Consider the following 72,089-nt stretch of genomic DNA (forward strand, 5'->3'; position numbering starts at 1 on the left):
GAACTGGCCCTGGCCTCACCAGCTGTAGTTCTCAGGAGAGTGGCCCTTGCAGAGCTGGCCCTGGAGGTGTAGGTGAGAGAGAGAAACCTGAGAACAGGAAAGCAGGAGAACTGGCCCCGCCACTTGGTAAATTGCTCAGAGCTGCCAGGGATGATCTAGCCAGGGAAATGCTGGAGAGCGCACCCTGGTGGTAGAGATGGGCGAGAACGGGCGGGCTGATCAACCCTGCAACTACCTAAGCCCAGAACCAGGGTTACCACCCCAACATCCATCCCATCTCTGATCTGCTGAAGCATGTGAAGGGGCCGGTCCTTTAGACCCAAAACTGCAGGGTCTCCATGACAGGGCAAAAACAAAATAGCCAAGAAAAGTTCCAGTGAGGGCCCAGCATCCATAGTGTAGCAGAAACCAGAGGCCTCAAACCAGATCAATGAGACGGTGCAATAAACACTTGCAAATAAAGACATATGGGCAAAGGGTTTGCTACATGACCCTGTGTCACACTACAGCTTCCACGATAAGGTTTTTCCTTTTTCCTCTTTTTTTTTTCCTTAAATTTTATTTTATTTTATTTGGGAGGTTTGCAAAGGAGAGGGTGGATACAAAGGAACAGGAAATGAATGAGATCAAGGTGCGAGATGTGAAAGACACAAAGAATAAATAGAAAGTTTAAAAAAGAAAGTAAAGAACCATTGCTCTGGTTTTACATACCTTGAGTCAAATGTAGCAAAGCAGATTACAGGAAGATGTTCTACTCACTTATTTTAGGGCCAGTGCTGTTCCTAATGATGTTTATTTGGAGGTGTAGGGGCTGCTTTTCTTTTCTCATTTAGAGTCAACACTCCCATATGAAATCTGCTGCAGGATATTGGACAGTACTGTAAACTCCAAGACTGTTTTAACAAAATCAACCTTGGATCAGGGTGCAGAGTCAGAAAGTAGTTGACAGGAATGAGCCATAGAGAGTATAGAGGAGCCAGGAGTATGGGTAGAGAGGCATAGGAAAGAGTAGGAAGGAACTTGGAGATTCAAGGTCTTTTTTGGTTTGAAACATCTGGAGAGATGCATGCACTCTTGCTGGGTCCCCAACCCTAAAGGAAGGCCAGATGGCTGCTTCTCAGCCTTTCTGAGCTAGCAGGTTTTCACCCCCGCACCTGACTCCCAAGTCACTTTTGATAAACAGAATGATAGAGACTCCATTTAAAAACTACATTTGGTGGCATACTTTACGTAATAGAATTTAAAGGAAATTTCTAGACCTAAAAGCAAAACTTATCAAACTTCCATGTAGAATTTTTTGTTTTCCAATCTCTCTGTGAGATCTGCAGAAACATTTTTGATAAGATATAGTCGAGTATATTTAATATGAAGAGAAGAAATGAAATGCAGGCCTTTTTATTACACAGGATCGCATCATATATCCCAGGCTTGCTCTTGAACTCACTGTGAGATCAGGCTAGCCCCATACTCGTGGTATTCCTCCTGCCTCAGCATGCCAAGTGTTGGAATTACAAGCAGGAACCACCACCTCATCTGACTGTTTAAGCTCCCTCTTTTGACACTGACTTTCCCACAACACAGAAGCAATAAGGACTTTAATACCATCTTCACAAGATGTGTATATCCCCTCTATACCTCAGGGAACATTAGGGAAGAGGAGAAAAAAAGAATGTAAGGGCCAGATGATAGGGAGAAAAACTGTGAAATCTCATATACTGGACAAGACACACCCATTAAGAGTGGGAACTTTCAGCCCTACAAAGGCCTGCCCTGGGTCTGCATAAGACTCATCAAGATTCAGGCATGGACAGAGGAGGGTCTCAGAAGGCTCTGCCCCTTCAGGTTAAACTATTTGCTACTGTTATATTCAGAGAGAGAAGGGGCTATTGCCCTCAGTTCTGTGACCACCAATGACTCCATCAAGATCCAAATGTGAGTTCCCATCCAAAGGTCACACAGGCAGCCCTAGATAAACTAAATGGACCACAAAACCCAATGGTCTAAATCTGGAAAGGGGCTGGTAGGGATGGCAAGTGGTTGGTAAGTGTGGGAGGGAAATAAGAAGGAGTGGGGGAAGTAATCAGTGCAGCGTGTGTGTGAGTGTGTGAGAGAGTGTGAGTGTGTGTGTGTGAGAGAGAGAGAGAGAGAGAGAGAGTGTGTGTGTGTGTGTGTGTGTAATAATAAAACAGTATAAAGTAGATGAGAGGCTTCTTCAGTTACACAGGAGCAGAGGGATCTTGGAACACTTGGTAACTGCAGAGAGCAGAGGCAAAGAGGCCCTGTGGTTGAAGCACTCGGGAAGATTCACGTGGAACCATCCTGCAAAGCTCGGGAAGCTTGTTTCCAAATAGTAGTTTGCTAAGTCATCTTGGACTCTGAAAGCACTGTGCTATTTCTAACGATCACCACACTCTGTATTGATTAATAGTGTACATTTCATATTGGTATACAAAAAATTAAAGGTTGGCTTTTTTTAACTTGAGGATATAGCTTAGTTGGTACAGTGCTTACCTCGCATGCCCAGAGCCCAGAGTTCAGTCCCCAGAACCACAGAAAGCTGTATATGGTGACACATGGCTGTAACCCAGCACTTGGAGGGGCAAGAGGATCCAGAGTTCAAGATCACCCTCGTCTATATAGTGAGCTTAAAGAGTAGCCTAGTATACATAAGGCCCTGCCTGGAAACCAACACGGGAGTGTGGCATTCTTGAATGATAGCGTCATATATTTAAAAGGATCCCAAACCAAGAATCATACAGGAGCAGGGGAGGGAGGCTGGGGACTAGAAGGAGTGGAGGGAGAGAAAACTGTAATAGGAATATAATGTTAAAGAGAAGAATAATTTTCTTAAAAAGATGCCAGAAATTAATTCACTAACATTGGCTATCTTACACATTCAAAATCTTACAGCCCAAGTTCTTACTTCCACTATGCACTTAGAACCTTAGACCACTTGTTTTAGGCTTTATGCTATTTCTAGATGTTAGACAACCCCAAATAATTTTATTTTCCCCAGACTATCATCATAAAAGTCTATACACTACTTATTAGATCTCTAAAACCCTCCTGTAATTATACTGAACTAATTAAGATTCTTCATGTATCAAACACTGGAACAACACACCCTCACGTGAACTAAAAGGGGCAAGAAGGGAAGTGTCTCTCCATGAAAGGGCATTTAATCTTCTTCCCGAAGTATCACTCTGATCTAGAAGGACTAGTAGGAAAGAAAGAGCAATCCTGAGTGTTCGTGTGGGTAGTGTGCATGTGTGTGTGTGTGTGGGTGCGTGTGTGTGTGCGCGTGCGTGCGTGCATGTGCGTGTACGTGTGTGTGTGCGTGTGTGTGTGTGACTGGATTGCCCTCTGCTGGACACAATTACCTTTTATTCCTTTAAGATCTTAGCAAAGGAGAAATAAAAGTAACAATTTCCCTAGAAAATGAAAAAGGATAAGAAAAATTGAAACAGAACGAGGTGAAAGAAGAAATGAAGAAGTTAGAAGGGAAATCAAGAGTAAGATTTAGCCTTTAATCAAGAAGCAATCAGAAAAATACAAAGACTAAGAAGTAGTCCATCCCATCCCTGCTGGGATTACTGGTGGAGAAACAAAATAGTTACAGATGACAATATATAGCCTACTGTCCTCTGAACATGTGCTAGCTATGTGCTTCTAAACTGTGTTGATAGCAGCCAACAACTGTGTTGCTGCCTTGTGGAAATTTACTGAGAATAAAGTTTAGAAATCAAAACCATTTTTCAGAGAGTCCACACAAATCCCAAAGCAGTGTTCAGTCTATAGAGGCACAGTCCTAGGCTTTACATCTTTGCCGCAAAGAGAGATTTCATGAAAGTGAGATTTTAACTTATTTTTTCTACTGATTGAATTATTGACTCACAGGTTTGTTTTGAATGAAAAGCAACACAGGTTAAAATATTATAAAGTTGAGAAAAATAGGCTTCTTCAAACATGGTTAATTATTTAAAGACTATATAGAGAAGTCAAAATCATATGGACAATTGCTGTGCACCCCACTCAATGACAATTTTTAAAACTATGTCCTTAATGTCAGCTTAGAAGAAGGAGCATTTCTGAGAAGGCTTGGAGCATCGTTCTCACATGGCTGAGCTTCCAAGCCCTGATGTCTCTAAGACAGAACCGTCTACTTCCAGCACATGCATGTGTTTCAGGGTCCAGAAGAGCAGCCCCAGAGCCCAGCCTAAGCATTCTCCTTCTCCACCCCACACTGCCACCCCCAGAATTAGCAGAAATCCCTACCTTGTTGCTTGTGCAAACAGTGGCTTCTGCTGTGAGACTTTAAGCTCCTTAAATATTATTCGAGGGTATCTCTAGAGAGGGGGCCAATTTAATTAGGTTTATCAAATGCCTTTAAGATATCTTGGAGCACACAACCAAGCTGGAGCTAAGCAGTGCCGTCATAGGGCACAGCAGAAACTCCAGGCACAGATGGGACAGAGGGAAAGGAAAACAGCAGCAGTAAAACAGCAGATCCCTCTCTTCAAGGCCACAAAGACTAGCCCAAGAGCCCACACCAATCGGCATCCTTCCATTTTAAGAGTATAATGAGGATGTTTGCAGGGGGTTATAAGTATACTGAATATGTGTCTGTGTGAGTGTGAGTCTGATCTATGTGGTGTTTTCCAGTCTGTGCAGGTGTACAACCTTGTGCCCACCTCCATGCCAAGGCCAGAGGTGAATATAAGCTGTTCTTCTCTATCAATTTCCACATTCCTCCTTTGATGCAGGGTCTCTCATGGAATCAGCATGGTCCCTCCATAGTACTGCCCCCCCCCCCCCAGCACTGGATTACAGATACACGGCTATGTCCAGCTTTTTGCGTGAAGTCCTGGAATCTGAACTCAGGTCTACATGCTTGCACAACAAGTGCTCTTCCACAGAAGCCATCTCTCTAGCCCCAGGTGTCTTGTTTCAATGCATGCTTTCAGATGGCAAGAGTAGAGAGGATGCATACAACTGCATGAGACTACCTGGTAAACAGCCTAACATTCGATTACAGCAGGATATGAGAAAGCCATGCAATCCAACTTGGAAGACCCAAAAGGTAAAATCTGAATGGGATCTCCAGAAGCAATGCTGTTGGAATAGTGCTCTAAGTGTAACCTTTGAAGAGAATATTCATGAAACCGTCACAGTTGTGAGATGCTTATTATCCCATCTTACTGATCAGAAGGAGGGGCAAGAGAGCATCGTGCCACTAACCCAGTACGACGAAAGAGGGATGCAAACACCTGCATTCTCTATCACCTGCCCAGCTGGAAACAGCGGCATCTTGTGGGTCTAACTTGTACCTTCCCCGTTAATTAATTTAACGTTATCATGTCTGCCTATAACATGGCAAGTAAAACCTACCAATCTCTAGTGGGCGTAAGCTTGAAAAATTGTAGTTTTCCATCCCACATGCAGAATCAGGGAACAGGAAAAAAAGCATCACTTTCCAAAGGTTGGGTAGAGACTCCAAATACCATTGATTTTAAAAAGTCTCCAAATTTTAGCATAATGATGTTTTCATATCCAGGATAAAACTCATTTCCCACATTAAAATAAAAATTAACTGACAGGAGCCTTGTCAGAAAGGGAGCTTTGTTGACTGCAACATGTTTGATTATCAACTTCAGAGCAGACATTAACAAAATAACTTCATGCATTCTTCAAATTTATCAAAACCAGAAACATGGGTTTTTCTTTCTGTGTACACTAGCAGGGTTAGTTTCCCCAAATGCCTAAGTCAATCCAGGATTTTAAATTGGACAATAACAAAAGCATAAGTTGTTTTGTATTCTAAAATGATGAGTTTGAGCGTGGTTTTGGCTTGCAGTGGTTGGGGCCTTCATCACAGTGATGCTCAGCATGGATGCTCATTATCAGTGGGGTGGGCAGGATGCAGGCTGGTAATTCATGACCCATCAGCTGGATTTCAAAGCATTAATAACATCAACTCCATGCTTTCTGCAATGTAAGAAGAATCAAAACAACCTCAGGTTTTGAAAATTGCATCCCATTTAACTGAACCCTGGAAAACCAGAGCATCCATCAACTGGCTAAAAGAACATTTCTATACCTAGATTGATTCATGCAATTATCATTTATAAGATTAATTTTACTTGATGCTCATGATTATTTCCTTACTAACAACTAGCTTAGGTTATTAGCCATTGACTCTAAGTTTCTTTATTCACTCAGAAAATATGTGTTATGTGCTTGGAATAACATGGTATTAGAGTTCTAGTCCATATTTTCTGTTCTCAACATTGGAGAGACCTATAAAAATAAGAGATAGTTTGATAAACATCCCTTAAAACAACACAATAACAGCCATACAATTTAACCTGGAAGAATCCAAAGGGTTCCCTAAATGAGGAGCTATCAGGGTAGAGTTGTTTTGTTTTGATTTGGTTTGGTTTGTATGAGTGTGACATATGCAGATGTTTGTGTGTATACACATACGTGTGCAAATACTCATGCACACATGTGCACATGCATGTGGAGGTGAACAGCTCATTTAATAACAGAAGTCTTCCTCAGCTTCTCACCACGTCATTTTATACTGAGTCTCTCACTCAACTTATTGCTCCATGGATCTTCCTGACTCTACACCTGTGTCCTACCCAACCCCCTACCCCATCTTGCCAGCACTAAAGTTACGGACACACACTTTGCCACTTTTGCGTGGATGCTGGCATCTAAACGCAGACCCACAAGCTTGCACGACTGAGCCGTCTCTCTAACTGCAATCATACATTTCCATCCAAGAGCCCCTATCCAATGCGCTCTTTTAACACACAAACACACACATACACACACACGCAAATTACAGATAAGGAACTGGGGGACAGAAATGCATGCAATACAAAAAAAAGAGGTGACAGTATCAAATCACATATCAAGACTGACTCAAGGCCACCAACTGTGATTCGCTCTTCCTATAGCAAGCAGATAGGTAAAGAGATCAAGACCTGGGGAAGCACCAAGAATCTGGGGGTCAGCAAGTACATCGAATCACATCTGAAATGAGCGATGGGTATCTGAGATCAATCCGCACCAGCTGATTGTAATACTGTTGTCTGGAACTTATTCACCTCAACAAGTAAAAAAAATTATTACACCCTGGTTTCAATACAACCCTATAATCTCCGTGATTTATGTTTCACACTTTAGCTTCTTGATCATCTGGCAAGCCCAACGTGGGAAGCTCTGTCCTCAGACCCACTCAGGAAGCAAGACTGATGTAGGCTGCATCTTTGCTCTGGCTCCTGGGATCACTGTAGCAAGAAAGGAGAGAACCACACATGTCAAGCATGAGCAATTAAACGCTCTTGCCCAGAAATGCTACCTGTCACTTTCGCTCACATGTTATTGTCCAGGACTAGTTAGCGATAACACCTCACTGCCAGAGGGCAGAGGAGTAAGTAGCATAGATTTCTCAGTCAACTTGTGCCAGGCACTGGTCATCAGGAGTAATATACACCGGGTGATTTTGTTCAGTGTAAGGGGTCATCCGGTCCAGCATCTGGGCGTATGATTGACATCACACACGGCAAGCTTAGACTGTCAATGCCACACACAGCTGATTCAGTCATGTGATTTTGATTAAGGTGTCTCGCCCTCTAAAGGGCACTTTCTTCTTCTTAAGCACAGGAATATAGCGTTTTCCAAACATTGATATTCAGATGAGATCACATATGAAACACATATCAGTGTTGTCCATAGCTGAAGCCCATACACAGTGGGTTCATTTTGAATTGAATAATATTGCATTTAGGAAAAACGCAGAGGAATTTAATAAAAGAACTGCATCATAGTGGCTGCTTAAACTGGTTATCTTACATATTAAAATACTTAGCAAAGCAGCAAGAAATTAAAATCAAGGCATTAATGCCATAAACCAGGTATTTTTCCTCATTTCTTCTTTGCATTAATTTTTATTAGTACATGACAAATCACTATACACTTATTAGTGTACAAGAATTCCTGTGTAGCCGGGCGGTGGTGGCGCATGCCTTTAATCCCAGCACTCGAGAGGCAGAGGCAGGCGGATCTCTGTGAGTTCGAGACCAGCCTGGTCTACAAGAGCTAGTTCCAGGACAGGCTCCAAAGCTACAGAGAAACCCTGTCTCAAAAAACCAAAAAAAAAGAAAGAAAGAAAGAAAGAAAGAAAGAAAGAAAGAAAGAAAGAAAGAAAGAATTCCTGTGTAGTAACTCAGTTTTATAGGTTAGAAATCGAAGCAGGTGCCGGGCGGTGGTGGCGCACGCCTTTAATCCCAGCACTCGGGAGGCAGAGGCAGGCGGATCTCTGTGAGTTCGAGGCCAGCCTGGTCTACAAGAGCTAGTTCCAGGACAGGCTCTAAAAAAGCTGCAGAGAAACCCTGTCTCGAAAAACAAAAATAAAAACAAAAAAAAAAATCGAAGCAGGGACCGCATCTCTAAACAGTGTACCCCAAAACTGAAATCAAGACGACGCCCAGACTTCACTCGCCCACGAGCTCAGAGGTTTCCTCCAGGCTTCCCTGGTCTTCCAGGCTTCTGTTCCATCCAGGTGTGACGATATGGCTCTTGTCTTTGCTGGCTGTGAGGCAGCAGCAGTCTGAGGTTTCTGAAGTTTGTCCATGTTCCATGCTGTGGTCCTCAAAGGCCATAATCAGCAGAAACGCCTCCTTTCTTTCCAGCTTCCTGGAACATCTCTCTTTAACTTTGGCCTCTAACAATACTGTGAAGGAACACTAAATTTTTATGAGGTCATCTGATGAATTCAGATTCTCCCCCTTTCCTTATTTTTTATTAAATTTTTCTCATTTACTTTACATACTAACCAAAGTTTCCCCTCTCTCCTCTCCTCCTGTTCCCTCCGCCTACCTCCCTTCCACCCATCCCATCCACTACTCCTCCTCCATTCAGAAAGGGGCAGGCCTTCCGTGGGAGTCAAAAGGCATGGCACATCAAGTTGAGGCAGGACCAAGTTCCTCCCCCTGCATCAAGGTTGAGCAAGGCAACCCAGGTTGGGTATTGGATTCCCAAAAGGCAGCTCAAGTGCCAGGGACAGGTCCTGAACCCACTGCTGGGAGCCCCACAAATAAACCAAGCTACACAGCTGTCACACACACACACAGAGAGAGAGAGAGAGAGAGAGAGAGAGAGAGAGAGAGAGAGAGAGAGAGAGAGAGAGAGAGAGAGAGAGAGAGAGAGAGAGGGTCTAGGTTGATCCCATGCAAGCTACCTAACTGTTGGTCCAGAGTCAGTGAGCTCCCAAGAGCTCAGGTCAGCTGTCTCTGTTGGTTCCCCTGTCATGACCTTGGTGCAATCCCTCCTCTCTCTTCAACAAGACTCCTGGAACTCAACCCACTGCTTGGCTGTGGATCTCTGCATCTGCTTCCATAAATTACTAGAGAATGTTCTCTGATGACAATTAGGTTAGTCACCAATCTGGAGAAGACCAGTTTGGGCACTGTCTCCACTATTGCTAAGAGTCTTAGCTGGGGTCATCCTTGTGGATTTTGGGGGTTTCCCCTGGCACCACATTTCTCCCTAACCCCAAAATACCTTTATGAAGACATCTCTTTCATTATTCTCTCCCTCCATCACGCCTCCAAACCAATCCCTCACGTTCCTATACCTCTGTCCTCCCCCATCCCAAGTTTGCCCAGGAGATCCCATCCATTTCCCCTTCTCGGGAAAACCATAGGTCTCTCTTTGGACCCTCCTTGTTACCTAACTTTTCTGGGACTGCGGATTGCAGCCTGGTTATCCTTTACTTTACAGCTACTATCCACTCATAAGTGCTCTTTCTAGGTTTGGGTTACCATACTCAGGATAATTTTTTTTCTAATTCTGTCTGTTTGCCCCCTTTCAATCTAACATTGTGTATCACGAGAGTGAAAGTACTCCAAGGCCCCACTCACACCCACACAAATGATTGTACACAGAAGTCACTGGCAGCCTGTGAGTCTGCTTATTGCGTTCCCATGCCCAGGGCAGCAATCTCTCTAGCTGCCACACAGTGATTCCTAATAGGAAAACACCGAGGTGTGCATGTTACTGACACACAGTGCTTGATACCAGCAAGAGCAGGATCGTGTACACAAACGATGTCTTTCTTTCATTGGGAAAACCATTTCTAAAGGACATATTCACATATTCGCCGGGAGACATGCCTCTGGTTTCTGCACATCTTGCAAGCAGATGTTCCTAATCCCTTGCTTTAGAGTGTCTTTTCAAGGGTAATTGTAGAGCAAACAATCTTGGAGGATGGAGATACAGTGTGTCTCTTTTTAGATCAAAGAGCAGATTTGCTTATTAAGCTATATAATAAAGATAGCATCTCTTCCAACACAAAGGACCTTTGGGCTTGCTATGAAAGATTTGACTTCCCCAAGTGGCTATCCCCTCACCAGGAACACAGCTCAGTATGTATGGCTATCCACCTGGCTCCACCCCCACCCCACCCAACCCCACCCCGAGCCATGGTGAAGGAGAAACTGAGCAAGCAGGATGACTGTCTGACTATTGCTAATGCTGTGGGAGAAGGGAACTCTGTATCTGACTGACAAGCATTTACAAGAAATTATACATTTATTCTCTCCTCGGGTCATAAATATTCTAGTAGAATGTGTATAACATTAAAATATCTATATTGATAGGTATCTTGTATAGTTCAAGTGGTCATATTCTGATTATTCAGGCAAACATCTTATGAATTATATGTGAATGTTTAATATCTGTTCATTTTTCTCTGATACAAGTAATAGCTTATCTGTATATCTGTATTTACACAAAAAATTTTAAAACAGATTTTTCTTCTATATGTGTGTATTTAGATTATAAGTCCTTTAAAATACAATTAAAACAAGAAATTTTACAAATATAGAATATTTGCAATCACAGACCTTCCTTTTAAAAACATGTAACTTTATGTGCAAGGAAACTATGCTGATACGATCAGTATTTTCAGATTACCCAAGTAGGTAAATACCATTTCTTCTCATGGGAAGGTTACACAAACAAATAAAAAGAAAGAAATGTGTAAAAAAGTTTGATTCTTCATCAAAGCTTTTCTTTTCCATTTTATTTATTATTATTAGTTTGTTACTCTTAATACTAGATGTTACAGTATGTACACATGCACACATACATATACACATAGACACAAAACACATGCAAACATATAAACACACACACATATGCTTAAACACATACACACAGAAAAATACACAGAAGAAAAAAAGATGTCTCTAGGAAAGCAAACTTCTGGCTATTTCCCAAGAACTCACGTTCAGACTCACAGTTGCGTGTATTTCACGTCTGTAGGTGTTTGGCTCTCTCTGGTTAGCACTGGATTGTTATTTTGGTGGTAAGAAGGATGGTCTGCCCCTCTGATTTAAAAGAATCGGTTCCTATAGACAGGGAAAGCACGCGCACACTCCACACCTGCTCCAGATTCCTCCTGTCTTCTAACACGTAGGCTTATCACTTTTTAGAATTTCCTTTCCAGTTACGGATGTAACATCAAATTCCCTCATTCAAGCTTGGGTGTGGCATATGCCACACACTAAAACACACTGAAGTTTGTTTCAAATCAGCATGACTAAAATGCTCAGCCCCCTTTCCACAGAGGGCACTCACTTATCACTGGATTTAACTGAAAAACCACTAAAATTGGGTCAAAATTAAATCAAAGATATTTGAAACTATTTCCCAAGTCCTTGTGCTCTTATGGGTCTGGGTTTGCAGAGTTCACTTTGGAGGAAGATCAGAGAGCAAGTGGTAAGCATTTGGATAGCCCCTCCTACTCTTTTCTCCTATTGCTCGGGTTTCTTTGGGGAAACTGACTCCACCAAACTTCAGCTGTCTCCACAGTGAAATCTTTTCCAGAAAGGCCAGGAGATATGTTCTTTCTTTGCCCATTTATTTACTTGGTAAGTGAAAACACCACACACACATACACAAGAAGGATCAGACATCATTTTAAAAGGATAAGAGAATTATGTGGGATGTAAGCAATCATGCCTTGGCTCTGAAAATTATGTTCTTAGTAAACTGGTTTTATTTTAATTTTGCAGTGTGGCATAGTTACAGATACAGAAATGTGTGTATGTGTTCATACATGACTAATCTTTTTGAAACTCTGCAAATTACCCACAACATACAGGGAAACACTGAAGTCACCCGGCATCATTACCATCATGATCATCTCTATGAATGTTTGAGATGGGAGGCTTGCTGCCATTTTTCTATTGTGCGTCAGAAAAGGAACGGTTGCTTTTTATCCAGCTGCCTATCACTTCCCTATGATATAAATCCTGCAAAAGGAGCTCTCAGGATGTCCGTGTAGAATGCTGGGTGTGAGGGTGGTGATGTCGCATGGAGAAGCTAAGTTTACTCCTAAGAGCCTGCAAGGGTCATTGCATAGTGCAATGAGCTACTGTATATGAGAGCAAGTATGTGCTAGGTATCCGAGTCTGGCTTATCTCTCTCAGTTGATGGCCTGCAGTTCTGGCCATTTCCTGCAGATAACATAGAGTCATTCTCCACAGATGAATAAAACCCCATTGTGAATATTCACTCTAGCTCATCTGTGGATGAGAAGTTCCTACATCCTGATATATATAGTCTCACTACATCGTAGGAACATTACAACATATATTTTCCATTTGATCCAAGAGTCCAATGTATGGGTTTTTAAAATACATTTTCACATTTAATCTTTTTTTTTTTTGAGATTTGGAGCCATTTTATTTTTTATTGTTTTTATTGAGCTATATATTTTTCTCCACTCCACTTCCTTCCTCTCCCCCACATTTAATCTTGAGTCTTTTTTAAAGAACCTTATCAGTCAGAAACAATCCTTTAAAACAGCAGTGTGAATCCCCCATCAGCAGATAGATTTGCTGTGTGTGAGAAAAGCATTGCCTGCTAAGTATTGACGTTTTCCTTGCGTTAGCATACGCTGAACTCTCACACTGTCTGTGCCACTGTGGACACCCACACTTCTTTACCCCTGTCTCCCATTTCCCCATCTGGCCCGTGAGAATATTACCAAATCCTTTGCCTTGTGACTCTTCTTTTATGCGGTCAGTAGACTCTGCTCATGTCCACCAACTAACGCTGTGACCTGTCTATATATAGTACATTCGCAAAACGGAGAAGAGAGGAAGGAGAGAGACAAAGAGAAAAGGGGGGACAATAAATGCAGCAAAAGCTGAAATGAATTGAAGTTGGGATCTCAGAAGAACAATTGCCTTTATATGAGCTCTGGGGAAGACAGGAAATTTTTTTCTCTGATCAACCATTGTGAAAGAATTCTTTGTACTGTCTTTGCAACTTTTTGCAAATCTAAAGTAATTTTAAAATAGGAAGTAAAAAAAAGTAACAACATTCATATAGAAAAATATTCTCAGGATAGTCACAAGAGTATGCCCTTGAGATCGAGACAAAATACTGCATTTTGTCGTGTTATTAGCAAGATCGCACCATCAGCTACTCACTATAGAAACAATTTAGGACCGAGAGAGGTTTGTCTGTGTTCTTCCTAAGAAATAAGGGAGGTAAAACGACAAACACAGCTCGCCATCCTGAAGTACCTTTAAGGAAATGGACTGTAATGGCTTTAGAAAGACTTATGTGGGAACGGAAATACTTTATGCTCTGCCTCTCATATTACATCTGTATCAGACAACTTGATCTTATTAAAGATAATTGAAATGGGATTTTAAAGCGTATTTTGTAAAGTGCTTCAAGAACCCTAAATAAATTGAAATGAAACCAATTCCCCCAGATACATGCTGAGAGTAATTGTTCTTTTGCTTTGTTTTGTTTAACTCTATTGAAGGCATTTCTGAACTGGGTCGGAGTTCTGCAGAGGTTAACTTTTTCTAATATATTTTGTTTTTCTTCCAGGACAGCCATGGATGACCACAGTCCACGTAATGTGGGCAAGCAGATAGAATCCAGTGGTAAGTTTCCTTTAATTGCTCAAATCTGCTCAGTGTAAATTGAATCATTACATTGAAAAGTGCAGCAAGTAACCTGTAGGCATATATTTCCTCCGTTACACTCTGACCCTTAGAGGACTGCTACATTTACATGCATAATAAATACAGTATACAGGATGGTAGCTACTTAACTGGGTTATTTGGGTAAATAAGCCATTTGGAGGGATATATACATAGTGTGCGGTGTGTGTGTGTGTGTGTGTGTGTGTGAAAAGGGGCATCATATATATGAAAAGTGACATCTATTTCATATATCTTTTTGTATAGGTATATGAAAAGGGACTATATATATATATATATATATATATATATGAAAAAGCATTGTACTACATGACTTTAAATTCTATTTCTGTGATTAACACTATAACCAAATGACCAAAAGCAACTTGGGAAGGAAAGGGTTTATTTGGTTTACAGTGTACAGTCTACCCTTGAGGGAAGCCGAGGCAGGAACTCAAGGCAGGAACTAAATCAGAGACTACAGAGGAGGGCTGAGTACTGGTTTGCTCTCTATGGCCTGTCAATCTTTCTTTATACAGTGCAGGCCCATCTGCCCAGGGATGGCACCGCCCACAGAGAGGTGGGCATCAATCACTAACCAAGAGATTGTCCCACAGTCTGACCTGTAGGCCATTTCTGTCAGGAAAGCATAAAAATGCTTCTCACTTGTTTTTGATTCTTAATGTTTTGTTTTTTTCCCATAGAGACATTTTCTCAGTTGAGATTCCCTCTCCCTGGGTGACTAGCTGGTATAAAATTGATACCAAAAAAAAAAAAAAAACAAACAAAAAAAAAAAACAAAAAAAAAAAAAAAACCTAACTAGTCTATTCTGCTCTAACTATATCCACATTGGAGTTTTCCCTCAGCATCTGTTAAGAATTTGTTCTAGGACCCCCTGGAGATACCAAAACCCAGAGATGCTCAAATCCTTTATTTCAAATGAGAGTACTCACATGAAACCTGCACACCTCTTCCCATACACTATAAGTAGCCTCTAAATCACTTTAATCACCAGTACAATGTAAATCTAAGTAGCTATTATCTTATAGTTGTTTATGAAGTGATGACGAGAAAAAAAAAGAGTTATCTGCAAGTTCAGCACAGGTTATTTTTTTCAACAAATGTAGAATCACAGTGATGGAGGGATGCTATAAAGGAGAGAGATTCGCTTTTAAAGAAACTAGCTCACATAATTATAAAAGTGAAAATTCAAACTTTCAGGCCACCCCGACAGAAGACTCCAAGAAGAGATGAGTTCAAGTTTAAGAGCAGCTGACAGATTTCCCTCTTATTCCAGGGACATTAATGTTTTCAACTGGAATCAACAATGATTTGTAAGACCCAGCAGTGTTGTGGCAGTAATCTACTTCATATAGACTCTGATGATTTAAATATAAACTCACCCCCAAAAATACCTTCATAAAAATATTCAGGAGATATTTTACCAAGTCCCTTGGCACTATGATCTAGCCAAGTAGGAATAAAATAAGCCACCATAATAATTTGTTTTATGGTAATAAATACTTTTAAAACTTAAGAATCAAGAAACCATGCATAGTGATACATATCTTTAATTCATCACTCAGGAAGCAGAGGAAGGAAGATCTCTGAGAACTTGAGAACAGTCTGGTCTGCACAGAGAGCTCTAGGTCTGCCAGCCAGGGTTATACAGTAAGAGTTTGTCGAAAATGGGAAAAAAAAAACATTAAGAATCAAAAACAGTGAGAAGCATTTTTATGCTTTCCTGACAGAAAAGTCTAATAAACTCCACCCGGACTCCTAGACTAACATTCTTTTTTTTTAAGTGTTATTTTACTTATTTATTTTGTGTGTGTAGACGAATGTGGGCTAGCCTGTGCCACAGGGCATGTGTGAAAGACAACTCTTCCGTGTCAGTTCTCTCCCGTTAGCATGTCAGTTCTGGGAACAGAACTCATTTCTCATCAGACTTAACTCACTGAGCCATCTCTCCAGTCCACTGTCATTTTGAGCACTTGTAATTCTTTGTCAAGAACATTATTGAATCCATGAAGTAAAACTGGATCTTTTTTTTTTTTTGGCTTTTTCGAGACAGGGTTTCCCTGTAGTTTCTAGAGCCTGTCCTGGAACTAGCTCTTGTAGACCAGGCTGGCCTCGAACTCACAGAGATCCGCCTGCCTCTGCCTCCCGAGTGCTGGGATTAAAGGCGTGCGCCACCACCGCCCGGCGTAAAACTGGATCTTAACAGCAATTCTTCTATGAAATTGGGCCCCTCAGGACTTCATCATGAATGGGAAGTGGCTTAGGAGGCCTTTCTCATCTCTGAAGAACTATTGACAATTGATGGGTGCTGGGGGAAAGAGTGTCATTTTCTTCAGGGGTATAATAACTAATAAGTTGCCCTTTCTCCAGTAAATAACCTCCTGCACACGCTTGGGCAAGAAACTCTAATTAAACTCAGTAAGTAACATATAAAAAGAAGACATGGGGGGAAAAGTAACTGTTTTATAAGCTTACTTTAAGCACACACATACATACATTCATATATATATATATATATGCATATGTCATTACCCTACACAGGTGTATAATGCTTCCCCTGTAAGACTGTAACTATCTAACAAAGTCCCCAGTGCCAGGTAAGGGACATCTCTTTTCCAGTAGTTTGTCAGGGACTCCAAGAAATGCTCACAACAATATGGGGTACTGCCCTGACCTTGGTCTCCTCCCAGGACTTGACAGTAAGACCTCATTGCAAAAGACACCACATACTTCTGTCAGGAGTCTTGGAAGAATTGAACTGGGGTGTGTGTGTGTGTGTGTGTGTGTGTGTGTGTGTGTGTGTGTTCTGTAAAAGAACAGAAGAGGGCATAAATTAGTCTGAGAAGGAGAGGCATGGTAGGACTTGGGGGAGAGAGGAAAGGATGGAAGAATGTACTCATGTATAAAATTCACAAATACTAAATACTAATTTTTTAAAGGCATGGAAGTAGCAGGGGACTTGCTGAGAAGGCTTCAGCGGTATAAGGGGGAGAGGGCAATAGGCAAGTGACATTCTGCTTTCACACATTAAGAAAGAGAATTTGTTTTGGGTATCAAAGGCAAAAGAGGTTGTTGTGTCGACTAATAAAAGGGGGCAGCTTTGAAAGGCGTGAAGTTCTTCAGATTAGCACATGTAGGCAATGATGTGGAGCAAACACAAGAGAAAGGAGTTAGTGCCATCAACATCTTATCTGCCGGGGGTTAATTGGAAAAGAGGCACAGAATGAATCACCATGTCCACGCCCCTAGAATGAAATGACGCCAGAGGAGGGGCTGTGTAAAAGCTCACATCAAGACAGTCCCTCGGAGAATACCTTAAGACATTTCTATCCCAAGTGTGAGTGCATTGAGAAGGCCTGCCCCACTCAAGTGCTCCCCCAGCCCCCAACACTAGAGAACATCTGTGATGCATGGATGTGCCCAGCTCTCTGACGTAATCCCTTGATAAGGATGAGCATGATAGCTTTCTACCGCTATGGAGTACTAGACATCATCAACTGTCATGGAAGAAACGCTGCTCTGGCTCACACTTTCCCAAGCTCCATTCCACGGTCAACTGGCCCATTGATGAGGCCTCTGATGAGGCCTGATATCATGGCCAGGAGCTTGTGATGGGGCCAAGCACCTCACCTGAAGGCCAGAACACAAATGAAGGGGAGAAAAGACCATCGACCCATGATCCTCTATGTGGGCACACCTCCTACTAGGTTCCCTGGTTTAAAGGTACCATGCATCTCCAACAGAACCACACTACTGATCAAGCCTTCGACACATGTGATCTCACTAAATAAAACCTGTCATAAGAATTTCAAATCCTGCTGCAGGGGTTATTCTCCCCGGATACTGCCTCTCTCTTCCTGTCCCTTCCCAGCTTGCACCCAGAATCCTCCCCCCCTCCCCCTTCCTCATCCTCCCATCTTTGGGGCCACAAAATCCCACAGCTCAGCCTGTTTGGGCTCTGGGGACCTGGAATTGAGTGCACCCAGGCCGGTGGGAGGTCCCCTCCTTCATTTGACTGCCCGGAGCAAGGTAGGCCTTTGTCTGAGAGCTGCTTGGCCTGCAAGGAGACCTGAAAGTCTGCAGGAGGATCCATCGTTCTTTGGGGTGAGTGAGGAGTGAGTGCCCGAACCGCGGCAGCTGCCCGGTGAGGGACCACCGACTCTCCACAACTCCCCCTGCCACCAGCACACTTCCTGCTCTTCCTGCAGGGGTTATTCTCCCCGGATACCGCCTCTCTCTCCCTGTCCCTTCCCAGCTTGCACCCAGAATCCTCCCCCCCTCCCCCTTCCTCATCCTCCCGTCTTTGGGGCCACAAAATCCCACAGCTCAGCCTGTTTGGGCTCTGGGGACCTGGAATTGAGTGCACCCAGGCCGGTGGGAGGTCCCCTCCTTCATTTGACTGCCCGGAGCAAGGTAGGCCTTTGTCCGAGAGCTGCTTGGCCTGCAAGGGGACCTGAAAATCTGCAGGAGGATCCATCGTTCTTTGGGGTGAGTGAGGAGTGAGTGCCCGAACCGCGGCAGCTGCCCGGAGAGGGACCACCGACTCTCCACAACCCCCCCTGCCACCAGCACACTTCCTGCTCTTCCTGCAGGGGTTATTCTCCCCGGATACTGCCTCTCTCTCCCTGTCCCTTCCCAGCTTGCACCCAGAATCCTCCCCCCCTCCCCCTTCCTCATCCTCCCGTCTTTGGGGCCACAAAATCCCACAGCTCAGCCTGTTTGGGCTCTGGGGACCTGGAATTGAGTGCACCCAGGCCGGTGGGAGGTCCCCTCCTTCATTTGACTGCCTGGAGCAAGGTAGGCCTTTGTCTGAGAGCTGCTTGGCCTGCAAGGGGACCTGAAAGTCTGCAGGAGGATCCATCGTTCTTTGGGGTGAGTGAGGAGTGAGTGCCCGAACCTCGGCAGCTGCCCGGTGAGGGACCACCGACTCTCCACAACTCCCCCTGCCACCAGCACACTTCCTGCTCTTCCTGCAGGGGTTATTCTCCCCGGATACCGCCTCTCTCTCCCTGTCCCTTCCCAGCTTGCACCCAGAATCCTCCCCCCCTCCCCCTTCCTCATCCTCCCGTCTTTGGGGCCACAAAATCCCACAGCTCAGCCTGTTTGGGCTCTGGGGACCTGGAATTGAGTGCTCCCAGGCCGGTGGGAGGTCCCCTCCTTCATTTGACTACCCGGAGCAAGGTAGGCCTTTGTCTGAGAGCTGCTTGGCCTGCAAGGGGACCTCACAGTCTGCAGAAGGATCCATCATTCTTTGGGGAAGAGATGGGCAGGCGCCAATGCAGGAGCTCCTCCAACAACATGAAAGGCAACATGACATCACCACAAGCCAGACATCCCGAAACAACAAGAATTGAACACCCTACCCCAGAAGATATAGAAGAAACCGACATTAAACAGTACTTTATAAAAATAATAGAGGACCTTAAACAGGAGGTAAAAAACTGCCATAAAGAAATGGAGATGACAAACAAAAAGGTAGACGAAATAAATAAATCTCTCAAAGATACCCAAGAAAAACAAGAAAAACAAGAAAAAGCAATCAAACAGGTAAGGGAAACAGTACAAGACCTGATAAATGAAATGGAGGTATTGAAGAAAACACAATCTGAGGGACGACTGGAAATGGAAACTCTGAGTAAACGAACAGAAACTTCAGAGACAAGTATTTCCAACCGAATACAAGAGATGGAAGAAAGAATCTCGGACTCTGAAGATACTATAGAAGAAATAAACTCACAGATTAAAGAACTAAACAAATCTAACAAATTCTTAACACAAAACATTCAGGAAATCTGGGACACCATGAAAAGACCAAACCTAAGAATAATTGGGGTAGAAGAAGGAGAAGAATTACAACTCAAAGGCCCAGAAAACATATTCAACAAAATTATAGAAGAAAACTTCCCCAACCTAAAGAAGGATGTTCCTATGAAGGTACAAGAAGCCTACAGAACACCAAATAGACTGGATCAAAAGAAAGCATCCCCACGCCATATAATAATCAAAACACAAAACATACAGAATAAAGAACAGATATTAAGAGCTGCAAAGGAAAAAGGTCAAGTAACATATAAAGGGAAACCTATCAGAATTACACCTGATTTCTCAATGGAAACCATGAAAGCCAGAAGAGCTTGGATAGATGTGCTACAGACACTTAGGGAACATGGATGCAAGCCTAGACTATTATACCCAGCAAAGCTTGCATTCACCATTGATGGAGAAAACAAGATATTCCAGGACAAAAACAGATTTAAACAATACGCAGCCACAAATCCAGCCTTGCAGAAAGTAATAGAAGGAAAATCACAAACCAAGGAGTCCAACAACGCCGACAATAACTCAGGCATCTAGCGACCCTTCACCAGCACAACTAGAAGAAGGGAAACACACAAACTCTACTACTAAAAATGACTGAAGTTAACAACCACTGGTCATTAATATCACTTAATATCAATGGACTCAATTCACCTATAAAAAGGCACAGGCTAAGAGACTGGATACGAAAACAGAATCCAACATTTTGCTGTTTACAAGAAACACACCTCAACCACAAAGACAGGCACCTACTCAGAGTAAAGGGTTGGGAAAAGGTTTATCAAGCAAATGGCCCTAAGAAACAAGCGGGTGTGGCCATACTAATTTCCAACAAAGTTGACTTCAAACTAAAATCAATCAGAAGAGATGGAAAGGGACACTTTATACTCATAACAGGAAAAATCCTTCAGAATGAAGTCTCAATCCTGAATATCTATGCCCCTAATACAAAAGCTCCCACTTATGTAAAAGAAACACTTCTAGAACTCAAGGCAGCCATCAAACCACACACACTAATAGTTGGAGACTTCAACACTCCTCTCTCACCAATGGACAGGTCAATCAGACAGAAACCTAACAGAGAATTGAAAGACTTAATGGAGGTAATGAACCAAATGGACTTAACAGACATCTATAGAACATTCCACCCAAATAGGAAAGAATATACCTTCTTCTCTGCGGCTCATGGAACCTTTTCGAAAATTGACCATATACTTGGTAACAAAGCAAACTTCCACAGTTACAAAAAAATATTAGTAACCACCTGTGTCTTATCGGATCACCATGGATTAAAATTAGAATTCAACAACAATGCTACCCCCAGAAGGCCCACAAACTCATGGAAACTGAACAGTCAACTACTGACCCACACCTGGGTCAAGGAAGAAATAAAGAAAGAAATTAAAGTCTTTCTTGAATTTAATGAAAACAAAGACACAACATACTCAAACCTATGGGACACAATGAAAGCAGTGCTAAGAGGAAAGTTCATAGCACTAAGTGCCCACTTAAAGAAAACGGAGAAAGCACTCATTGGTGACTTAACAGCACACCTGAAAGCTCTGGAAAAAAAAGAAGCAGACTCACCTAGGAGAAGTAGAAGACTGGAAATAATCAAACTGAGGGCAGAAATCAACAAAATAGAAACACAGAAAACAATCCAAAGAATCAATGAAACAAGAAGCTGGTTCTTGGAGAAAATCAACAAGATTGACAAACCCTTAGCCAATCTAATCAAACGGCAGAGGGAGAACACGCAAATTAACAAGATCAGAAATGAAAAGGGGGACATAACCACAGACACAGAGGAAATTCAGAAAATCATTAGATCTTACTACAAAAGCCTGTATGCTACAAAATTGGAAAATGTAAAAGAAATGGACAGTTTTTTTAGATAAATACCATATACCAAAGTTAAACCAGGACCAGGTAAATGCTCTAAATCGTCCTGTTAGTCGCGAAGAATTAGAAACTGTTATCAGAAACCTCCCTACCAAAAAGAGCCCAGGACCAGATGGTTTCAATGCGGAATTCTACCAGAACTTCCAAGAAGACCTAATACCTATACTCCTTAAGGTATTTCATAATATAGAAACACAAGAGTCACTGCCAAATTCCTTCTATGAAGCTACAGTTACCCTGATACCTAAACCACACAAAGACTCAACCAAGAAAGAGAATTACAGGCCAATCTCACTCATGAACATGGACGCAAAAATTCTCAATAAAATACTGGCAAACCGAATCCAAGAACACATTAGAAAAATTATCCATTACGATCAAGTAGGCTTCATCCCAGAGATGCAGGGCTGGTTCAACATACGAAAATCTATTAATGTAATCCATCATATAAACAAACTGAAGGAAAAAAAACCATATGGTCATCTCATTAGATGCTGAAAAAGCATTTGACAAAATTCAGCACCCTTTTATGATAAAGGTCTTGGAGAGATTAGGGATACAAGGGTCATTCCTAAATATAATAAAAGCTATTTACAGCAAACCAACAGCTAACATCAAATTAAACGGAGAGAAACTCAAGGCTATCCCACTAAATTCAGGAACACGACAAGGCTGTCCACTCTCTCCTTATCTCTTCAATATAGTGCTTGAAGTTCTAGCAATAGCAATAAGACAACATAAGGGAATCAAGGGGATCCAATTTGGAAAGGAAGAAGTTAAACTTTCATTATTTGCAGATGATATGATAGTATACATAAGCGACCCCAAAAACTCCACCAAAGAACTCCTACAGCTGATAAACTCCTTCAGTAACGTGGCAGGATACAAGATCAACTCCAAAAAATCAGTCGCCCTCCTATACACAAAGGATAAGGAAGCAGAGAGGGAAATCAGAGAAGTATCACCTTTCACAATAGCCACAAATAGCATAAGATATCTGGGAGTATCGCTAACCAAGGAAGTGAAGGATTTATATGACAAGAACTTTAAGTCTTTGAAGAAAGAAATTGAAGAGGATACCAGAAAATGGAAGGATCTCCCCTGCTCGTGGATTGGGAGGATCAACATAGTAAAATGGCAATTCTACCAAAAGCAATCTATAGATTCAATGCAATCCCAATCAAGGTCCCATTAAAATTCTTCACAGAGATTGAGAAGACAATAATCAACTTTATATGGAAAAACAAGAAACCCAGGATAGCCAAAAAAATCTTATACAATAAAGGTACTTCTGGAGGCATTACCATCCCTGACTTCAAACTCTATTACAGAGCTACAGTATTGAAAACGGCTTGGTATTGGCATAAGAACAGAGAAGTTGACCAATGGAATCGTATAGAAGACCCGGATCTTAAACCACAAACCTATGAACACCTGATTTTTGATAAAGGAGCCAAAAGTACACAATGGAAAAAAGAGGGCATCTTCAACAAATGGTGCTGGCATAACTGGATGTCAACCTGTAGAAGAATGAAAGTAGATCCATATCTATCACCATGCACAAAACTCAAGTCCAAATGGATTAAAGACCTCAATATTAATTTGAACACATTGAGATTGATAGAGGAGAAAGTGGGAAGTACTCTACAACAAATGGGCACAGGGAACCGTTTCCTATGCATAACCCCAGCTGCACAGACTTTAAGGGCAACATTGAATAAATGGGACCTCCTGAAGTTGAGCAGCTTCTGTAAAGCAAAGGACATTGTCACTAAGACACAAAGGCAGCCTACTGACTGGGAAAAGATCTTCACCAACCCTGCAACTGACAAAGGTCTGATCTCTAAAATATATAAGGAACTCAAGAGACTAGACGGTAAAATGCCAATTAACCCAATTAAAAAATGGGGCGATGAACTGAACAGAGAATTCTCAACAGAAGAAGTTCGAATGGCCAAAAGACACTTAAGGTCATGCTCAACCTCCCTAGCTATCAGGGAAATGCAAATCAAAACAACTCTGAGATATCATCTCACACCTGTCAGATTGGCTAAAATCCAAAACACCAATAATAACCTTTGCTGGAGAGGTTGTGGGGTAAGGGGCACACTCATCCATTGCTGGTGGGAATGCAAACTTGTGCAACCACTTTGGAAAGCAGTGTGGCGGTTTCTCAGGAAATTCGGGATCAACCTACCCCAGGACCCAGCAATTCCACTATTGGGAATCTACCCAAGAGATGCCCAATCATACAACAAAAGCATATGCTCATCTATGTTCATAGCAGCATTATTTGTAATAGCCAGATCCTGGAGACAGCCTAGATGCCCTTCAGTGGAAGAATGGATGAAGAAACTGTGGAATATATACATGCTAGAATACTACTCAGCGGTAAAAAACAATGACATCTTGAATTTTGCAGGCAAATGGATGGAAATAGAAAACACTATTCTGAGTGAGGTAACCCAGACCCATAAAGATGAACATGGGATGTACTCACTCATATTCGGTTTCTAGCCATGATTATAGGACATCGAGCCTATAAGTTTGGGATCCTTGAGAAGATAATAAGAAGGTGAACTCCCAAAAAAGATATAGTAATCCTCCTGGATATTGGAAGTAGACACGATCGCCAGGCAAAATTGGGAACTTGAGGGTTGGGCAAGACTGGGCCAAGGGAAGATGGGGAGAGAAAAGTGTGAAGGGGAGAGCGGGGGGAGCTCGGAGGAATGGGGTGAATAATGAATAAAAGATATAAAAAAAAAAAAAAAAAAAAAAAAAAAAAAAAAAGAATTTCAAATCCTGACAAACAAAATGGACAAACAGTATCCACTACATGTCGGAGAAATAAACAGGCAGCTCTGCATCTGACTCCATCCCTCCATCCACAAGGAATAAAAATGACACACATAAGAAGGGCAGAGGCAGGTGAATCTCCAGATTCGAGGCCAGCCCGGTCTACAGAGACATCCTGCTTCGAAAAACAAAAACAAAGCAAGATAATAACAACAATAATAATAACACTCTTGCAAAATCGCCCATCAAATGTTTGCAGAGTTGCAACATCCTTGCTAAAGGTATGTGGATTTTTCTCAGTGATACTTTAAAATGATGCCTGTCATTATTATTAATTATAGGGTATTTGACAAGGTTCTTGGCATTGTATTAAAGATGTGCCCTCTCGGATGGGTTTACAATCTATGAAAATATATTGCTCTAACTTTCCAGCATTTCCCCCTCAGCCCCTCCTCCCTTCCCCTCTATATTCTCTCTAGAACATCGATTCATAACACAAATCTGCCAGACACCTATGCGGGAGGCATGTCTGCCTCTGCTTTCTTCTTTGCCAAATAGCTTGGATCCCCTCCTTTCCCTTTTCACTTCTGTTTCCCATATCCCCCTCTCTTCTCTTCCCTTCCTCAATCACCAAATTTCAGAGTGCCACCCTCCACATCAGCCACTGTTTTAGGATGTAATGTTTTTATGCAAATACTTGCAGAAATTTTAAGAATGCTCGCTAGGTGAAATTCTAAAGAGAACTTCAAAGTTGAAAAAAAATGAGGAGGGTTGAAGAAAAAGGGACAATGAGGGGAGGTGGCAAAAGTAAGGTCATAGTTATATGAAAATGTATCTATAAAACTAGATATTATAGGCAATGCATATATGCCAGTTTTAGTAAGAGAAAAAGAAGGGGGCTATGAGCACTGGATGTTCTTCCAGACAACCCGAGTTGGGTTCCCAGCACCCACATGGCAACTCAAAACTCCCTGTAACTCTAGTCCCAGGGGATCCAATGCCCTCTTTAGGCCTCTAAGGACAGTAGACGTATATGTAGTTCACAGACATACATGCAGACAAAATACGCACACAACACAATTCTAATTTTTCAAAAGAAAAAATATATAAATCTTTCTCCTCCACAAAAAAGAATCACATACTTGCTATGGAGAACAAGTGTAAACATAAAAATTAGGGTACCCTCCCCACCTCAGTTCCTTAATCCTGCAGCCTGCTGGGATCAGATGCGGATGCTTGCAACCCAGTCACCCTTCACTGAACTAAAATTCTATTTTCAAAATCTGTGAACTTGCAGAAAGAGTTCTGTTTGCAGTCAGAAACACATCGGAATTGAGAACCCCAAGGACACAGTGATACGCCAGAAACCAACCCAATAAAATAAATAAATAAGTTAATAAGTGAGGGGGGAAATGGTTTCATCAGAAAAGTCTTCCTGGGTAATAGGAAGCTATCTATGTGTGTGTACTATGAGAAATCGGCCAAAAGAAAATTAGGAACCGCAGAACTGCAGATAAAGTAGAATTAGAAGTAAACGCAGCAAAAAGCAGGAGACAATCTGGAAAGTCAATTGATAAAATGTATAGCAAGCTCTGAACCAACAGCAATCAATAGAGCTCAGGACACACCGAATCACACCCTAATAACCACATCGCATCCATTTTATGGTGCTATCTATCACGAGGGCTGCAGGAAGCTGGGGCAATTTCCCCCAGCTGCACACTCCAGCAGCCTGGTTTCCGCACGGAGTTTTAACGGAGAAGTGTGGTGCTTGTCACTGTGGGAAAGGGAGAGATGCAGAAAAATCACTTGCGGAGCAGCCTGGGAGTTCCCGTAAATACAAATCTTGCTGGGGGTGGGGGGATATTAAAGGGTTGGGAAGGGCCAGAGAAAGTAAAACCCAGAGAAGTACGTGAAGCATGCCTGCTCCTTTTCCACATCAGATCGAAAGGCCCCTCGGGATTCTCCCACAGTGCGTTAGGGAGAGAGGAATCGATATTAATCAGGAGTGGGAAGTGAGACCCGGAGAACTGCAGGGAATTTGAATTATTAGCAGCATTAGGATGAAGAAGAGAATTATGAACTAGTAAAGTGTCTAAACCCAAGACAAATGGGCAAATGGCCTCTGCTAGAATTTGGAAATTTCCATTCAATGGTCTGAATGTGTGTGTGCCTTAGGCCTTTTTCTGTCTTCCTGCCACTGTGTCAATTATCGCTCTCCTAGGAAAAAGAATTCTTGGAGAAATTATATATATTATACATATTATATTTTTAATCAATATATATATCTCTATTTGATATATTATATTATTACAATATAATTATAAATCTATAAAATATTTATGTATTCATATACTTATATATAAATATACTCATTACTTTTTCTGTAATAATTCAGATGTGAACTATCTTCCACGGGCTTACATGTTTGAACACTTAATCCCCACATGGAGGCGCTATCCGGGGAAGTGGTGGGATTGATCTTTTGGATATGGATTCTAATCGGCTGATCTAGGACTGTATGAGTGGTGCTTATGAGTTTGGCTGGGCCCCAGGTCTGGCCTGAACTCTGTCTCTTGGTTGGTATAGAAAGGCGCTTCCACACATTCCTGCAACAATAACAGTCCCTGCCACGCTATCTCTGCCACAACGGACTGCGTCCTCTCCAATCGTGAGCCAGACAGCACTGTTCCTCCCTTAGGCCGCTTCATTTAGGCCTTTTATCACAGTGACAAGACAACCAAACAGAAAATTCAGTGGAGTTGTGTACGGAAAAAACACTTGGCCATTTAGTCCGAATGTCTTTCAAACTGATCTACCTGAGGAACGGGGAAGCGTCTGCAGCCCCAGGCCTCTGCAGCAGAATGTAACGGGTCATTCTGGTGGGAGCAGGGCACACAGTCAAAACCGCGGTCCTGAGGTGTCAGAGGGAAACAGCGACTCTGCTGGGAACTGGATGGGAAAGTCCATTCACGCGCCCATCTGAAAAAGACGCTAGTCACATTCTTTCTGTGTCCTGAACTTCAGGGACATGAAATTCAAACTAGTGGACAGAGTTGCTTGGCGGAGCAAATTTCAAAACAGCATAAGATCCAGGCTATGGAACAGTTATTTATAACTTCATAAGCTAGGAGGGAGATGGACAGACAGAAAGAAGAGAGAGACAGAGACACAGATGGAAGCTGAGGGAGGGCTCAGCCACTAGAAGCATTTAATCAGTGCCATTGTATAATGGGATGTAACTGGTTGGTTGTTATTATTATTATTATTATTATTATTATTATTATTAATTTGCAGAGGCTTACAGCTACATGATTGCCTTGAGACTCAGAAAGACTTCATTCAAACTTTGAACTTCGGAACAGCATTACTGTAAGACAAGGAAACTCCTGAGGTTGAACTGAGTGTGTTTTGCATTATGAGACAGCCATGAGCCCGCGGAGAGGAGAAGATTATGGTTTGGATGTGAAATGTTTCCCACAAGCTCATATGCTTGAACAGTTGGTCCCCAGTTGGTGGTCCTGTTTGGGGAAGTTTGGGAAAAATCTTTGGAAACGGGGCCTAGATGACTGACAGGTTTGTGGGGGTAGAGATTATGAGTTGTAGCTGGGCCTCACTTCAGTTTGAGCACCCTGACTCCTGGTAAGTACCATTCTGCCACATAATCTCATTGCCAAGAACCTGTCGACCCTAATTCCTGTTTTACCATGATGCACCGCATCTCTCCAAATAGCCCAAAGAATCCTCCTTCCTTGCTGTTGATCCTTTCTGGTCTTTTCATCACAGTGATGAGAAAAGTAACTAAGACATTTTCTAAGCAGAGCTCAGAGTACACAGACGGCTGATCCCGGGTCATGTGCACCACTATCCTCTCCTCCTGTCTTAAAAGAGGCTATAGCCTTGACCTTAGACCAGGGGATTAGAGGCAGCCACTCAGACAACAATTTCACAGCAGTCTCCAAAGCATGTGGTATCTTCAGCAATAAACCCTTACCATCAGTTCCGGTGGACAACCAAGAGCAACGGCAATAGCTGGTATTGTTTTGGGATAGTGTTCAGAATGCCCTGGCCAAAAACTCAGGGGGAGGTACACCATACGTGGCACTGGGCTTTTTATTTGGCAAGCTATGGCTTCTGATAAGAGCATAATACCTTGGGTAGGTAATTCCAAATATATATCATATACATACATATGTGTGTATGTATGTGTATTGTGTGTATATATGTATATGTATATATGTGGACTATAACTTATATAAGATATATGTGTATATCTTATAATACAATAGATGTCCATGTGGTTTTTTTCAAACATCTCAAGTATTAGTTGTCTTTGCCCACACACCCTCTCTGCCTGCTGATGTGGGATTCCCCTCTGTATGCTGTGACTATGTTTTATAACCATTGGTTAATAAAGAAGCCGCTTCAGCCTATGGCAGGGCAGAATAAAGCCAGGTGGGAAATCCAAACACAGATATATAGAGAGAGTAGGCAGCATCAAAAAGATGCCATGTAGCTGCTGGAGAAAACAGACACTGGGAAACCTTACTGGTAGGCCACAACTTCCTGCTTATACACAAATGAATTGAAATGGGTTGGTTTAAGATATAAGAGTTAGTTAATAAGAAGCCTGAGCTAACAGGCCAAGCAGTGTTGTAATTAATATAGTTTCTGTGTGATTATTTGGGTCTAGGCAGCCAGGAAATGAAGGAGCAGACTCCACCTACAGCCTGCCTTCCCTTCCCTTCCCATGTAAACCTCCCTGGGAACTCAAGTTCTGTGTAACAATTCTTTTTCTTCTCTGTTATCATCTCCTTCATCTTCTTTTCAGTTTCTGGCATATTTTCTTCCTTTCTGAATAGAGGTGCTGAGTTTGTTGTAAATTAATTCTGGGTACAAATGCATGATATGAATACTTCAGAGAATTAAAGCCATTAGACTGTTAGAATAATACTCCCTTAATAATGAAAGGGGCACATGCTTCAGCCCTACCCCAACATTTGCTCTGATGATTCTACAGATCATGCTAAGCATTAAAGTTGGTTAATTGACATATACACACACATACATTTATGTATAAGTGTATATATATACACACACATAAATAGTCACATATAAAGAACAAGTAATAAATATGTATGCATTTACTTATTTGCACATATGTATACATATATAGATCAGTCAATCATACATACATTGATTTTAAAAACATCTCAGCATTTGCCATAGTAAAAAAATAAATAAGGAATTTCTCTGGTTAATCTAAAAGATTGCAATATTTTGCAAGTAAAGTTTTCTGTGTAACCATGGACCTTGAATGTTTTTATTAAGAAATTTATCTATGTAAAGATTAGGATCATCCAATCTTGTTGGAGACATTTACAAACTATCTGCCCTTAGCCTAAAAGCATTTATTGTTATCTAGTGAACTTAGACTTTTCTCCAAATTATTTGGCAGGGTGGTTAAAAGACATAAAATCTTCCTCTCATTGTAATGTTTCTGGGAGTTGGGGGGAGATAGCAAGAAAACCATAGACTCTGTGAAACTGAGCATTTCTGAAGCCAGAACCATATAAACTTTACAAGCTTCAGTTCTATATCAAATTTAAACCCAATTTAAGTCTCAATGCCTACACTGCAACCTTCTCTGACCCCTATAGAAAACAGATATTTCCCCATAAAAACCTTTTAAATGGGTCGCTTATCTTTTAGAGTCACTTTTTGTCTCCCAGTGATTTCCAGTTACATCAAATCAATTATTTTTAAATCCAGTGAAACACACCAATAACTTCTCTCATGCTTTTTATCTAATAGTGTGTGCTTATAGCACTCTAAGCCCATTAACCTGGTGTCATTTTCTTTCTTTTTTTTGGTTGTTTCGAGACAGGGTTTCTCTGTGGCTTTGGAGCCTGTCCTGGAACTAGCTCTTGTATACCAGGCTGGTCTCGAACTCACAGAGATCCGCCTGCCTCTGCCTCCTGAGTGCTGGGATTAAAGGCGTGCGCCACCACCGCCCGGCACCTGGTGTCATTTTCTACGAGCATATTTTACCATCACATACCCTGTGTGCTGTCACATGTGACTAAAGCATAGACTATGTCTTTCATGACAGGTATACATAGGAAGTCCTGACTACTACGGTGGAAACATGGCAAGGAAGATTATGAGGCAGAAAGACAAAGGATTGGAATACACGTCTCTGAACATGGGGTCTCTGAACAGGAGGGCACTGGTAAATACAACTGTTGAGATGCTCAAGGGGCACAGACTCCGTTACCAAAATGGACTCCCAGCAGCATGTTTAGAACCTGGCTTTCCCTGCTAACTTCAAGAAGCAATTCATACTTCTAAGCAACCTTTTTCCTTCTTTCTGTGAAAACTGACCTTATCCGCAAGTTGCTGCCATCGGTTATGGTAGAAACGGAATGAAAAAAGACTATTTCTCATCTCTTCAAAACCTCCCCAGTTTGGACAAATAGAGTAATTGCCTCACATTTATACATATGTGTGTGTTCATATAGTGTGTGCATAGAGATAGATAGATAGATAGATAGATAGATAGATAGATAGATAGATAGATACATAGATAGATACATAGATAGATACATAGATAGGCAAATGGATGGATGGATGGATAGATGAATAGATAGGTGGATGGATGGATAGGTAGGTAGGTAGATAGATAGATAGATAGATAGATAGATAGATAGATAGATAGATGATAGATAGATAGATAGATAGATAGATAGATAGATAGATAGATAGATGAATATATATACATATATATGGGTGCTAAAAGACCAATGAGTTTCCATAGTCAAATTTCTTTGAGTAGAATATTTAAAACTGAGAAAGCAAATGGCCTATGTAAAGCTATATGGCCCAAAACACACACTTATCATATCTGGCTAAGGACAGAAAAGACCATACAAATAACCTGATAGAGATTGAAAAGAACAGGCTGGGGATGGAACTCAACTGGTAGAGTGCTTACCAAGCACACATGAGGCTCTGGCTCATTCTCCAGCACCACATGTGCGTGTGTGGTGACGCATGACTATATCCCCAGCGTTTGGGAAGTGGAGGCGGGAAGATGAAGAGCTCCAGAATTTTTGCAGACAATCTAGAATACACGAGGCCATGTCTAAAACAGAAAGGAAGGAGAGGGAAAAGAGAGGAGAAAAAGAGGAAAGAAAAGGGAGCAGAAGCATCTGCGTACATAACACACCCCTAGCTCTCTCAGCTCTGCGCCAACGGAAAACCAAATGGTTGGAAAACAGTGGGTCCCGTGCCGAAGTTTGTGAGCAGTGTGCAGTGTTGTCTGGAAGCCAGCGCGTGTGAAGAAGGATGCCAGGAGGCCATTCCTTCCTGGGTTTTCCTCCTGAGAGTGAGTACCTGCCAAGACTGCTCCAACTGCAGCCTCCAGTCTCAACAGGGGCTGTGGAGACATCGCTGCCGCTCGCCTCTTGCCACAGTGTGAAGTGTGCTGGGTTCACATATGGAGCGTGTTCCTGAAGAATTCCACGCGTGCTTGCCATAAATATGAAAACTATCCCTAACCTGAAAACACCCCTTCAGTTATATTCATTGACTTCCATCCTGTAGCTTTTCCTCATAAGGGGTGGGGGGTGTATTTTGAAAATGAGGATTTAGAATAAGAGGGGGTATTTTGAAAATCATGTTAGAAGGAGGAAGTCTGTAGACTTTCAGGAGATGAGAGAGGAATCAAGATGGTGTTTCTTTGGCGGGGGCAGGGGTTGTGAATGTTTACAACAGAACAGTCTCGGTTGCACCTAATTGTGACTCTACTAAATGCTGTGACACTCTTCATCTTAGGTCAATTCTATTTTTCAAAAGTGAGACCAGATATAATGTCATACACCCTAGATCCCAGAATTTGAGAGGTAAAGACAGGAGGGCTAGAAGTTTCCACCAGCCTGAGCAGCACAGTCAGTTTGAGGCTAGCCTGTATCAAGCTTTGTCTTGAACTCTATGAGCAACCGTAATAACAAAACTGTTATCTGAGAGAGGCGGATGTTCTGAGTGGGAAGGACTGCTGTCCATTAGAAATGTGTGTATGCCAGCCCTAGGAAAACATGGAGTTTCCTTCAAGTGTTTCTTGCAGAGAAGCTGTCTTGGTCACACTCAGAGAAGTAGGAAATCATGTTTCCCAGTCCATGTTGCTGTAGCCCTGCAGTCAGTTAATCTGCATGACTATTCCTTGGGGACTTAGCATCTAACAACTTCCTTTCTTTTGAAGTCCAGGAAACAATGGGAACACTGTTCTCCCTTCTGAGACTGATCCCAGTTCCCACAAGAAGACACCTGTGGAGCACTGTGTGCCCACTGAACTGACTGAAGTGGGTCCAAATATTATTGACGTTGCACTTTCTCCATATCTGCTTGTGAAGTGAGTTTTACCTTGATGGCTCCAGAGTCACAGCATAGCAGAACTCATCGAGATGACCTCGGATAACAGCGTTCAACACCAGACATTTCCCATAGAAAGGGATATGTTTGAGATACATTTGGAGCGTTCCTTAGCATGTATCCATTTGGAGAAATAGAACCAGAAAATAAATAGAGTCAACCTTGCGTGTATTTCAGAGTTCTCTAGAAAAAGAAGCCAGTGACACCTATATAGGTGATGGCATTTATTATGAGAATGCCACAACTGTGGAGGCCAATGAGTCACATCACATGTCACCTGCACAGCAGGGAAGCAGGAAAAATGAGGGTGTGAATCGTCTGAATCTGAAGGCTTGAGGACCATGTTACCCTCACTATAAACCAAAGGCCTAGGCATCAAGGGCTTCAGTGGTAACAGCAACAGGTGGGCAGTCATCCTTCTTCTGTGCTATTTATCTACTCAGACCTTCCATGTCCCGTATGACATCCTCCCATGGGGATGATGTTGAGATCTCCTCGGTATAGTGTCTCCCAGAAATATTCTCACAGCAATGTTTAACCTGGGCATTTCTTAACCCAGTGAAGTCGGCATTCAAAGTTATTGTACACATAGATGTGTGTTTGTAACTAGAGACTGAAGGGACACAGGGAGAGAGGATGAGGAAAGGGAAGAATCGAGAGAGACGGACAGATGACAGCAGAGACAGAGATTGCAAGGTATTGGCTAATCTACTTACAGAAACAAAGAGGTCCCAATATTAGAAGTCAATACACTGGAGATCCAAGAAGCCAATGGTATGGATTAATTCAGAAATTTACAGGCTACATAGCCATAAAGTCAGTGGTGTCTGTTTTAGTCCAAAGACAGGAAGAGCCCAGCCCAGAATCCCAGCCCAAAGTAATCAGGTGCCAGGAACTCATTCTCCTCAGTCTTCTCGTCAATCCAGGCCTTCAGCTGAGGGGAAGAATCCCACTCACACTACGGTGGGCCATTTGCTCTCTTCAGTCCACAAGTTCAAATGTGGAGACCCAGAAACATCCAGATGTTGCTTAACTACTTGGCTGAACACTCTGGGCTGGTCACACCCCCACAGAAAATTTACCATCACACCTGGTCATCACAACTTGGAGTTAAAAAGAGTATGCCTCATAGCTTCTAACACAGATCTTCTGCTAAAAGCACAAACGTTTTCTGTTACAAGAGAATTTAGATTGCTTTCTCTCCAGCTTGTTTATCAAGAGATGTATCCAGAAAAAAAATATGACTGGTTTCAAAGCCAAATAAGCCATTTAAAAATCACGTACATTAAGTTTATTGTGATGGGTGTAACTGTTTGCAAAATAAACAACAAAGAGCAGCGAGATTGTGTTCCCATCAGACTAGGTCATCTTTGTACAGCTTCTCAGACCTGTAGCATCTGCCAGGGAGAACATGTGAAGAGTTCAATGCGAACTGACCCAGAAAAACTGAATTAAGATAATCTGAGAATGTTCGTTGAAATGTGTTCATAGTCTCAGTGTCGCTGCTAGGAAAGTATCCTGCCTGAACAAAGATGAATCGAGGTTAATAATTCTCTTATTTGAGAAGCACAGAGGTTTAAGGCATGGCATTCCAATAGAGTACCCTTAGCATGCCCAGGGACATGAGGACAGGTTTTGTGTCTTTATCAGTTTCTAGGGTAAAGTAAAAAAGGTAGCACTGAGTCATGAAGGTGACTACATTGACTAACTCAACTGTGATTTAACTTGGTAGATGATCGATCACAACAGCTGCCTCAGTTGGGCGAGCAATTCCAGAAATGTGTCATCACTCAGGTAGCTGACTCATTCTCTTCACTGACTGAAGAGTTCAGCATTTCCAGTGAGCCATGGGAAAGTTTGCAGAAGTCACAAATATAACACCATTTTATGGATCAAGATCCCAGTTGACTTCCCCCAAGGTGCTTCCTGGAGCACCAGAGCCAAAGAGAGCAAGTGATGATGTACCTTGTCTCTGTGGGCTCTGGGGTTCTTAGCAACGATCAGCCACTCATGTCAGGTCCTCACCCACAAGGACTCCTCCGTGGACACAGTGAATAGACAGCTAACACCCTCTCCTTGGACCAAGGAGAACATCAATCCAAAGACCAGATCCATTCCTAGAAACCATGGGTGCACTGTTCTTCCAACACTAAGGTCCATGCTTTCCAAATGTTCTTCTGTCTTAGTCTTCTGATATCAGGTATACACCGTGGTCTTACATCGGCCATCTCCAATATATCAACTTATACTTAGCAAGAGAAAAATCAGCTCTCCAAGTCAAGGAATTTATACAAGAATAGCAAGTGCAATGGAACATAAATGCTTTAGTTGGAACAGAGGTGTATCTAAGGGGATTGAGGCATGAGGGAAACTTTTGAAGACAGGAAAGGGTAAATCCACAGAAGATTCTTTGAAGCAAAGGCTACTGATCAGAGTTTGTTACAGAGGCTGGCACTGGCTCACTGAAGAGTATCACCACAGGCAGGAAAATAATCTCAGGCAAGTAGTTTATCTGGAATATTGTGGGTTTGAGGAATTTTCAGCATAATTTTATAATGTCCAATCTCTGGAGCCAAGGGAGGATGTCAGAAGGTTGAAGAAAATGTGAGGAGCTCTAAGCAGATGAGATAAGCTTTATTCCCATCACATGACGATACCCGCCTCTGCCCAGGCGGTGTACTTAGACCAGATGACACAAGAGTGGAGTTTTCCAGGAAGGATTCATGGCTCCACAAGGACTTGTATCCTTGGTCACACATGCTGCTGACTCAGATCCCCGGCTAGTCAGTGTCCGCCATCTTTAGCCTATTCTGGATGGTTACATATTAGTACCACATTTCCCGCACCTTTTATGGGCACATGTCTGCCCTTTGTCTCCTTTCACGCTCCCATCATCCGCATTCCCATGTCAGGGCCCCTCCTGCATGGCCCTGCTGGCTCCATTGTGTTAGGGTCTCACTTGAGTGGCCCCATTTTGATACTGACAACTTTCCCAACATAAACTTAATCCTCCTTATATCCCTAAGACCTTACAGTGTGGCTCTCATGAGGCAAGCTCCCAAACCTCTAGATCAGACTCCTGCACCAACAACAAAGAGGTGACATCCAAAGAAAACGTCTACAAGGCATCAGAAGCAAGTTTCTACTATCTTCTGTTTGTATCCTCTACTCTCACTTGTACTGATCCTGGAAGTGTGCCAGAAGAGATAATTGCTTGAAGAAAGACAGGCATTTTCTGTTGTTGATGATGATGTTGAGATATATATTCTGAGGAAAACAGATTCTCATGGTCACAGCTCAGGAGAAGCAGAGAGACGCTTTAGGTGCTTTCAGATGAACAAAAGATAAAGACGAGAGAGAGCGCACAAAGGACAGACACTTGTGCAGTAAGCCCAAAGCTCAGGGGCAATGGAAAAGGCTGAGGGTCTAAAAAAGAAGCAACAAGAGGAAACAAGAACATGAGTCTGGAACTAGAAGGGAAAGGACACCGCACGGACCTGGAAGACCTAGGGTGCCAATAAACAGTCTTCCTTCATCATCGCTTCTTCCCTCAGCCAAAGAGGCAAGCCACACCCTTCAGATCGAGAGAGAGAAAGAGAGAGAGAGAGAGAGAGAGAGAGAGAGAGAGAGAGAGGAGAGAGAGAGAGGAGAGAGACAGAGACAGAGAGACAGAGACAGAGAGAGAGAGAGGATGGCCTTTATGAAGCTACAGGAGTGAAGGCCACAGGGTGACAATGCTCTGGAAGGCTGGCTGTTGGAAATCAGACGGGGCTTGGTGTAGAATAGTGATTCTCAACCTGTGAGTGGAGATCCCTTTGGAGTTACATATCAAATATTTGCATTACAATTCATAGCAGAAGCAAAGTCACAGTTATGGAGTAGCAATGAAATAATTTAATGTTGGGGGTCACCACAACATGAAGAACTGTTTTAAAGGGTCTCAGCGTTAGAAAGGTTGAGACGCATGGTGTAGAGGGAGGGATGTTGCTCACTCTTGAATGCGAACGATCCTTCAGCTCTCGCCTTAACTACAAAGTGGCTCGTGTTGCTGGCCCTCTCGGTGCAGCCTGCTGCCCCAGTTCACCCTTCCAGATCCACCTCTCTGTGTCGAGTTTGAGTTGGTTACACTTTTTTCTTTCCATTTTAGCGGTACTGAGGACTGAAGCAGGGGCCACACGTGTGATAGAAAAATCACTCTGCCGATGAGATACAGCCCCAGCCCTAGGTTAAATCAGCATCTAGCGGCAGTTTTCTCATGGATGTATGCCAGCCTGAGAGATTAATATGTCAATCCATGTTTGAAACATTGCTATGTCCTTCTTTCTGAAGTCATACTCACCCACTCTAGAGCACCAATAAATTCAGATGCTTATAGCACGACAATCAACATGGCACACTAAAATTTTTGAGAAGGATTTTCTTTCCAGTCTCAGCAATTTAACATAGCTCTCAATCATTAACAGGCATAGGAATCACCTGGGGATCTTGTTAAAATTTAGCTTCTGATTCAGTACTTCTGCAGCGCTAACATGCTCCCCTGTGAAGCCAGCACTGCTGGGCTGTGATCACACTTTGAGGATGGAGGATTTGGAGATCAAGCGAAGGCTGAGCAGGACAGCATGCAGCAGGCAGAACCAGAGGGCTGGTAATAGCGCTACTAACAAACAGGATTGGGGAGATACTTGATGATCACGAAATAAGTCTGTATTCTTACATTCTTAAGATCTCTCTACAAGTTAGCCGCAAAGGAACAGATCTTCCTTATCATTCGGGAAATTTATGGTTTTTAAATATGAAAACTCAAAAACAAATTTGAGCACATGAAATTAACCTTCCTGAAGTTGCATGGATTGTCACCATTCCAAAGCAAGGCTTTCGTTGTGTGCTTACCACAGTGACAAACTGAAGTTGCCCCTTCTAGTCAGAGTTTATTTCTTTCTAGACATTTGATGGAGAGAGGTGGTGACTCTCTGTAAGAAAAAGCGTATTCTTACAGAGAGGAAATTCACACCAAGTTTATCACCTATGTGAATATCATAGAATTATGCGATGCTCTAGGAAATGAGTTCAATTGGGGGTCAACATCTTCAGCAGAATAATCCAGATAGAGAAAGGCAGCTAGAATGTCTTCTTGCATTTGTTGATGGCAGATTTTATATGAACACAAAGAACCATATGTAAATATATATGACAGCAGAAACGAGACAAGCAGAGAAGGAAACTAGAGAGAGAGGAAGGGGGAGAGAAGGTGAAGGCAACGGGGTGACGATGGTCAGTGTTTTCTTTATGAAAATCTAGCATTATGTATAAAGAATTTACAGCAATTAAAAAAATAAATGGTAAAGAAGAGAAGAGACTTGAAAAGATGTTCTAGCACTATACCCATTGTCTTGTTAGTGAAGAAACTCATTTCATTTTGATTTCCTTAGTGTTGCCCTTTTGGCTGTGTAGCTAACCACTGGAACATTTCAATCTGGGGCTCAAATCATGAACTCAAAGCTTCTGGTTCCCCCCACTTTGTCTTTGCCACTTTAAGACGTTTCAACTTAATGTTGACTTTCTGATAATCATTTTATGACATGAAATTTTGCAAAAGTTCTAATGCATGGCTTCTAATAGAGATCTGGAGCATCAAATGAATTAGCTATAAAGGGCTGACCTGAGGTCCTCTTAAAACAGCCATGGACAGTAAGACTGTCATGTCAGTGGAAGCCCTGAACCAGAGACAAGAAAAACCTGCCTGGGAAATGCATGCCCCAGCACAGGACATCTGGGTTACACATGGCCAAAGAACACAGATGTGCTCCTCACACAGACCCATGTGCTGAGAACAATAGCCCATTTTTGAGAGCATCCAAAAAAGTCACTAGTGGAGTCCAAAAAGCACTCAAAACCAAGGAGGGCGCTCTACCCTCGAGGACTGCCAAATAATACTATCAAAGTTGTTTTTCTCACACAGAAACAAATTGCTCAAATCTGGGTCTTCAGATACATGCAACCCAATCCTGTGCTCAAACATGGGACAAAGTGAAGGACTACATAACTACATAACTTTTGGGCCGCGTTGACTGCATTTGGAGTTTAAAATAAAACTCTTACTTATTTTGGTCTTCCACATCATTATCAAGTATCCTGATAAATATTCTAACCTACTCACTGAAAATCCCTGCTTTGTGTATCTAGTTCTTCCTATAGAAGAGTCTGGCCCTAGAAGGCAAGGGTAGATGAAGACATTTTTTTAAAATACCCTTAAGAAACAAATAGTCTGGTTGGGGAAAGACAGCAACTTCAACTAGAAGGAGCAGAGAGCTGTTCTTGATGCTGCAAATGAGATAACCTCAAATGCCCATGATGAAACACTCCGAAGCCAAGGGATGGTCAGCCAGACTGACTCCAGATCCCCAGTTCCAATCCTGACTCTTCCACTAACTGTCCTATCTAATCTTGGACAGGTTACTTAATTTATTTGTTCTTCTGTGTCCCTATTTGTCAAATCATGTAAATGTAGTATCCAGGTTTAACCTGAGCATTTAGTGAATTAATAGTTCTTACTACAGAGTCTGGAACATAAGTGCTGTATAACCGTGGACTGCTTTATCCATGGTTCTTTAGCAAGATCTGTTTAATTCTGAATGTCTTCATTTATAACACAACCTGCCCAAAGCCTACAGAGTAGTAGAGAACATCAGAAATCTGTTGACACAGTTGACACACCCCTGCTACCTATCACCATCTTCAGAATGATGAAGCAGCTCATCTCCAAACATCACAAAAGCCTCAGGAAACTCGGCGCTATGTGGTCCCTATTTTCTCGCTCAGTCACATGAACTACGCCAACTGCACTATGTAAACTTGGTGTGTTTGCATCCACTAAAAATGGGCTCAGCCCAGTGGGCTTAATCTATTACTGGAAACCTTGGCAAGGACTTCATGCTCCTAGCAGGGCTGATTTACAGTAGGGGGAAAATGGAAGGGAGAAATATTAAAATAAAGTGCAATCATGTTTCTATTTAAAAATGGTTACTGCCAGCAGTATTGCAAAATAATGCTGGCCGGCAACCAGAAAGCTGCACCTGCAGAGATTCCAGCTGTAGAACACTGGAGCCCTTTCTGCGATTGCTCAATCTCTCTCCTAGTTAGCACCACTGGCAAAAATTTGGCAAATCTTATATACACACAAATGCACACATATTCCCACACACTCGCTGCCAATGTGCTTAGCCCCGTGTCCTTGGCACTGGCGTTCTCTTAAAGGTTGTTGGGGGGAGGGGGTTCTTCTTTCAAAAAGACTCAGGAAAGAGGTTTTCTTTTCGCTCCCCAATTTGAAATTACACTTGCATTTCTACCTAGCAAGTGGGCCCATCTGAAGCTTAGCTGCACCTACAGTACTAGTGAGCTTTCACTGTTCTAGTTTTAAGACCTATACACTACTAGATGATTTTGTCTCCTTTTAGAGAGAGCCACTTAAAGACCAGAGATTTGTGATTTGTTTTGTTTCTGTTTTATTCTTGCACCGGTACCCTTCTCTTAGGAACCCCTGGCACTAATGATGAGAGAGTAGCAATGGCTATGCATTTATGAATATGGTACAAACAGCACAGCTCACTTGGTGTTCAGATGGGCTGACAGAGTTTCAAAGAAAAAAAAAAAAGATGTCACCCAGTAGATGCCTCTAGGCTGTAGCAGACCCCTGCCTGGATCGCATGTGACAAGGCCCACTCCCTACAACGGGGATTTTAGAAGTCATCTCCCCAAGCTTAAAGAGTTGTTGCATAAAAAGTCTAATGAACATGGAATACAACTGCACAGCTCTTCCCATATGGCAGCCAAGTTGTTGAAGTGGAATTTGAATTTACTTCAAACCCTACCAAGGCAACTCAGAAAAGAGGCAAAGTCACACTCTCTGTTCTGCCTTCTCAGTCACTTCTGAAACCACGGGTTTACTATCTGTTGGGAGCAATGAGACCCCAGATCCTGAATTTCTTGTAATCCCCTGATCTGAGTGCCTACAGCTGCTCTGAGCACGAGACCTTCAGGAGTTCCTGATGGCAGGAGAGTGGTTTCTGGTGGATTTGGCTGGGGCGTGGCTATCTCTATATAATCTGCCCCTGAACATAATAAAGGGGGCATTCTTGGGGAATTTAAGGATGACCCGTGTCGCTGTCTCTCTGTCTGTGTGTGTCTCTGTATTTTAAACTCCAGCCCCCTTGCCCGAATCTCGCGAACTGGGTAAAAGCGCACCGAACAAAGACACGGGGACGCGGTGCGTGGCAACTATCCGCCCACCCCCCAAAATACTCAAAGTATTCTCCAGCGTGAGTGCGGAAAGGAAGACACTAATCAGACGGTCAATGACTTGGGGCGGAATGTGAAGAGTACTGACTTTAGTAATGTCCTGGAGGTCGAGAAAATGAGGACTCTGAAGAAAGAGAAGGAAGCTTTTTTGTGCATGAATTAAAGTCGGAGTTTATTGAGGAAAGGTTTTCACACAGACTCTCATTCGTGAACGTCGAGAGAGGAGAAAACAAATGTGTGGGAGACGGGCAGTGACACACTCACCGGAACCGGCACTGACTCTCCAGAGAGTCACGAGAAGGCAGCTTTGCAAGATAAAGTAGTAAACTGTCAGAAAGGCTGAGAGCAGCGCGGGCTTCTCTGATGCATCTTTTCCCTTGGAAACTGCGCTGGCAAGTAAGAGCCATCGTTTTAAATATCTGGTTTTTCTTGTACTGTCACACCCTCAACCCGAAGGGCCCAGTCATGGGAATGCATGATTGTAATAAAACACACTGAAGGGCAATGGCAGGCTAAGTACAAATGAGAGACACCTGACACGGCTTCTTGGAATTAGGAAAGGCTTCTAACAAAGTTCCTAACCTGAAGGAAAATAATATGCGATAACTCTCAAAAAAAAAAAAAAAAAAAAAAAAAAAAAAACCTGTCTCCATGAAAACAGTGAACCTCCACCTGCCTCCTCCAATAAGCCAAAAAGGTATATGTAAACACACACACATCGTACACACATACGCACATGCACACACACTACACTACACCTTTCCTGTGAAAATTTCATACATTTTCAGTGTATTTTTGATCTTATGTATTCACCATTACTTCTCTCTAGTTCTGCCGAATGCCCCCACCCCAGCTCCCTCACAATTTCCTGTCTTCTGGCTTATTTTGTTATTAATAAACTTTGAGTCCATTTAGTGGTGCCCATATGTACACAGGTGTGGGGCTATCCACTGGGACATGGGCAACCTAGCTACATCCATGTCCCCAGAGAGAGTAACTTATCTCCTCCAGCAACTATCCACAGTCAATAGCTTCTCATCCAAAGCCTAACGTCCAGACTCTTAAAGGTCTGGCCTCTAAGGCTTCCTCTCAGGATTCAAAAGGAAGACACCACAACAAAAGGAACTAAAATCTGAGGGTTGAGAAGTCCACTCACAACACGCTCTTTCTATCCATGTCTCTTTATTGTTCTTTCATTCTTGCTCACTATTCTAATTCTTCTGTCCTAACTGTCTATAACTTCTTAGCTCTAATTCTCTGTCTCAACTTTAATTCCAATTTCAATTCTCTGCTACCTTCTTCTCCTTTTTCTTTTTCATTTTTCTATCTCTGCTAATTTCTTGGATGTTTCTGCTCTAACATCTGCAACAGTTTCTTACTATTCTGCTTCTGTTAATTCTCCTTGTTCTTACCCAGCTATAAAAATCCACAAGACCTACAGGTATAGGTAACCAGGCAACCTACATAAACAGACAGGGGAAGTTTATGGTTCTTGGTCCATTAGCACTTTTGCCAAATGTTATCAAGTTCTAAAGGCCTTTTGGATCTGAAGTTTACATCTGTGATCTAAGATCAGGTCTGGGGGTCTTAATGTATATCAGAGGCACCAGTGGAGGTTTGTTGATGTGGGATTCCCCTCTTTATGCTGTGAATATCATTGGTTAATAAAGGAACTGCTTTGGGCCTATAGCAGAGCTATAGGGGAACAGAGTTAGGCAGGGAAAACTAAATTGAATGCTGGGGGAGGGGAAACTAAACTGAATGCTGGGAGAAAGAAGGGAGTCAGAGAGAAGCCATGTAGCCCCTCTGGAGATAGACGCTGGGAACTTTAGCCAGCAAGCTACAGCCATGTGGCAATACACAGATTAATAGTAATTGGTTAAATTAATATGTAAGAGTTAGCCAATAAGAAGCTAGAGCTAATGGGTCAAGCAGTGATTTAATTAATACAGTTTCTGTGTAATTATTTTGGTTCTGGATGGCCGAGACAAACAAGCAGCTCCTTTCAATAGTTCGTCTTCCTCCAGACTGTGGATAGATGGTTAATTATTTTTCCCGAGAGTAAGACACAAGCAGTAACTCTCCTGAACTAAAGTCATCAGTAAACTGAGGTCATCACTTTTCTTATCTCTAAGTGAGGTAAACTAGGCATGCTTATGTTTTCTATCTATGTGAGCAGCTTCCGCGCACCGTGCCCCCGTGTCTGTGCTCTGTGTGCTATTACCCAGTTACCGAGCTTCGGGCAAGGGGCTGGAGGTTAAAATACACAGACACACAGAGACAAAGAGACAGAGAAACAGCAACACGGGTCATCCTTGAATTCCCCTAGAATGCCCCCTTTATTGTGTTCAGGGGCAGATTATATAGAGATAGCCACGCCCCAGCCAAACCCACCAGAAACCACTCTCCTGCCATCAGGAACTCCTGAAGGTCTCGTGCTGGAGCAGCTGTAGGCACTCAGATCAGGGGATTACAAGAAATTCAAGATCTGGGGTCTCACTGCTCCCAACAAGCAGCTATGAATTAACAGCTTTGGGCATGTAGCAATTCTAAGTCCTTGAATATCTGGGAATGTCCTAAATGGAATGCTTTTTCCTGGACCCCAAACACTGACCAAATGCCTGTCAATAAAGATAATTACAGAAAGGCGATCTCTATGTTTCCAAAGGAGAGAGGAGTAAAGGCCTGGTAGTAGGAAGTGGAAGTGACTATCTTCATACACAGCTCAGATGGTGCTGAACTGTTGAAGATAAATCCCAAATTTTAACATAAGAATAGCTACAGCGAGAAATTTTACAGCAAGAAACTATCGCTTTATTCCCAAGGCAATAATTTCAATATTCCTTGCATCCTGGTTTAAGCCTCCAACAGAGCTTTTGGCTCTGATGAGTTGAACTCCTGAAAAGATATCTGTATAATACTGAAACTTGTAGCACAAGGGTCTTCCTCATGGCCCTCCCCCATTTGTGTTGGCACTCTGACTGGCTTGCAGTAGTGCCAGTTTTGTGCATGTCACCATAGCCTCTATGGGTTATGTGCAACAGCCATGTCAAGTTTGGGAGTCTGCATCTCAGCACGCCTCCTCACCCACCAGCTCGTCCACTCTTTCTGCCCACTCTTCTTCAGTGTTCTCTGAGTATGGGTAGAGGAGATTTTATGCTCCATGTAGAACGTCATGCCCTGCCTCAGGGGACATATAGTTTGATTCCAGATGCTGGTTCTGTTACACTATTGGGTGTTTCTTTTAAAGTCAACTGTTGGCCAACACAGAGGAGAAGAGAGCCAGACTCCTTCCAATACTTTTCCTGGAAGTCGGAGGTCAAGCTCCTGCCTTTGGAGGAGTGTGAACACTTGACCTTTCAGATGTTTGGAGTCTAGAAGTGACTTATCACGTGTTGGTGAAAGGAATATGCGGAAGCCGGGAGTGACATAGCTTGTGTTGGTGCAAACTGAACTCTGTGCTACTACATACTATTCAGTTGTCAAGCTGAGCAATTCTAAGAGGGAAGGTCACTCACCTCGCGAAGCTTTTCTCCATTAGCCTGGTCAGTCAATAGCCTCTACCCTGAAGATAAAGCAGAAGCAGATGAAGTCTCTACTCTGAATTCTAGTATGTAATGAGTGCACACCAGTAGAGATAGAATACTATGGCATGAGATGAGAGAAGCCTGCTGCTAGGGCCATTGTATGGACTCATCTCTATTCCCTCCACCACGGCCTCACACAGCCCAGTAGAGCCTCAAGCTTGTTATGTCGCTAGGGACAACCTTGAACTTCTGATCCTCCTGTATCCACCACCTGAGTGCTGGGGTTACGTGAGTGCACCACGACATCCTCTTCTGTGTGGTACCTGGGCCAAACTCAGGGCTTCCTGCATGCTAGACAAACACTCTAACACCAGCACTTTGCACCCCCTCTTTTCCAGTAATTCTGGGAATGTCCAGGGCTACACTTGCTTATCTTTCATTGCAGGGCATTTGCGTCTATGGTCCACAATTTGGAAGGAAAACATTGTGCACAGAGTGCATCGAGCTGAAACCAGAAAGGCTCTGAAAGATATTCTTACACTTCTAGTCTTAAATGAGCCACGGTTACAGTCTTGTCCAATTCTGTTTAAACCCCCACACGTCCACTTACTCCAGAGTACCATTATCTAACTCATTTCTAACATGTGGGGTTGGACTGACCATTCGTTAGCATTCTAATGTGTGCTGAAAGCCCAAAAACAGAAAACATTAGAGTATCTTCAAGATCTTCAGGTAACCACGTATGCATCTAATCCCCATAGAGGTGAATGGAGTAAAAGTGTACACCTTTGCATATGGCCGGCCCATGTCTGTGCACATGAAAAGTGCAGAGGAATTGCACAGGTGGATACCAGATGGAATAGAAAAGACTGCAGACCATGGTTCTGTTTGCAGCCTTTTTTGCTTTGCAATGAACTGGGCTCCTGACTTTCAAATCAATAAGCTAGGTGACGTATTTCATAAATGAATTCATCAGAAACTCATTAGTAAGGCTTGACCCTGGTACCCAGTTAATATCCGTTCCTAGGCATTGTCCACAGAACTTAATATGTTGAGAATGACAAGAAAGTCATCGGGAAAAAAACATTCAAGTTTGGGTCTGACATCCCCCCTAGCATTTGATTCTTCTGAAAATACGTGAGCCTTCCATGTGCTCAGACTACTAACCCAAAACCAAGAGCCCAGGGAGTAAAATCCTGACAGTTCTTATTAAGGTAAAAATGAGGTTACAGAATTCATTTTCAAAGTTTCTTCTCACTTTATTTTTTTCAAATTAAATTGGCGAATTTAATGACAAGGCTACCCTTGCTAAGTGCACAGCCCAGAAAGCCGAGCCCCTCCTTGGTGTGAGGACCCTTGTCTGCTCTCTTATAAGGTGACTGATAACCAGCCACCAGCATATATACTGTGTCACCTCATCAATGCTATCCTGACAATCGCAGGAGCAGCTATTTTGACGGACAAACCTGCATAATCAGTTCAGGTTTCTTTGTTACACCTCACAGTGTGAAGATGGCTTCTGCTCAGCATGTCACCAAAAAAAAAAACAAACACGTGCTCCTTGCCATCAATCTCCCCTCGTTCTTGTCATCCAAGGCCCATCGAGCCACCCCTACAGCCTCCCTTCAAACTCTTGGGAAAATGAAGTGCCCCAGATCCGGGAGCTTAGACCTTTGATAACTGCCTCCCGCTGTCCTTCTGCCAACTGTAGAAAGAGATGAAAATACAGAGAGCAGGGGAACTTTACAGACCTCCCAATGCTGGTTTCCTTAAGAGAAAAATAATAATAATAATAAGCTCATTAAAATCCAGTTGAGTCTGACATTTTCCCTTTTACCCTTTCAATCTTTTTATAGTTTCGAATCATTAACTATCAGCATGAAGCTAAAAGGTAGATCTAGCCATCTATGAAGCGGTGACACATTTGACAATAACACTTTTGAGGAGCCTGTCACGTTCTCTCCCCCAAACAAGTCTCATTAATGCTCAAACTGCTCCGACTGTCTTTATTTTCTCAGCTTCTCTTCTCCTCGTTTCTCTCTGATTAGCTTTGGGTTCTTTTTTTTTTCAGTCTCCCTTGTTTCACAGTTTGAGTTTAAAAGACAAAAAGGAAGTAGATGTCATTTCCCTGAACCCCAAGGCCGAGTTAATCAGCAGAATTAATGACTCTATTACCCATTAGACTGGGGGCAGTGGCTCGTATCTCCGAACACCCTGTGTTCACCATCCACCATGCTCCTTCATTTTGCTCTGACAACTGTAAACTTTTGCTCTCTCTGAACAAATTCTGAGGGTCAACTCATTTGTACAGCGTTTCCTGTTTGGCTCCGGGGTGTGAACCGGGAGGTGATGGGGAGGTGTAGCTGCCTCTGCCTGCGGTATCCGCGCTGCTAAGTGAGGATAGATGAAAAGATGTTCCAGGCAAGTCTGAGAAAGAGCCCTGACCCGGCTGTCCCTTCACAATCAATAATCCCTTGCTGCAGAAACTTCATAGGGGCAGCATCAGATACCACACACACACACACACACACACACACACACACACACTGCCTCTCTGTTTTGTCAGAAGCATGCCATGGAAATAAAAACCACAGGAAACTTCCACTAGCTGAGAGTTAATTGGATACATTTCTAACATCATCATGACCAAGGGTTGAATAGCGTTTGAAATATATTTTTAGTGTGTGAGGGTCTGGAATTCTAATACTTGAGTTTCTTCTTCAGCAAAATTGAAGGACTATAATTCTTTTACCCACAAAGTCAATACTAACAAGATCACTGGAACATTTAGTGCGTATACAAAATGCTTCTTTTAGAGGCATCTATCTGGAACCCAACAGAAGATTTATTATATTACCAGTATTATATAGCTCATGTTCATTGAAAGCTTCAAGTGAACACCAGATAGAATAAGAAAGTAGGAGGGGACAGGTTGGAAAGACAAAGCGGATGAACAAGAGTGGGAGGGGCAAGAGAAGGTAGATACAGGTGTGAAAACGCCATGTATAATTAACTGCTACTAAGTTTTAAAATTTTGTTATTTATTTAGTGTCTGTGTGTGTCTGTCTGTATGTGTGGATAATCATGCATGCATGTGTGCCACAGCATGTATGCAGAGGACGGAAGACAACTTTAAGAATCCGTTCTCTCCTTCTACCATGTGGGTCCCATTCAGGTGATCAGGCTTGGTAGCTGTGACTGATGAGCCATCCCCCTCTGGTTCACCTGCTAATTTTTTTAATGGAAAAAAAAAACAACAAAGAAGAACATTCTCAATCCTGACAGTACATTTTAGTCATGGCGGGACTCTGAAATATTACTGCTCAGGCTCATTCTAGTTACATTGGTCCGAGTCAGGGCTTGGACACTGCTAATCACATGGGGGGCTGGGACCATGAGCACCCGCCCCAAGGAAGATGGCCAGCAGGCTTTGCTGTTGTTGTTGTTGTTGTTACCGTTTTGAGACAGAGTTTCTCTGCAGCTCTGGAGCATGTCCTGGGACTAGCTCCTGTAAACCAGGCTGGCCTTGAATTTAGAGATCCGCCTGCCTCTGCCTCTACCTCTGCCTCCCGAGTGTTGGGATTAAAGGCGTGCACCACCACTGCCCGGTCCAGTAGGCTTTTTCTCTCAGGGTTCTCTGTGAAGACTTTGAGGTGTCAGTGAAGAGCCAGCACCCTTTTTCATAGTGACATTCACTTCTATCCCAGCCCTTAGGACATGGTCGGACTCCCTAGACAATTCCTGGGATGGCAACTACTCTGAGTTACTAATGAATTTGGATTTACAACCTAAACTCTACAACTGAAGACAGGGTTATAAATTTATCATAAAAAATTTTCAATTATATTTAGTTATCTATTTATTTGTGGTCTGTGTGTATACATGTGTGTATGTGTGGATGTATGTGTATACATGTACTTATACAGCCCAAATGTGAAGGTCAGAGAAGAACTTATATGAATGAATTCTCTTCTTCTATGATGTGGGTTCCAGGAATCAGATTCAGGTCATTCCGTTTGGCAGAAAGCACCTTTGCCTGCTCTAAATTTTCCATTTTCGATGTTGGTTTCCTGTTATGATCAACTGAAATTTTCCTTAGAAATGCAGGTTTCAGAGTAATTTGGGGCCCAAACACCATTATCTGTATTTTGTAAAACTTTTCAAGTGGTGGTCAAATTTTCACAGAAAAAAGCAAGAAAATGTCACAAAATATATGCAGAAAAGTGTGTTACATTCTGAGAAGGAAGTCTTTTGTTGCTAAGGCTTTGGACCCTGATGTGTAGTTGAATTCAAGGTTCACCATCACTAAGTCATGTGACCTTGGACAAGTTACCCAAAGCCATTGCATACTGGGAAAGTAAAAATGAAAGGGTGGGTCCCTAATGGTGCTTCTGTAACATGCCCCGAGTGAGGAGCACAGTAAAGGAGCAAGTATGTAGATATCCATTCCTCTTCCCTCCTCTTCCCATTGTAAGGACAGGGAGGGAGGGAGAGAGGGAGGGAGGGAGGGAGGGAGGGAGGGAGGGAGGGAGGGAGGGAGGGAGGGAGAGAGGGAGGGAGGGAGGGAGGGAGGGAAGGAATACAGTATACATTACAGAGACAGGCTGACATCTGACAAAACATAAAGATAAGATATCAAGATTATATGGACCATTTCCCTTAAATCTAACTAACTTCCAATAGCAGGAGAAGAGTTTCAATGCAAAAGTGCTCTGGGTTTCAAATCCATAGTTGCAGTGATTTTCTGAAATACGCTGCTCAACTCCTAGCACAGCCATGTCTCGTTGATTTTCGTAAGGGGTTTGGAAACCACTCAGAAACTAACTCATTTGTCATAACTCATGATGAATTCATGAAAAAAAATCAGATTCCATTTGAAACTGCAGGTGTTGGAATTAAAACAAGGAAAGACGCAGTAAAACGGACCCTCTACCTTTCCGTTCTCCAAGCGGTTTCTTCCTCTCAGATGTAAGAACCTAGCTTCTATTTCTTTATTTATCAGTACTTTTTAATTTAATGACCCTGCAGAACACAGATCTACCATGGGACAGCACCTATTTTACTTCTGGGGTGTACCCAAAGGACTCTGCATCCAGATACAGAGACCCCAGCTCATCTGTGCTCACTGCTACTCTATTCTCAATGGACACTAAACACAGGGTAAAACAGACATTTGGAGAATGAAGCCCAGTAGCCCGTATTTTCAGAAGTCCTTTGAGTGATTCTAAGGGATATCAAATTTTCAGAACCTTGTTTTTTGCAGAGAGGAAAAGCACCGAGGTGAAACTTTCATGTTATAAAGAGATCCTGATCAGGGTTCCCAAACGCCTGGATTCTCCTTCCAGGGGCCCATGTGCACTCTAGGCTTGAGTCCAGTGGGGGAGCACAGACTGTGTCCTATCCTACCTACACAGGTTTCATTTAACCCAGAGCAAATATCTCAGGAAGAAAACGAGCTCACAGTAACATGGGCCAAAGTCACAAGGTGCTTGAAGGGATATTAATTACCTCCAAAAAAGAAATAAAGCATATCAGGCAACAAATTCTATCATAAACAAAAAATAATTAGGACAGGGGAACCAGGAACTTAAAAGGTAGCTGATCTGTTAGATCAAACAGAAAAACTACTCATTAACACTGCTTACAAATGTTTTTTTCTAATTAGTTACTAATTTTATAAATGTTAAAGTAGATACAAATATGGCAAGAAAAAATGTCATTGAATTGAGACAAGCTAGGGGTAAGTATAAGTACTCTAAGGAAAATGAAGAAATGTTCAAAGTAATTAGAGAAGTCTCTACACATAAAAACTGTAACAGCCAATGTACAAGTACTAGAATAAATGGCAAAATGGATATTGCTAACAAAAACACTGATGGATTTGGATTCACAGAGAGGAATGACCCAGAATGGAGCAGCAATATAAAAAGATGGGAAGCAAATGGGAGTGTAAGAACCATGACACAACCTCAAGCCAACGTATGTTTAAACAGAGTCCCGAAAAGATGAGAGGGGGGGGGGGGGGGGAGAGGGAGAGGGAGAGGGAGAGGGAGAGGGAGGGAGGGAGGGAGGGGAGGAAAAGCATTGAAAGAACAAGACGAAAACTACAAACTCACAAGTTTTAAGGATCCTAACAAATGAAGAAATCAACACTAAGTTCATTTAAACCAAAGTGTTTCAAAATAATGCAAAACCGTAAAAACATAGGTGAAGAATAGGCACAGAATGATAGCAGACTTACCCAAAGTAGGCCAGAGCACAGCTTTGGGAGACAGTGGGGAAACAGCTGCCAGGCTGTGTCTTCTATCCAGAGAGGGGATCTGAAAACAAAAGGCAAAATAAAGACATTCCTACCATACAAAATCTGAAAGAATGTACAGTTTGCCTACCAGCACCATGAGGAGTATTGAAGAGCTCTCAAGCAAAGGGAAACTGAACAACACCTAAGGAAATTAGACCTGAAGAGTGGAATAGGGAACAGCAGACATAGTAAACATGCAGGTGGAGAGGGAAGATAATTTACACATTATTCACAATCATTTTAAGTAAGTATATAATGTAGAAAAATAGTAAAATATGTTGTGATTTCATTTCATATGTTGAAAAGCTAAGGACATGGAATGGAAGTATGTGTTTGCAAAACTCTTGGATGAATCACAATAGTACCAGAGAGGTCATTTTTTTATAAAATGGCATAATGATGCTGTTAATACAGAACTATAAAGTCCTAAGAAGAATCTACAATCAAAAGAAAGAGGACTCACGTTACTTCATTTCCAGACATCATGATGGGGCAAAAAAAATAAATATGAATCAATGAAACAGAGAAGACTCTGAAAGCAACGCTCTCATAGATCATCAGTTGACATTTGACGTGATACCAAAGACAGTGAGTAGAGAAAGGGAGTATCTTCCCATGGGTACCAGAGTTAAATAGATGGCTGTATGCAGGAAAGGGATGAGCTGGTCTTGGGGATACACCCTATAATCCCAGCCCATCGGAGGTGGAGCAGATACAAATGTGCATGTGTATTTGTATGTAGGTGCAGTTGTGTGTGTGCATGCGTGTTTGTGTGTGCATGCATGCATGTATGCATGCATGTGGAGGCCAGAAGTCAAAGTCGCTTTCTACCTCATTTTTTGAGTCAGGATCACTTGGCAACTCAGCTAGACTTGTTGGCCAACAAAGCATAGGGACCCTATGCCTCTGTCCCTCATTGTTGGGACACATCCAGTTTTTCACATGGGTGCTGGGGACCCAAGGTCAGGTCCCCATCTTGTGCAGCAAACACTTTACCGCATGAGCATCTCCCAGCCCCAACTGTGTGTTTACTAAGTAGGACCCAATCACATGAAAATACACTCCAGGAAGAAAAGGTTTAATCAGAATTAAGAACAGAATTTTGCTCTTCGGAGACCAGTACACTACAACTGACATGGTCACCATGCACTGAATGGGGCCGTAAATCCAATGACGAACTTAGTCCTACAACATTTACTATGCTGAGTTGCGGCGAACCCCCCTGGCCAGCAGGGAAGAACGACCACCGAGTCGAGGATTCTTCTCAAATCACGCTTTATTGGAGCCTCTTGGTTGTAGGGAGAGCAGAAAGCGAAGGGCCCAGAGCACTAAACGGCAGCCGCTTATACAGGGAGAGCAGACACGGGTCGTGCCTGGATTGGCTACTCGCTTGTCTTTTGATGCCCCCGGCCATGGGATTGGCCAAGATTACTGCGCACTACTGCGCATGCGAGAGGTTCCGTCTACAGCCTTGCCTATTTACTAGGTGGTGCAGGGGCTCGGCGCCATCTTGTAATGGCGGCCAGCAAATCGGCTCCCTGCACTGAGTAATAAAAAAAAACAGAAACCTAAGAAAAATGTTGCAAAAATATTTGTCCCAAGGCTTCACTAAAGACAATATAAAGATGGAAAAAATGTATAGGAAAGATACTTAACATCATTATTCATTAGAGACAATGCAAATTAAAGCTGCATGAGATATCACTATGCACTCACTGGAGTGGCAAAATTTATTTTATTTGTTTTGGTCTTTTGAGACAGGGTTTCTCTGTGCAGCACTGACTGTCCTGGACTTGCTCTAAAGACCAGGCTGGACTTGAACTCACAGAGATTCACCTGCCTCTGTTTCCCGAGTGCTGGGATTAAAGGTGTGTGCCATCATCGCCTGACAAGAATAGCAAAATATAAAGGTCTAAGCGTACCAGAATCCATAATAATTTTTGTCATAAAAACTAAGAAACATTAGACAAAACAACTGACAAGTTAGGCACATAAAATTAAAAACTTCTTTATGAAAGAAAAGTAAAAAACATTATAACATGTTGCCAGGCAGTGGTGACACATGACACACACCTTTATTCCCAGCACTGAGAAGGCAGAGGCAGGCAGATCTCTATGCGTTTGAGGCCAGCCTGGTCCGCAAGAGCTAGTTCCAGGACAGCTAGGGCTGTTACACAGAGAAAGCCTGTCTCGAAAAAGAAAATTATAAAATATTTTAAAATGAGATTTTGAAATGGCAATAACAAAATGAGTGATAATAGGTTATTTTGTCTTGATAGACTTACAAAGAATTCTTACAAATAATTTTAGCTCAAAAGGAAAAAGGCCAAAAGGAAAACAGTCACAACAATAAGAAAATATGTTCTTATCCCTGTGTTACCAAGGAAAGAGAAAGCAACTAGCTACCTTATTCATGAGTTGGCAAAATCCTGGCAAACGTATACCACTACCAAAGGACATAACCAAATTAGAATGCAAACAAATGAGTATTGTTTGAATAAAAACATATAAAATATGGATCCCTAAATTAATTCCTAACTTTAGTGCTATTAAAACATTGGAGACATTTATTCAAATGCTCATTCAGAATCCTGGACTATTTAAACCTAGCATGATTAGCATGGTAGAGCGTGAGAATCTTTCCATTACTGTTCAGTCTAATGGGTAATAAGCTGGTCATTTGGTGGAAAAACATTTCCAGTCGTTTAGAAGAATATGCTACTAATTCACAAGAATAACTGATAATCCCAGGACACTTCATGTATTTAAAGAGTAAAATTAAACCATAAAGTTACCAGTCAAAATTTGGATGAAGTTGTTTGTTTCAAATAATTACGCACTGGAGGAAATCATTAAATATATCTTTTAAAAGAAAACACTCAAAACGAAACAAAAGCTTTGAAAAAATACCACATAACGCTAGAATTGGTGTGAGGAAAGCCAAAAAAAAAAACCTGAACATAATTTAAGGAAAAAACAAACTGGGAAATTACATTTGTAAGGCATGTTCAGAGAATTGTTAGCCTCAGTACTTGAAAAGCTCAAACGCATTATTTGGGATAAAAAAAAGAAAAGGTAATATAATTAGAACCGATAATTACTCCAAAGAAAAGTTTTTTTTAAATGTCCAACAATCACTAAAAGATGTTCTTTCTGACTTATCATCAAGGAAATGCAAATAAAAGCAACGGCATACTGATAGTCAGACAAACAGGCAAACTATCAAAATCTGTATCAAGAAATGAATAAGTAGGCATTTATGACCATCTGAAGAACATTTCAGCTCATCAGCTCTGACAAGAGATCATTTGTGAAGGAAGACAGGAATATATGGGAGAAAAACACAAAGGAGTGAAAGAAAGAGGGAGGAAGAAAAGAAAACAGAGAAATCAGCATCATTGAGGCTGGAGAGATGGCTCAGCAGTTAAGAGCACTGGCTGTTCTTTCAGGGGTCCTGAGTTCAATTCCCAGCAAGCACATGGTGGCTCACAGTCGTCCATAGTGGGAGATGATGACCTCTTCTGCCATAAAGGCATACATGCTGATAGAGCACTCATATACATGAAATAGATAAATACATCTTTTTAAAAAAAAGAAATTGGTATTATTTCCTTAAAACATTATTTAAGCAAATAATGGACTAAAAAGGCAATAAATGACAATCTTTGCCGTATTTGAATATTTAAGAAGAGGCGACACCGTAAACACAAACATGAACATTTAGGTGATGTTAATATGCCATCAGGATGTTTCAAATTCCACCAGCACCCAAGCAAAGTATTAGCTATGGCATGCAGAAGAGGGGACTGGAGAGATGGCTCAGTGGTTAAGAGCCCTGGCTGCTCTTCCAGTGGATTCAGGTTCGAGTCCCAGCTCCCACATAGTGGCTCACAACTCAGGACTCCAGTGACCTCTTCCAGCCTCTGTGGGCACCTACATACATATGCATGTTTTACAGTACATTCATGCAGTCAAAACATCCATACGCACAAATAAAAAATATATTTTTTAAGAAAAGAAAGAGGCAAAAGACATCAAGGCAATAAACTTAATTACAAATAGGTAAAATAAAAAACCATAAGACTCTCATGTAGAGTTAAAAAGGGGAAATTCAAAATAAAAAAACTATAGAATAAGACAGTTGAAGGAGCGGCGCAAAGACAGTTTCAATAAATCAGTGTTCATAGCCAGTGCTCATTCATTCATCCTTTTGGTCCAAATCCAGTTAGATATTATATCCAGGTGCAGTATTTGGCACTGAGCTAAGCATTAAAATTAAATGTTAACTGGTGCCTTAAACCCATCAGAGCTTGTTCAAACTCTGACCCTGGCTTGTGTCGCTCAGCAAGTGCCATGCCATGCTGAATTGTGACTTCCCCAAGATTCAAGAAATGTCATCTAAGAGGTGGAAGAGGCCAGCTACCTATCGCATGTATCTGGCCATAAGAAGACTCTCAATATTAAAGGAAATTATTTTAAGTTTTAGGTAGGTTTAACCAGCATGACAGGAAACGCTTAACCTATACAATATCACACTTTTAATAGACACTCCATAAGAATACACTTCAGATGGCTAACAGTTTGACCCAACCATTCTACTTAGAGGAATTTTCACTAAGAAACTCTTACAGGGATATAAATACTTAGGAATTTTAACATAATGCTATTGTTAGTAGAAGCTGAAAAGACTTAAAATATACTAAATGTCCAAATGGTAGTAGGGGACCACAGATAAGTAAATTTAGGTGCAGGCATTATATGTGGAGTTTAAACCCTAGTTAACGGTCCTTTTTAAAAGTAACTTTTAGAAAGTATCAGTGTATTTTTTTCTAGACATCAAAATATCAAATAATTCACAAAAATTCTTAGAATTCATAAGATGTGATACATTTCATTTTATGAAATTTCATAAAAATTCATAAAATTTCATAAAAATTTTTTTAAAAAAAGGAAGTATCAGTGTAGCAACAGCAGCATCCGGAAGATGAAGAAGTTCCAGGGTCTTCTGTACAGATTAACTTAAGAGCATTAGTGTGACTTTGTGGGAATAAATGTTTCTGGTAATGTATCTTGCAAACTTTATGAAGTATTGCCACGGGGCTGAAGAGGGTTCCGCAGTCAAAAGTTCTTACTCCTCTTCCAGAGAACCCACTTTGGTTCCCAGCCCCTGCGTGTCAGCTCACAACCATCTGTAACTACAGATCCAGGGAATCCAATGCCCTTTTCCAGCCTCCTCGGGCATCTGTATGCACACATAAACTCACACGGGTAAACACACACACATAAATGATCACAAAATCGAAACTAGATTTAAAGCAGTTGGTGTTCCAAGAGCAGCACACCATCAGTGTTGTGCTTGAAAATGGCGCGATTGTGTGTGGGATTTATGAGAGACACTGGCAGGCTACCTTCCCATGTGTGGCACACATCAACTGGAGCTTCCCTGTCTTCTTAACTGCTCTGGCCTTATGCCTCTTCCACTTGGGATTTTGACATATGAATATTCCCATGGCCCATCTTTCAAAGCTGGTCAAATAATTTTTAAGGAACACTATAGATCTCAAATGTGTGCCATGTTTTAAAGTGGTTCTGGAGGATATTGGCATATAGGGAAAAAACGTGTGTGTGTGTGTGTGTGTGTGTGTGTGTGTATGGTTTGTACTCACATTGAGATTCCCACAGCACATATATAAATCAGTCTCAGTGTTGTTCCAAAGAATTATTATCACATGACCTACATCATGCCACCAGCAATGTAGTTAGAAATCATTCATTCTAAGGATTGGCTTTGGGAGATGGTGTGATTGAAAATGGATCACATTAAACAAAATTTAAAGTAGAATTGCATGTTTCACATTATTACATGTGATCCAAAGACAGATAGACTTTGTTTTCCCTAAGGTAAAAAACAGACAAAGAACCCACTTAGAGTCACTCTCCGTGATCAGAGTCAGGCCTTACGGACTACCACTGGCTTTTTTTTCCCTGAACTTATTTGCCCATTTTATTGTCAATACCACTTTGTGGTAATTATTGTGCCTTACAGTAAGACTTGCTACAGTTATTTTTATTAACCTTGTCATCATAAACTTCAATTTTGTGAAAAATTTTTCATTACAGCTATAACAACCCTCTGTCATGTGAAGCTCAACATACATCTGAGTCAAAATGGAATTGGTGGTAAAATTACCGGCAGACCAAAAAAAACATCTCTTCTGGAAACACAAAGCCGAAAGCTTTCACCTCCATAGCCCCAATGACCATGGCCCCGAAAGTGGGTCACATCTATACTGTTCACAATTATACAGGTCAATATTGTGAGCAGGTTCTGCCAGGTGAGTCTTCGGCTCGGTGTAGCTCTGCCTGAAAGCATCCACTTGACTACAGTTCACTCAGTAAATTGGATCAGATTAAAATGCCAACAATTCTAATTCTTGACACATATTTCCAGTGCCTTCCCCTCCACCCTCCCCTCTCCCATCTCCCCTCTCTTCTCTCTTTTCCTTCCCTCTCCCTTCTTCATTCTCCCCACCCCATCCCCAGCTGTCTTGAGTTCACGTTCAGCATTCTGTTCTTAGGAAGGTCAGAGAGCTGAAGAAACTCGGGGAAACTTCAAGCCCAGGAGGAAACACTCTGAGGAAAGCAAGGGAACTGCCAGTCTCTTCAAAAAGTATATGGGAGAGTTTGGAGGGAGGAAATAAATTATGTAATTGTATCTTAATCTATAAAAGAAAAAATAATCTTCTAACTGTGGCAGGTGTTCCTCCTCTCTCTACCTACAATGTACTTCCTTCTGGAAGCCCTCTCTGGCCTCAACCGGTTAAGCAGCCGTCAAATATGCTTTTTAGAGTGCCCTGCACATGAGCCCATCTGAGCCTCTAATGTAATTCACTCCTTCCTTACAGACACTCTTGTAAAGCAAGGATCACACTTTACCCTCCATGGGCTCCCCAGCTAGCACCATCCAGCACGGAGCAGCTGTACCACATTTATTTAGTCATCACCTTTCAGTGCCGCAAAGCCACCCGTTCTTGGCTACAGAGAGCCCCATGTAAGAGAGAGGAACTAATCAAGACAACCGTGGATTTGCCACTTTGCCTAGGGGAAGTGGGGATTAGCAAAGCTCACATTTTGAGGGTACACACCCATCATGGAGAGAAGGCATGTGCAGAGACCTGAGGCTGCTTGGTCACATCTGGCAGCATCAGGAAGCAGAGACCAGACAAGGGGAGGGCCCAGGTCAGACACTGAACCCCCAGAAAACCATGTACCACAGACGCCACAGTCCAGAGGTTTAGCAATTTCCCCAAACAATGTCAGCAACTGGGGCCTAAGCGTTCAGACACCCGAGCCTGTAGAGGCCATTTAACATGTCAACTACTTGCTTCCTGGCTCAATCACAGCCACCATCGCCTGATCTGTGGCCCCCTAAGCTCATGCCTCTCAATGCTTCATCAACACCAGCGGCTCGCTGTGCGGTCACAGTTCCCATCCTGCATTTTGCTCCCCTTTGCCCTCTGTAGCACTGAATTAAAGCAGGGAGCTTTCAGAATCACCACAGCTTAGAGCTACAAAGGTTCCAGTGCATTGTGGACAAGAAAAACCGATCCAGAGAGAGGTGGGCACAGCAGATCCTGGCCCAGAACTCAAGCCTCCCGATGCTGTTCTAGTCGCTTATTTTGTGTGAACAGGGATGCCAGTATGGTGCTGGGATTGATAACTGCAACTTCCTGCCAGATTTGGGCTTCCATCTAGGCCTGCTAATGGTATGCAAACAAGTGATTCTGAAAGAGGGACCTAATTTTCCATTCATCTCTCCATTCTGGTTCCACATGCCACAGGCGGCGAGCATTTGGTGGGGGCTGAAGAGGTGAGAAGAGATCCACCATGTGCAGATCCGCACCGCCGCTCAGCAGGGCTGTCAGTAATGTCTTACTTAACACACTGTCACAGCGTTCTCCTTCGGTTCACCTCGGTCGCTACTACAACACTCCATAAGAAATAATACCATCTGTTAAAACACACAAGGCAGGGGAACGCAGCTGCTGTCATTGCACGAAGATGGAATTAGCCAATACTGAGCGATTACTTCCCTTCTAAATTTCACAATTAAAATTTCAGTCTCGCTTTATTTGTACCACAAAAGTCACCACAACACTGCGCCTGTTGAAGTAACAACACCGCTCTCTTGATGAAAACACACAAGAGGAGAAGTTTAGCCATGGATAAATGGGAATTGTTGCCCTGTTGCCTTTCCTATAAATCTGCTTTAAGTTCCTTTAGGCACTTAGCGTTCCACTTAGCAGCATTAAGAATGGATTCGAACATTGCATTCACATCTAGGATGCCCCAGTAGTTAGTTAAAAATTAGAGCGTGCGGCTTCTAGCTGATGAAATATGATCCTTGTGCTCCTCTCCAGCATGTGCGGCTTCTCCTTGCTAGGAGACTTAGTGGAGAGGAAGGTCCCCAACTCACAAGAAGACAGGTTTCTAATTTAAACAGAGTTGAAAGTCTGCCTCTCAGCTTTTCTTCCATTCATTGGAAGGGAGCAGATTGCTGGCTAAACAACAGAAGGGTGGGCCTATTCAGAGCATAGCGGCTGAACTAACTCTTCAAAAAGCTGTAAGAGATCAACAATTGCCTTGGCCAAACTCCATCCTGAGGGTGTCAGCAAGCTGGTGCTTCTCTCTTGGATGCATTTTTTAGGAAGGAAATTGTAGGCTACATTTTCTAGGGGCCAAAAACAGGCAGACCAAAAACATTATCTTACAGGGCAGAGCAAAGTCAGTGACCGTGAAAGGGGTTGAATTCTCAGCTCCTCTCCCACTTTTGACCTGTTTGTGAGCCATCCAATATGACCACAAACTAATGACCGACGCAAGTGTGGATACCTAAATATTTGCCAGTTGATCCCCACAGGAGAAGGCCCAGGTGTCTAGCCATCTCCTGCGGCCTTCAAGAACTTCACCATTCCAGAGAACAGGTTGAACAATCATCATCTGAACTTTTGAAACTCAAAACCCGAAACGCTTCTGAATCTAAAACACTTTAAGCACTGGTACAATATGCAAAAGTGAAAAGCTCCATACCAATCCTTCTAAGAATGGTCACAGTCAAAACATCAGTATAGGAAAGATAAAGATCATCAGACTATGTGTATAAGATGCCCATGAAATAGACTCATTATCAGTCAGCTGGGTCTCACCACTATGATATTTCTCTATATGCATGAATGTCCTCCAAAGTCTAAAAAAATCCAAAACATAAAAGACTCAACTTTTTGAGTTCAAACATGAGTACTATATTTACATCACATCAACCCCTTCCTCTCCCCTTTCCAACTTGATTCCCTGACTCCCAGATTCATGACCTCTTCTCCTATAGTTGTTACAGTTTTACAAATATATGCATATTGTATGGGCCTTCCGGGTCCATGCAGTCTTGCTTCTGTGCACATGTGTTTAGAGACAACCACTGGAATTGGATAATCTCTCACCTCTCAGGGGGCTTGTCCCTGGAGAAAATAGATTCTTGCTCTCTTAGAAGTCACTGAACTCTTCGTCTAGGTTGGGGCCCTGTAAAATATCCTCCATCCATATTGGCATGTTGACTGGTGCTTTCATTATGCAACTCTCATCTAGGCAACCCTCTGTTGAGATTTACAGATGCAGCATCCCTGTTGTGTCTAGAAGACACTATCTAACAACGGACATCCTGATCCTCTGACTCTTAGACTCTTTCCATGCCCCACCCCTTTCATGATGCTCCCAGAGCCTTTGTGTAGGGGCTACATTACAAATGCATCAGCTAAGACTAGGTATCCCATGGTCCCTAATTTCCTGCTTTTCAACCAATTGTAATGCCGTCTGTCTGTAGGCTAACAGCTATACTAACCAGCAAGTAAAATGGTACACATTTAGATGACAGTTAGAAATTATACTGGTTAGGAAATTGACAATAGTAGACTCTTCTCTAGGATCTATGGCTTCTCCATCCATGCACAGTTTTGCTAAGTTTTAAGTACCAGGCATGCATTCCCTCTTGTTGAACAAGCCTCAAGTTCAGCTAGACAGCTGTTGGTTATCCCCAAGACAAAGTGCCACTATCGCAGTGTTGGCGGTTCCTTGTTGGGCCAGATGTTGTTGTACTTCCTATGCTTTATAGTGGAGGAGAACTACTTTGCTTTTCTCTCTTAGAAGCTTGCACAGCACCTTCTGATACTGAAAAGTTCCTCGCTATCAAGAATTTTAGGTAATGCATTCCCAACATACTTTTGGTGACTTTTCATAATTGCATATTTCATACACCAAAAGATCTGTACACTGCTTAATAAATAAAATGGCTCTCAAATGATCTGATAAGAGCACTTGGTACTCACCACAAACATTTTCAGTCAAAACATAAGCCTTATAGTAAAACTAGGCATCAAATGCCATAAACTGGGTAATTAATTACGAAGTATTTTATATATTGTTTTTTAATTCATATGTAGCCTGACTTCCAATCATTGACACACATTCTAGATGAAGACTATATTAACTTTTTGGTGCCCCACAAAATACAACCAAGAGCTATCTGTCAGTCTCAGCTGCCAAAGGCTAAACACCTCAGACTCACAAAGATAAAACCATGCTGGATTTTTTTTTTAAGTTTTGTCCACTATTATGTATTCCCACTCAGGTAGAGCAACTAACAAAATTATTTCACAATATACACATAGATTGTGCCTGGATCCACTGTCCAAAACCTTGGTGAATAAAATGATGTCTGATGTATATATTACAGGGAGGAAACAGGGCTTCAGGACTTTTAATGTCCTTGAATACAAAGGGTTCTATTTAGAAAGAAATCACAATCTGTAAAGATAATTCACAATCAAGGCTCTCAGATTCACAAATAGCAATGACTCCATCCCTGATTACTAATTGAATCAGGCACAACCAGGCCTCCCATAAGCATCCACCCTGTAGAGGAAGTCCCAGAGCCGTGCTTGCCGGCATATTGCCCCAGACATCACTCATTCTAAAAGATTCTGTTCTATTTGAAGAATCAAATCAGGAAAGACGATGCTTTAGGCATTAAAGTGGTCTTTTTAACTGAAATACTACATACAATTTAACAAGAATAGCGTGCACTAATAATGAGCATTGTGTGTCCTTCCTGTGGATGAGAGCTCTGAAGCCCGTTTACAACCACCATGTTAAGACCCCATATTAAAAGCAACCTCATTTTCTAAGACATTTCTAAAAGAATATGCAGCAATGATTAAAAAGCCCATAGCTAAGAAGCTGTAAAGAAAGCAGAAATTACTGCAATTCGTGCAGTGTAAGAAGCCGCCTAATGGGTCTCAGAGAGGAAAACATACACACAATATGTTCAATTTCTCACTCACCCCCCCCCCACTGGCCCATCTCTTACGAGCTCTTCATTTTTAAAAGTTCCTGCTTCCCTATCCTCCTGCTGTAGTTCTCTGTTGGGTCTCATAGACTCACCCTGCATCCACACCAAGACTCGGGTTCTAACAAGACATTTAGCATAATCACTTCACATAATGTATGAACACTGCTGAAATTGCACACTGGGGAAAAACATATACAAACCTTTCTCCCCTAGATCCAGAGTAATAATTGGAGAAAAACCTCTAAGTGCAAATGAAATGAAATAAAACCTTGCCTACTTTAGAGTTTAGGGTTTCCTCAATTATAATTGCATTTTTTTTCCATTCTAACTCTCTTCCCTCAGAATGAATAGCTTACCACAAGTTAAAAAATAGAACAGAATAAATTTAATGATGGAAGGGTCTCGAGGCTGGCTTTAACTCTGCCTCTATTCCCAGCTGTGGTACAAAGGGGTAAGTAAGGAATAACTTAGGTGAGCTGAAGCCTCGCCCCAGCTCACTTACGTCTATGCATGAGCATAGACCAGATGTCTCCATGGCAGTTAGGAGGTTTGGAAGGAGACGATCATTCAGTGTACAGCTGGAACACACAACCCTGCCCGATTAAATAAGATGCTCGCTCGCTCAGAGGGATCCCATCAAAATGGATGCAGTCTCGCAGGGCTGCAGTTTCTCTTCAAGTTTTGAAAAGCTTTGGAATCTGATGAGTAATTCCCACCTCCTTCTAGCCAGACCACTTTCAACACCAGATTTAGCTATCGGCTGCAATAGGCATGTGGCAACTGTGTCATACTCCTGAACAGTGGTATGGCTTCTTCATCTAGATTGGGAAAGCAACATGTGATCATTTGCCCCATGCCGTCTTGTTTATAACAGATGAGCCAGTTGACAAACTCAGTGCTCAGTTGCTCTCGCCATCTCTTCATGCTTGACTACTTACCACTCCAGCTTTGTGTCAATTAAACTTACCCTAAGAGTCCATGGGGTTTTAGCCTATGCACCTAATAACCACAGTCAGATTCGTGTAATATCTTTAATTTTGTCTTAAATAACTCAGCTACTGGAAACTATCATCCACCCCATCCTGTTTGTTCATCATCACAAGGACAAGAGACACAGGCTTTTGTGACAACCTCCCCACCCCCTGCCACCCTCATCCAAAAAAAAAAAAGAAAGAAAGAAAAAGAAAGAAAGAAAAGAAAAGAAACCATTGAAGAGAACTGTTAAAATTTGACAGGAAGACAGGAATGCTGAAGGAAAGCTCTTCATAGTTGATGGCTTCTGAGGGCATGAAGCAGGGAAGGACTCAGTTTTCTTTAAAAGACTGGCCTTTAGGAGTTTGGCCAAGCTTCCAGGAGTAAGTATATGGGCAACACAAGGGGACTTGATTTTTTTTTATTATTATTATTATTAATTATTATTATTATTATTATTATTATTATTATTATTATTATTATTATTATTATTTTAGGGGAGAGGTTGCAATAAGTTGGTGCACCCGGAAGGACAGGGAAGGGAGTGTGATTGGGCTGCATTTTGTGAACTTCCCAAAGAGTCAATAAAAATATCATGTTGGGGAAAAGGGACCACCTGGAGCATGGGCCAGCCATCACTTCAACATCACTTCAAAGACTCATATCACACGTTCTCGTCTCTCTCCAGTTGTGCGGATCAGTTACGAAGCCTTGCCATAGAAAAGTGGGTCAGAATAGCTGCTCGAATGCGTGGGGATTTATCAAGTGGTTGGCTGTCATCCACTACAAAGGAGATACATCTGATAAACAAACTTGATAAAAATCTTCTCATAGAAGAAGATGGAAGGAAGAATGAGGGGAGGTGGAGGGAACTACAAGAAGAAGAGGGAAGGAGAGGAATGAAGGAGGTCAATAAAGCAAATTATAACCACAATTAATAAACTAATATTTACTGTACCGATTAGCCTCTCCTGGAGGGTCTGCGGGCATGTTTACTCAATTTATTTCACCCGATATGACAGGGAATACCCACACACCACACAAAAACATCTTTTTTCATGTTTCTCTTCCCCTCTTTTTGAAAAGAACACAAGAGAGCACGTGAAGGAAGACAGACTAATTCATTACTTTGTCTCCTACTGCTTCGTATGTTCAACATTTTTTGAATAAATACAAAATCATAAATTAGCTTGTAGCAAAACAGAATTAATTGACTGTCTTAAGTAGGATTATCAAACTGAGGTTTGAGTCAATTTATCTGCCTAAGATTTCGCTAATGTAGTTTCAGCTCATTAGGGTGGGAGTCGATGCTGGAGATGGGACGTTATTAAACATTAAAAGGGGGAAAATGGAAGGCCAGAAAAATCTGGCTGTCTCTGTTTGTGCAAAAGTATGTCTGGAAGGCTACATGGAGCAGAAGAAAATGCTAAATCCACTCCCTTCTGAACAAGAAACAGTGGCTGAAAAAGTGAAGACATTTCCTAGAATCTGAAGGTTTTTATACTCTAAAAGACACAAGGACGTCTTAGGCTTTCCTTCACTCAAATGTCTTAAAGACGTTACAGGACCAGCAAGTAGGGGTGAGCATAAAACGGTATTGTGCACATGTGTGTATGTGCACACTACACACACACACCGTGTGTACTGGGTAGTTTTGTGTCAACTTGACACAAGCTAAAGTCATCTGAGAGGAGGGAACCTCAATTAAGAAAATGCCTCACTCAGAGCAGGCTGCAGGCAAGCCTTTAGGGCATTTTCTTAATTAGTGACTGATGTGGGGGTTTTGGGGGGCTTTTTTTACTCACAGACAAGATACAACATCTTAGAATTATGCATACAACTACATAAAATAAAAAATAAGTAGCAATAAATTAAAGAAAACCTGGATGTTAGATTGAGACTAACATTGTAATATTTGCACCCAAAGACACTAGGTTTATGGCATGACTTCACGAAGACATTTCAATTGATTAGTTCAAACATAACAAAATCTACACATGGAGAAAAATACATTGTCAAGGTGGTGCTGCCAGGATAAAATAACCAGACAGAAGTCCAGTTCTGATGCAACAGAAACATGAAGCCACTCACTCAAAACAACCACAGGTAAGTTGCCTGATGCTCTTCCACAAAAAAAAAATCAGAGACTAGAAACATCCACAGTATAGATTTGCCATGGGCCTTCCAACAGACGGTGCTTTCTAAGCTCTGAATGCCACGCCAAGCACACAATACACACTTAATTCTTATACACACTTATTCTGTAGATCACTTCTCAGCGCTCGCGTCACTTAGCCTGTGGGACACTCAAAGGTTGTATAACAGGACATGGGTGCTGACTCCGTCTGGTAATTTGAATACAGGTATTTTTTTATCATGTTTTAAAATTTTTACTGGTCTGAAAGTAGGTACAAAAACTTAATTTGGTAGTTTTCATTTCCCTACTGTGATAACAATTTAAAAAATATGTTCAAGAGACAACTGCACACATGAAAGTTGAGACATTTCTGATCCATGCCGTATGTATTAGGCACAGCCTCAATATATATACACTAGAGTGCTGAATTCTGCAGCAGAGATTATAGTAAAACTATCTCTGTACAAATTCCTGCCATTTGACAGCTAGTATTCCATCAAAAGAAAGGACTATCATGTTAAGCCATTCTTTTGTATTTGTATTTGTTTTTGTATTTGTTCTACCCCTTTAAACTGTTTTCATTTTTTTCTTATTTCTTCCTGAGTAACAATTATAGGAGTGCAAACTTCTACACTTCACTCTCTTGTTAGGGAACGAGTGTTGATGGTTGCCAGAATTAGCAATGACCTTGTCCAAAGGAGGGAAACAAAAGATTGTTTATTTTGGGTGAATTTACATTTATGATCAGCTAAATCTTTCTCTGGTGCCTCTGATCTCCCTCTCTGGAACTATGAGAAAGCAACTTTGGTTAGTTGCTTCCCCTGTCATCCGAGCAGACCTGCAATAACAGCAAATGGCCCTTGGAAATCACAACTCCATTAGGCTGCTGTTCAAATAGCTTTTCGGGTTGCGATAATAGGAGGCACTCCTAATAACTGGTGACTCCACGAGACCCTGCCCAGAAGGCCTCCAAATGGCAGCACACCATTTAAATTTTAATCTGGAAACAGTGGAAATGATGAGATTCCAGCTGGGGACCTTCTGGTCAGTGGACCAGTTCAGCGTCGCCATGCAAAGCCCCCAAAGCTTTGCTGACTCAGTGAGCAAACACCTCCAACCTTCTCACTCCTGTCCCCTGGGTGCACCCCCCACTTGATTCCAGGAACTCTCTGGGGGCAGTTTTTTCTTTTCTCCCACCAGAATTATGATGGAGCCAATCAGGCATTTCTCATGTTGCTATGATACACCCAGGTTCGTTTGTGCATGACCTCAGTAGAACGGTACTTCTGTCACTTTGACACGCGATAACTTTCTGAACTTTGTTCCCTCCCCGGGCAAAGCAGGCTTCGGGACACACTTTCCCACACTAAGCTTCAAATGAAAGCTGGCAGGTGTAGGTGATAGGCAGAAGGAAAACAGCTAATTTCTTCCCTACAGTAAGCAATAACCCTTACGGTAACGACGCGACATGAGGTAAATAGCTGAAGGCGACATCAGTGGGACCCTGTGTGCACGGAGAGGAACAGCTGGCCATGTGGGTAATCACCACGTGTCATTACTTAGGAAACCCACTCCCACTTCTACTACCAACTTGTATTTCCTGTATGTTTGGGCAGTTAAATCGGACAGATGAGAGTGTATCATCGGAGGGCATGGTGGGCAGATCTCTAGATTCTAATGCCTGGTGGTACCAGGCTTGATTTCCAAGGAATAGAGAGAAAACAACTTCCTAACTAGAATAAAGAAGAGAAGAAAATGTTGTAGATTCCTGGAATACCCTTCAAATTTCTGACTAAATTATTTTAAAAGGAAACATTTTATTCCCAATGCACTTCAGTGATCCCAGTGACTCCCAAGGAATAGTAATTTGTCTCTCTGATCAGCAGTGTGACTCCAACAAAAAGATAAACATTGATACCTGGGTGCCCGGAACACTCAAGAGTGCAAACTCGGGTGCTTCTACCGGGTTCCACGATGACACCTTTTTCAGTACCCCAATAGTCTCCACAGAGGAATTAGAAAGTTGTTTTGGTTGATTTTTTTTTAAACCACACACAGGAACAAATTTTTTCAAGGTAGAAAAGGGAATAAAAGCCAGTGTTTTGGAATTTTTCTTTGCAGATAGTCATCAAATGAGGTACAATATTTGCTAACAGAGGGTAATTTGAATTATCCACGGATAGTTCAAAAACACAAAGAGTTCATTACCCAGATATCTCTATTTAAAACAGATTTGCTTTTGTTCATCAGCGCAGGCACACATGGCTGGGAAATGGCCACGTGCCAGAGGAAAAGTGCTCCTAATTTCCAGAGGAGGCCACCAGCTAATTACACAGACTGCAGGTGCGAAGAGAGGAGCTCAAAGTAATCAATAGCAGTAATTAATCTGCTAGACTGGAGCTAAAGAGCTAACAGCTGGACATCAGGAATGGACACATGCAACAAGATCAGCAATAATTACCTCTTTAAATATTGAATTTCCATAGCAACAATTAGGCACATAAATAAAGGCTGGAAACCAAGGCTTCCAGGCATGATACTGCATGGCAAACACAACATCCCCCAAATCAACCCCTTTAATAAAACACCAACAATATGCCTGGGCTGGGTCAACCGATCTCCAGGGTGGGAAGAAGCCCACTAGAACTCCTCCAGCTAAGCCTTCTTGGCAGCCTGTTGTCAACGACTCGATGTCTGGACCACAAAGACAGCTCCAGAAGTTACTGCTGGGAAAGCCAGCAGCACCCTTCCCACAGCAACAGAGCTCCTAGCTTCAAGATCAATTTCCTTCCATCCATGAGGTATTTCTTTTTAAAAAAAAAAAAAATTCCAGAAGATGGCTCTATGAGGAAAATGCTTGCTGCACACTATGTCTTAAAAGATCAGAGAGCTTATTGGCCCCTAGTTCAGACCCCAGCACCCACATAATGCTGGGTATGTACCACATGCCTATAACCCTAGTCCTAGAGGGAGCAGAGATAACTGGAACCTGGGTGCTCACTGGTCACACAGCCAAATAGTAGGCTCCAGGTTCGGTGAGAGACACTGCCTCAAAATATAAGGTGTAAACATTCCCATGATGATGGATATCTATCCTCTGAGACTGGAAGCTAAAATGAACTCTTTCTCCCTTAAAACATAGAACATGATGGAGAAGCCCCATATTGACCCTGGCTCCATACATGCATGTACAGATGAGCACAGCCACACACACACATGCATGTACAGATGAGCACAGCCACACACACACACATGCATGTACAGATGAGCACAGCCACACACACACATGCATGTACAGATGAGCACAGCCACACACACACACATGCATGTACAGATGGGCACAGCCACACACACACACACACATGCATGTACAGATGAGCACAGCCACACACACACACACATGCATGTACAGATGAGCACAGCCACACACACACACACACACACACACATGCATACATGTACACAACTACATGCACATACAAAATAAAGATAAATTTTTAAAATCTTAAAAAGGAAAACTGCCCCCAAACCATAAGGTTCTGGAATCATCAACCTTGAAGAAAGAAAACAACGGAGCAGTGTTTGAGAAGTATTTTCAAAATCAGCAAAACAAACGAGAATCCCAGACATTAAAGCTTTCTCGTGTCTTTTGCTTTGTTGAAAGGGTGAAGAAGATTCTTTAAGGTAGATTTTGTTTTCTTTTTGAGCTGATGGGAAGAGGGACTCTGGTTATTACGGAATGTGAACTAAGTACCCAGAGCTATGCTTCCCACTTTATAGTCCCCACGCCCTTGACACTGAGAGCAATGGCTAGCTTCTAGCTTGACTATCAAGAGAAGCGTACTGATCTAAAACTAGCCAGGGCCCCAGAGCCAAAAGACAGGCAATGGAAAGGCTGGGACTTAAACTTACCCATGTGACTTTTGAAGACACAGGCCTGGCAAGATGGCTCCGTAAGACAGGGTACTTGCTGCCAAGCCTGACAGCTTGAGTTTGACCCCCAGAACCTACAAACCGGAAAGAGAAGTGACCTCAGAAGCTGTCCCTGACCTTCACACACCTGCTGTAGCATGAATGGCTGCACACACATCGAATAAATAAAGGGTCAAAAGAATAAGACTTTTAATAAAAGATATTTCAATATACTCAAGGGTCTTTGGGAAGGAATTGTTATTTTTAAAAAATGCTGCAAATTAATACGATGATTGGAGGATTGAATTATGCTAGTTGTATATTCTCGATGTCACCAGAAGTCTGCGGTGGGTGAGATTTCTCCAAAGCTATGTGTATAATTTTCTTTCCATTTCAGGCTTTCTGGGTTTGAGTTTAGTTCACAACTTCCATGGCCCTCGTTCAAGCACATGGCCATTCCATGGGAAAAAAACAATGACCAGTGGTGATCAATCATTACCTTGTGCTGGATCCAATGGCAGCGTAAGTCTGGAAAGTAGAGTTAGCCAGGCAAATTTCATACTAATTATCAAAATGGAGCTGCTTTTATTGTGATCCTCTGCTGCCTGCCAAATACTGAGCAAGGCACTTTTCGTGTGTTATCTCGTTTAATTCTCAGGATAAAACTACCAGCTATATAATATAATTATATCCACTCACACTTGAGAAAAATGAGAGGTTAATCAATATTCCCACAGATCAGTTCAAGTTGACTGAATAGGACTCATATCCAAGCCACATTCTCTGCATCCGTGCTGTTCTGCATGTTGCCACTTGTTAAGGTACTGGCTCCTTAAAAAAAACAAACAACAGACGTGACTTTTTTCTACTTTCTGTCGTATGTATATCTGCATACATGTTTTTGCATGTGTGTGCACATGTACATGGGTTTGAATGCATGCACAGGCCTGGAGTTGATGTCAGGAATCATCTTTATTGGTTCTTCCACTTTCTTCTTTGAGGCGGGGTTTCTTCATCAAACCCAAAGCCCCCCAATACCCTTTGATAGCCAGCTAGCCTAAGGATTCAGCGTCTCTATCTTCTAGGGCTGGAATACAGGGAGGCCACCACACCCACTCAGCATTTACATGGGGTTCTGGGGATCCAAACTCCAGTCCTCATACTGGCCCAGCAAGTGCTTAATGGCTGAGCCACCTCCCCACCAGGGCCCTTAAAGTGACATTTTCCATCCATCCAAAGATAAGATAAAGATGGTACCAGAATTTTGCTAAAAACTTTGAACCTGATGTAGCTAAATGAGTATGAGCTTCAGTTTTCCCAGTTAGGAAAATGGATGCAATAGCAGAATCTTCACAGTGATGCAAAAGACTGGAAGGACTTGGCTGTAGAGAGCAATTGGCATAGATCTGGCCTAGATGAGAACTTTCTCCCACGTGAAAGGCTGCTATACTTTTGTCCAAAGGACACACCTTTCATCCCGATCATTCTTTGTTAATTTCACCACTACTCCTCTAAAATAGGACCTTTATTCCTGCTGTCCTGCCTCCTCTCCCCAAACTGTGCAGTTCCACTGCCTACAGAGAAGACATTGCCTACACAGAGGAGGGAAGTGCCTAGTCTTGTTATTGCATAAACACAGAACAACAGAGCAAACAAATTCATGCAGAACACAGGGAGTTTGGATGGTCTGACCATTCCCATAGACACATCCAGCACAGAGCTAATAAATGCATGCAGACCGCAGCAAACTCAGATGGTCTGACCAGTACAAAAGGCACATCCATCTGGCCAAAACTATTTTAAAACAATAGCAAGGGGGCTGGAGAGGTGTCTCGGGGGTTAAGAGCACTTGCTACTCTTGTAGAGGACCTGCGCTCTGTTGATAGAACTCACATTAGGCAGCTTACAACCGACTGGAAGCCTACCTCAAGGGAATCTGTTGTTTTCTTCTTGGCTCCTCTGGTACCCGCACTGACATCCACACAGCCACACAGAGATACAGCATACAGACATGTAATTGTTTTTTAAATCTTTAAAAATTAAAATCAAACAACTGATAGCCTTGGGAAGACTATCAGGGAGTTGTGCAATGGGTGTCATTTTGGAACCGTTTTGTGAAACCATACTATGACTGGAATGTGACTAGTTTGGGGCCTGTCTTGGTCTATTCAGACTGGGACAACACATCCCTTAAAGTAAGAAGCTTATTAATGCTGATGCCTCCCAGCAAGGGAGGCTGGAAGTCCAAGATCTAAGCAGTGGCAAATGACATATGCTGAGGGCATCCACTCTGGTCCCAGATGGTGCTTTCTCGTGGTGTCCTCAAACAGGGGAAGGCACCATTCTGAGGGCCATTATAGTCTCTGACACATCAGTCTTTGAAACACAAAACTTTGCAGTATCAAAAAAAAATTTCTACAAATAAAATTTCTATGATTGCCACTTTGGATGTAAAATATAATGTAATTCCCATATAAATAATTAAGCCTTAGTCATTTGTACTAATTCATTAACTGAAGTTTGATCGTTAAGCTGTCGCTGCAAACAGATAAACAA

Source organism: Arvicola amphibius, chromosome 6, assembly GCF_903992535.2.
Source record: "Arvicola amphibius chromosome 6, mArvAmp1.2, whole genome shotgun sequence".
In the NCBI taxonomy this organism is placed as follows: Eukaryota; Metazoa; Chordata; class Mammalia; order Rodentia; family Cricetidae; genus Arvicola; species Arvicola amphibius.